This window comes from Erythrolamprus reginae, chromosome 7 (genome assembly GCF_031021105.1).
Source record: "Erythrolamprus reginae isolate rEryReg1 chromosome 7, rEryReg1.hap1, whole genome shotgun sequence".
Lineage (NCBI taxonomy): Eukaryota > Metazoa > Chordata > Lepidosauria > Squamata > Dipsadidae > Erythrolamprus > Erythrolamprus reginae.
The window spans coordinates 18,279,913-18,352,001 of NC_091956.1; positions in this window are offsets into that span (position 1 = coordinate 18,279,913).

Below are 72,089 nucleotides of genomic sequence, written 5' to 3' on the forward strand. Positions count from 1 at the left end.
CATCAAAACCAGTTGGCCATTTCACAGGTGGCGCTGGATGACGAGTCCTCAGAGGTCACGCAAGGGCTGATGTGCTTCGGCGAGCAGAAGATTTGTCTGTGCATTGTATTGCATCCCACCGAGAGCTGTTTCCATGGAAAATGTCAGACGCACAAACAAGCTTGCACAGTCACCCTTTCTGAGAGCCTACCTGTGCGATGAAAGACTGTGCACCTGCATAAAAGTGGGGTATTTGTCCTTGTTTTGATTATTGTAAACCTGTGCAGAAAGCTTGGGAAGTTACAGAGGGCATCTGGATTCTCAGATGTTCAAGAAGGAAAAAAATATGGCATTTGAATTAGGCTGAAATGACTTAAAGCAAAGGTGATGTTTAAATGAGTTAAAGGAACTGCTCCAAGCATAGTTTTCATGGTCAGAAATGAATTAGAAACATAGAAACATAGAAGATTGATGGCAGAAAAAGACCTCATGGTCATGGTCCATCTAGTCTGCTCTTATACTATTTCCTGTATTTTATCTTAGGATGGATATAAACATTTGTTTGTTTGTTTGTTTGTTTGTTTGTTTGTTTTACTTACTTACTTACTTACTTACTTACTTACTTACTTACTTACTTACTTACTTACTTACTTACTTACTTACTTATTTATTTATTGGATTTGTATGCCGCCCCTCTCCGGAGACTCGGAGCGGCTAACAGCAACAATAAAACAGTGTACAATAGTAATCTAATACTAAAAACGATTAAAAACCCATTAATATAAAAACCAGACATACATACATACATACATACCATGCATAGAATTGTAAAGGCCTAGGGGGAAAGAGGATCTCTTTCTATATCCAGGCATGGCATGTTTAGATTCAGTTCCTGTGGATTTACCAACCTCGTCTGCTGGAAGTTTGTTCCAAGCGTCTACCGCTCTCTCAGTCAAATAATATTTTCTCACGTGGCTTCTGATCTTTCCGCCAACTAACCTCAGATTGTGCCCCCTTGTTGCTGAGTTCACTTTCCTATTAAAAACACTTCCCTCCTTATTTAACCCTTTAACATATTTAAATGTTTTGATCGTGTCCCTCCTTTCCCTTCTGTCCTCCAGACTATACAGATTGAGTTCATGAAGTCTTTCCTGATAAGTTTTATGTTTTGCACATTTTGGTAGCCTAATGTTCACCTAAGGCTGAGGCCGGTTGGTTGCGGTCAGGCTTGAATGGCAGCCATCAGGTTGCAAATCAGCCCTTAAGACCTTCCACCATTTTTGTAGCCCAAAATCCTGTATTGTATTAAACTTGGGCCTGGTTGCTGTTCCTTATTCTATTTCAGTAGCATCAATTACCCTCAATTTATCGTCATTTGCTGTCACTAAAAACATTGCACAGACAATTCTTATTTCAGAGTTTCATCTTCGCATAGTCATAGATTGTAGTTATCCCATTTGAGAAGGAAGGGGAAGGAGAAAGAGAAGGAGGAGAACAAGAAATAGGAGAAGGAGGAGGAGGGGAAGGAGAATGAGGAGGAAGAGGAGGAGGAGGAAAGAAGTAGAAGAAGAAGAGGAGGAGGAGGAGGAGAACAAGAAATAGGAGAAGGAGGAGGAGGGGAAGGAGGGAGAGAATGAGGAGGAGGGGAGGAGAATGAGGAGGAAGAGGAGGAGAAGAAGAAAAAGAAAAAGAAAAAGAAGAGGAAGAGGAGGAGGAAGAGGAGGAGGAGGAGGAGGAGCCTGGGCAAATAATGAATGGATAAAAATTTCTTGAGACCCTTTGAAACTTCCAGAGTTGCTTGAGGTTGAACAGCACATACATTTAGTAACATAGAAGTCACATCCAACGCACGGGGTACTTAAATCTAGTGGTGGGATTCAATTTCTTTTACTACTGATTCTGTGGCCACGACTTGGTGGGCAAGGCAGGGGAAGGATATTGCACATCCCCATTCCTTCTCCACTCCTAGGGAAGGATACTGCAAAATCTCTATGCTCACCCCGCTCCAGGGGAAGGATATTGCAAAATCTCTATTCTCACCCCGCTCCAGGGGAAGGATACTGCAAAATCTCTATTCTCACCCCGCTCCAGGGGAAGGATACTGCAAAATCTCTATTCTCACCCCGCTCCAGGGGAAGGATATTGCAAAATCTCTATTCTCACCCCGCTCCAGGGGAAGGATATTGCAAAATCTCTATTCTCACCCCGCTCCAGGGGAAGGATACTGCAAAATCTCTATTCTCACCCCGCTCCAGGGGAAGGATACTGCAAAATCTCTATTCTCACCCCGCTCCAGGGGAAGGATACTGCAAAATCTCTATTCTCACCCCGCTCCAGGGGAAGGATACTGCAAAATCTCTATTCTCACCCCGCTCCAGGGGAAGGATACTGCAAAATCTCTATTCTCACCCCGCTCCAGGGGAAGGATACTGCAAAATCTCTATTCTCACCCCGCTCCAGGGGAAGGATATTGCAAAATCTCTATTCTCACCCCGCTCCAGGGGAAGGATATTGCAAAATCTCTATTCTCACCCCGCTCCAGGGGAAGGATATTGCAAAATCTTAATTTCCTTTCCACTCTTGGGGGAAGGTAGCGGCAAAACATCCATTCCCTTCCCACTCCCGAGGGAAAGATATTGCAAAATCTCCACTCTTACCCAACTCTGGGCCAACCGGAAGTGGTATTTGCCTATTCTGTTTCCACTACTGGTTCTCACAACTTGCTGAATCCCACCTCTGCTTAAATCTTGCCCATGGGGCTGGCCTGGAAATATCAAAGGACTGTCCCGCAATGCCTCTGCTGGCCAAAATTGGCCACAAGGTGGCTTTGAGGCCCATTTTTGGCCAGCAGAGTGCTGCTTGAGGCTGGAGACAGGCTAAAAACAGGCTACATAGGGGCCTCACAATGCCTCTACCTGGCCCATTTTGACTGGCAGTGGGTTGCAGGAAGTGTCCATCCCATCCATAGTTCCCTCTAAGCTGAGCAGTGAGCAATCGCTCACTTAAAAATCATCATCAACTCAGAGTTTTCCAAACCTGCCCAGAAGCCGAGAGGGAAAGAGTGAGAGGGAAGGAGAGAGAGAGAGGAAGAGAGAGAAACAGATAGAAAAAAGAGAGGAAGGAAAAGAGAAAGAAAAAGAATGGGAGAAAGGAAGAGAGAAAGAAAATCAAAATCTAGTTTGAAACTAGCTCAACTATTTAAGTGGCATTTTGATATTGATAGAGTTGCCCTATTATGAGCTCACTGTTATAGACACACAGTACAGAATTTTATTTTGAAATTCTCTGAGGCAAAACAGGGTGGGTTTTTTATTTGTTTGTTTGTTTATTTGTTTGTTTGTTTGTTTATTTATTTATTTATTATTTCTGTGCCACCCAGTCCCAAAGGGACTGCCGCTCAGACATTATACTTTTCCGCCCACCCCCCCAAAAAATTAGAGGGAACACTGATCCCATCTCCCTCCCCCATGATCCTTCTCCCCCCATGAAGGAGAGCTACCATGCTGATCCAGCCCTCAAAACAAAATCCAGTTTGACACCCCTACTTTAGGGGTGACTGACTAAGACACAAATTCTGTATTCTTAGGCACACTGGGTTGTCTTGAAATGTGTGGATTAGCATCAATTCCCTTTAAGTTGCTCCCTATGCAGTGATTCACAGATACTGTAAATAGATAGATGGATAGACAGACAGATTGATCTGCAGTCTCTTATGTCTGCAACTTCATCTAGCATATGTATATTTATGTCTGGACTTATCCTAAAGTTAATAGTCTTTCCCGTAAGACCCTGAAAAATCCTTTTAAAGCAAATTGCCCATATGTTTTTATTTGTTATTCGATTCTCTCTCAACTGGTGCCATTTTTTTGGGGGGGACTGGGTTCCAAGGAACAAATGTGAATTGGGATCACACTGACACCGACAGCTTCATCTGCAACCCAAACTGATTAAGATGCAAACTATGTATCTTAGGCCCTCTGGAGGCCAAAAACAGGTCTGTTTCTGGCATTCCCAAATTTCCGGTAGGCTCATTTTTTGCCCTTCCTGAGCCACCATGTGTGCCCTGCAGAAAACTGCATGCAAAATGGGCTATGTGGGGACTCCTGGAAGGGATGGGATGGACCAGCCAGGAGTGGGATTTGGGGTTCCCCAAACTGCACAGAATCTTCGTTAGAGGTTCTTCCAAACCCCTGAGATCCCCCAGCAGCCACCCCTGGGTGTGGGTTCATTGACGGCCAGCGCCATTGCTGATTGGCTATGTGGTAGGTTTTAATTCTGAGGAGTTCATAGGCTGGTTGTAGGTTAATGTATCAGTTGATGGAGTTGCTTGTGGAGGGCCAGATTTCGATAAACTCGTATATGGCAGGTGGTGGCTTGACTGATGATCCTTGATTGCATGAGAGAACATGTTTATGGAATAATACAAGAATCAAATTGTTGGTTTCAGTGTGTGTGGAGGTTGGGGATTTGGGATTGTGGTGATTGGCTGCCTCATCACAAGACCCTCACATGACACATCACACTTACATCCACACCCACACACATCTGTATCTCTATGTCTCTATGTCTCTATTTATGTACTGTATTTTTTGGTGTATAAGACGTGCCTTTTTACCTCAAAAAGGTGCATCCAAAAATGGGTACATCTTATACACCGGATGTGGGGCAGGAGTCAGCAGCCGCAGCAGCTATCCCCAAGTCTGCCCCACAGTCATCAGCTGGAGGCCGGCAGCGCAACCCCAGGGATGAGTGGGGCATGAGGCATCAGCTTTGGAGAAGCGGGGCGAGCATCACCTTGATGCATCCAGCCAGCGGAGGAGCCCGTGGGGCGGCTTTGATCATCTGACAAGATGGGGCTCGGCTCTATCAGCCCCCATCCCAATCAGGGATGCCTTTGGGATGGCACAGCAGTCAGCGAAGGTGCTCTGAGCAGAGGGGAACAGCAGCATAATTCCCGAGCTGAGGCAGCTTTGCTTGGAGCACCTTCACCAACTGAGGGAAGGAAGGAAGGAAGGAAGGAAGGAAGGAAGGAAGGAAGGAAGGAAGAAATGAGGAAACGAGGAAACGAGGAAAGAAGGAAGGGAGACATTTTCCACAGAAAACACTAGGAGCCACAAACCCACCCCTCGTGGCTGGAGAGGTTACTATTACCACTGTACACCAAGACAGCTAGACACAAGAACAGTTTTTTTCTTGAATGCCATCACTCTACTAAACAAATAATTCCCTCAAAACTGTCAAAAGTTTTACTAAGTCTGCACTGCTATTACTACTAGGTTTTTTTTCTATCACCCATTTCCTATCATTCCTATCACCCATTTCCTCCCACTTAGGAACATTTCCACTGGTGAAACTATGTTCCACCCCGCCCTGCCTGCTGCCCACCCCTAGTGCTATCTTTACTTTCACATTATTATTATTATTTCCGGACATGTTTAAGTCTGGGTTGGGTGCTCAAGAGAGAGTATCCAAAATTGCAGCAATGAAATAAAATAATATTTTTAATAGGATTGATTAAAACTCTTTGGGGAGTGGCGGCAAGCTGCGCAACCTATAGATCCTTTCCCAAAGCAATATTTAATATAAATCTGAAAAAAGGAGTTACATAGCTTGTTTGATCTCTTCTCCAAGCAGGAAGCCAAGGCTAGCTTTTCATTTTCATTTTGATCTATTGAAGATTGAGCCTAAAGATTTCAATTAAATATACTTCATACATTTGTATTCCTTATGTTTTATCATTTCCCACTTTTTCTCAATATGTGAGTTCCTTTAGCTCACGGTTGACTCTGGACTGATTCCCTGCAGTTTTCTTGTCTGTCTGTCTTTTTCCCCCCCAGAAGGAGTTTAAATATTGCAGACTTCCTAAGCTGAGAATGGCCCATAGCCATCCAGCTGCTTTTGTATTTAAGGCTGAACCATGTCTATGTCAACGAAGCAGTGGAAGTGATGTGCCGGTGCCTAGAGGCTGTTGAGGTCTGGGTGGATGTCAACAGACTCAAACTCAACCCGGATAAGATGGAGTGGCTGTGGGTTCTGCCTCCCAAGGACAATTCCATCTGTCCGTCCATAACCCTGGGGGGGGGGGGAATTATTGACCCCCTCAGAGAGGGTCCGCATCTTGGGCGTCCTCCTCAATCCACAGTTCACATTAGAGAACCATCTTTCAGCTGTGGCGAGGGGGACGTTTGCCCAGGTTCACCTGGTGCACCAGTTGTGGCCCTATCTGGACCGGGACTCACTGCTCACAGTCACTCATGCCCTCATCACCTCGAGGTTCAACTAGTGTAATGCTCTCTACATGGGGCTACCTTTGAAAAATGTTCGGAAACTTCAGATCGTGCAGAATGCAGCTGCGAGAGCAATCATGGGCTTCCCCAGGTAGGCCCATGTTACGCCAAAACTCCGCAGTCTGCATTGGTTGCCGATCAATTTCCGGTCACAATTCAAAATGTTGGTTATGACCTATAAAGCCCTTCATAGCATCGGACCAGAATATTTCCCAGACCTCCTTCTGCCACACAAATCCCAGCGACCAATTTGGTCCCACAGAGTTGGCCTTCTCCCGGTCCCGTCAACTAAACAATGTCGTCTGGTGGGTCCCAGGGGAAGAGCCTTCTCTGTGGCGGCCCCAACTCTCTGGAACCAGCTCCCCCGGAGATTAGAACTGCCCCCACCCTCCTTGCCTTCTGTAAACTCCTTAAAACTCACCTCTGCCATCAGGCATGGGGGAACTGAGGCATTCCCCCCACTCCCCCGGGCCTATACAATTTATGTATGGTAGGTCTGTGGGTATGTCTGGTTTGATAATGGGGTTTTGAAATGTTTTTAAAATATATTAGATTTGTCATGAATTGTTTTATTGTATGCTGTGAGCCGCCCCGAGTCTACGGAGAGGGGTGGCATACAAATCTAATAAATAAATAAATAGATAGATAGATAGATAGATAGATAGATAGATAGATAGATAGATAGATAGATAATAAAAATAAATAAATAAATAATAAAAATAAATAAAATAAAATAAAAAATAAAATAAAATAAAATAAAATAAAATAAAATAAAATAAAATAAAATAAATAAAATAAAATAAAATAAAATAAAATAAAATAAAATAAAATAAAATAAAATAAAATAAAATAAAATAAAATAAAATAAAATAAAATAAAATAAAATAAAATAAAATAAAATAAAATAAAATAAAATAAAATAAAATAAAATAAAATAAAATAAAATAAAATAAAATAAAATAAAATAAAATAAAATAAAATAAAATAAAATAAAATAAAATAAAATAAAATAAAATAAAATAAAATAAAATAAAATAAAATAAAATAAAATAAAATAAAATAAAATAAAATAAAATAAAATAAAATAAAATAAAATAAAATAAAATAAAATAAAATAAAATAAAACTTATAGATTCCCAGTTTCTATCCTCGTGCCTTCAGATTGTTTGACAGGTTAACAGAGTTGGAAGGGACCTCATAGATCATTTGGTCCAACTACTGTTGTTTGCCGCCCCAAGTCTACGGAGAGGGGCGGCATACAAATCCAATAAATAAATTAAATTAATAAACTCTCTCACCAAGCAGGCAACCCTGCTCCATTTCTGCCAACTGACAGTCTAATCTCTTCTTGAAAGCTTCCAGGGATGAAGCTCCCACAACTTCTGAAGGAAATTTCTGTTCCATTGGTTGATTGCTTAGACTGTCAGAAAGTTTCTCCTTATTTTCAGGTTGAATCTCTCCTTGATCAGTTCCCATCCATTATTCCTTTTCAGGTGTTGGGGTGCAATGGAAAATTGTCAATGATAAGCTGCCAAAATATTTACTGTCACACTGTGGGCGTGGCTTATTTTGTGGATGTGGCTCGATGGTCATGTGGCCAGCTAGGAGTGACTTGCCATCCATGTGACCAGGTGGGAGTGGCTTTACAATCATGTGACTGGCAGTGGCTTAAATGGCATGTGACCGGGTGGGAGTGACTTACCGACCAAGAGAAGTTTTCAAAAAGGTGCTTGGGCTCTTTTTCAGTTAAGTCACATCACTTGAAGAGCCACAAAAAGGACAAATGATAGACAGCATTATTTGTTGAGGAGTACAGTAACATTTTAAGGTTTTGACAGATTAGGCAAGTAGCTCAATTTTCTTGAATTGCTATAAAAGTTCAGTTCTAGATAATGATTAAAATGATTAAAGCGTTAATGGGTAAAAACTTACTATTTAATTATTTCCTATTTTAAAAGTAATTAAGGATTATACTAAGGTACTAGAGAATGAAGGACACTAAAAAGATTAGAAGCCACTTCTTCATATTTCCACCCCCTTTTTCTCTATTTTTCTGCTATGCTTTTTTGCAATTGAGGTTTTCCTTTCATTTTGCATTTTGCCTTTCCTTTTGCTCTGTTAGATTGGCTTAGTCTTATTCCTACATTTTAAAAAAAGATCTGTCTGTCTGTCTGTCTGCATACCTACCTACCTACCTACCTACCTACCTAACTATCTATCTATCTATCTGTTGTGGTTCCGTCTGAGGCCCCTCCGGGAACGGCTGACCTTCTGTCGGTTTCCAGCTCAGAGGGAGAGGCTGAGGAACAGGAGGTGCAGACAGACGAGGAGGAGGAATCCCAGGCTGAAGAAGAGGGAGGACAGCCAGAGTCCCACCAGGGGGAGCTCTCCCCAGCAAGCAGCCTGGATTCCTTAGAGGAAAGTGCACAAGCCATAATTGATCTGCGACAACGAAGAGCTACTCAGAGACGGAATCAATTGGCTAAATACTTTCAGCATTAAAGTGGCAACAGCTGGGTTTGGGTGTGGTGCTCTTGGGAAAGGCTAAAAGGCAGACCCACCCTTCCTGGCTTGTGGAGTTTTATCTTTGAGAGTCGTGGGACCTGACTGTGAACTTTGGCGTCTTGGAATCCTGGTTTGTGCCTTTGAGTATTGAAACCTTGGGGGGGGGGGGGTGCCAGCAAGAAGCTTGCTGTATTGTCTGGACATCAGGACCCTGCTGTACCGTATTATATCCTGTCTGTTGGGAAGAACAGGTTTTCCTCTGTGCTTATTTTTTCCAGTTATAAAATACTTTTGGCTTTTACCAGAGTGTCTGGCTGTTTTTTCCAGTTGGTGTTGAGGTCTGGGGGAACCCAGACAGAACACTATCTATCTATCTATCTATCTATCTATCTATCTATCTATCTATCTATCTATCTATCTGTCTGTCTATCTATCATCTATCTATCTATCTTCTATTAGTTGGGGGAAAGATCAAAAGCAACGTGAGAAAATATTATTTTACTGAAAGAGTAGTAGATCCTTGGAACAAACTTCCAGCAGTCGTGGTTGGTAAATCCACAGTAACTGAATTTAAACATGCCTGGGATAAACATATATCCATTGTAAGATAAAATACAGGAAATAGTATAAGAGCAGACTAGATGGACCATGAGGTCTTTTTCTGCCGTCAGTCTTCTATGTTTCTATGGTTCTATGTTTCTATTTATTTGGTTTCTTTGAAAAAAAATGAATTTGTTTGTTTTTTTCTTCTGTATGTGCACAGAAGAAAAAAACCCAGAAAGCTAAAAAATAAACAACAACAACAACAAGAAGAAGAACAACAATAATAATAAATGACAGTGTCCATGGACCTGCACCAACAGAACCAGTTCAATGACATCATTGTGATGTCACAAGCAGCTTGCTACCTGTTCGGGAGAACCAGTTTGATCTATATCATATATACAATGTTCCCTCAATTTTCGCGGGGGATGCGTTCTGAGACCGCCCGCAAAAGTCGAATTTCCGCGAAGTAGAGATGCGGAAGTAAATACACTATTTTTGGCTATGAACAGTATCACAAGCCTTCCCATGACACTTTAAGCCCCTAAAGTGCAATTTCCCATTCCCTTAGCAACCATTTAGATTATTACTCACCATGTTTATTTATTAAAGTTTATTTAAAAAAATATTTATTAAAGGCAGACGAAAGTTTGACAATGACATATGATGTCATCAGGCGGGAAAAACTGTGGTATAGGGAAAAAACCCACGAAGTATTTTTTAATTAATATATTTGAAAAACCGTGGTATAGACTTTTCGCGAAGTTCGAACCCGCGAAAATCGAGGGAACACTGTATACCATATACACAGAGATACACATAAAAAAACCACACATATATATTACCCAGGCTCACACAAACACACAGAGGCTTGAAGGGTGCTTGTGTTCTTGATAAATGAATTGTGAAACCTGAATATTTGCTATTGTTAGCAAAATAACCATATTTCAAGGATTGTTGTTTTTTTTCTACATCTCCAAAAGCTATAACAAATTTCAGCCTGCTTGCCTACATTTCTTCCTAAAATCCAGTTAGGGGGTGTCAGCAAACATTTGTAGTGATGCCGGTTGGTATTGTTTATGGTTTACACAGCTGCCTTTTGTTAACTCGTGAGGGAAATAATGAGGCCTTTGAGAATTAAGGCAAGGTGAGTCAGTGTCCTGATTCATGGGATAATGATTCTATTGCGCTGGCAACCTAGTTTACTCTTGCTTGTTTCATAAAATTTGTCCTTTCCCCAAAACAACAGCAAAGATAAAAATCAAATCAAATCCTGCCTAACTCAAAGCTAAGCCTATTTTTTCCCCCCAGTTAGGTATAACGGTCAGTAGAAAAGTAGCCGCTAATGTCATCCATCTTTTACTTTTTTACCTTTTAGTGTTCAGGCCTGCCAAATTTTCAACTGTGGGAAAATGGGAGAGGGATTATATGAGTAAGTCAGTGATGGTGAACCTTTTTTTTTCCTTGGGTGCTAAAAGCGCAGGTGCCTACATCTATAATTCAATTAAATAATCGTTACTCTATATAGCAAAGGGGAAATATACTAAGACAAGAACCAAAACCTTTTTTCCTTAACCCAGACATGCTATAAATGTATATGTTCTGTCGGGCTCTCTGGCAGACTCCTCCCGAAAATTCACAGCTACAAATTTCAGACACATACACGTTTGAAAATTCAAAACAATGTTCTTTATAATGAAAATTCACTTAAACTAAGCCCTCTTTTGGTATAGCAAAGAGCACTCATCTCCAAACAAACTGGTAATTTGTACAAGTCCCTTATCATTTCTGTGATACTTAGCTTGCAGCTGTGAGGTAATTCACAGTCCTTCTTCTTTCACAAAGTGAAACACACTTTGCTCTGGTTTAGTTTCAAAGCGGGGGAAAATCAGCACACAAAAGGTCAAAGGCAGCAAAGCAGGCATGAAACACAACGATCAGATAATCCTCCACAATGGCCAAACCCACAGGCTGCTCTTTATAGCAGCCTCACTAATTACCACAGCCCCACCCAACCACAGGTGGCCTCATTTTCTTTGATAATAATCTCTCAGTTGTTGCTGCCTATGCATCGCTCTCCGCATGCGTGGCTGTATCATTAACTCCTGTTCTGAATCCAAGGAGGAGCTAGATAATTGATCTCCTTCTGAGCTGTCTGCCACACTCTATTCCTCCCTGTCACTCATGTCTTCTTGGTCAGAGGAGCCGTCATCATCAGATTCCACCAGGGGCAAAACAGGCCTACAGCATGTGGACGTCTCCCCCACATCCACAGTCCTTGGGGCAGGAGCTGGGCCAGAGCTAACCACAACATGTATATTATCTAAAACTGTTTTGGATTAGAATCTTAAAATCTAACTAATGATTGTAATATTTGAATTTTTCTCTTTTTTAAAAATAGTTTTATGATAGCTCTAGAACTGAAAAGTATAATCTGTATACTTTTATTATTTTCTTTAGTTTTCAAGAAACATAGAGCTGTTATGAGAGCATGAAAAACTTTAATATGGGAAACGGCTAATTGAGTATTAAATTGTTTGTTTACAAAATATATATATATCTACATACAAATCCAAACTAGAAGCACAGACAGATAACTGATTCAGCTGAATTCATAAACTTCTTTATAAACATAGTAACAGATGAATTTACAATACCATTAGCAGAGTTCTTCTCCAAGCAGTTACGGACAGCAGATAATGCCAGAGTTAATTTTTGAACTTGCTTTTGAAATATGGAGGATACCAGGCACTGGACAGTTTTCTTATTAAAGACACTAGAGCAGGAGTTCTGAAACTGTAACTTAATAATAAAACTTTTACTTTTTAGTATCAAAAACTATTAACTCTATACTATATTGCAGAAAACCTAATCAAACTATTACACTAGATGACACTATCACAGACCAACCAACAACTACTAATCCACAACTATACCAGACCACAACTAACCATTATCAGACCACACCCATACAAAGGTGCACTACAATATATACAAGTATTGACCAATCAGGTCATAGAACAGATTGCATCATTCTGCTGATGCACCATGACTCAGCATTCCTTCCATTGTAGTTTACAGTAATTACAACATTTCCACTGTATTTGGAATATTACCTCATGTTTTAAATCCTGACAGAGAATAGTTAGTTTCATTTCAGCAGAGTTCAGAGAGGGAGAGTGCAGAGTAGAGAGTGCAGACTGAGCCAGGCCCAGCCTTAAGCTCAGGTTTTAATTTCGATTCTCTGCACAGATTCAGAAGTGTTCAGGCTCCTGTTGGTTGATTTAGTTGCTATGCCTATTCATTGGCTAACCTTGTTAACATGGCTCTTCCAGTGCATGAATATTCTAACAAACAGTGACAGATGCTCACCGTAGATGAAGTAGATCAACTTGGATTGAGATCCTTTCTAACCCTGGAAAGGTCTGTTCAGGAAGATTTATAGCCTGCTGAGGAGAGGAGAAATGTCACTTAGTGGTTATTGCACATTGAATTGAATGTATTATCATAAAAAGCTGCTGCAGAGACCTGCAGCCTAATCAGCACTGTCTTAAACTCATGGTGAATTCAGAAGCATTACTAAGGATGCCAGCGATTTGATTATGATAATCAAGATGGCATTATCATACTATGAATGGGGATTGGATTGTATCGTTCTTCCTGGAAGGAGCCCAGATCTTCCATTAAAACAGCCTTATGTAATATGCATCAATAAAACCAATTTTTGTAATGTTGTAACCCGTGGGAGTAAAGCAATTTTAAATAGAGTTGGATTATAAGGCAGGGTGATCCTGGGGGCAAATAGTACCTTGAGAATAGCATAGCATAGCATAGCATAGCATAGCATAGCATATTCAATTTATTAGATTTGTATGCCGCCCCTCTCCGAAGACTAGAATAGAATAGAATAGAATAGAATAGAATAGAATATCTTCAAAAGAGGAGATCCAAGTAATGTTGACATCATCTCTTTGGTCTTGCAAAGTCATGGAATCAATCAGAAACCAATCCATTACATTCCACTTAGAAACTAATAACCTACTCTGCAACAAACAATTTGGTTTCAGGAAATTATCTTACACTTCAAAAACATATGGACCACTCAATTCGATCAGGGTAAAACAATAGGCGCAATTTACATAGACTTTTGTAAAGCCTTTGATTCAGTAGCAGTGAAGGGCTACCAAAATTTTTACTACCACAATATGGGTGTGGCTTATACATTTTCTTTCAACATCTTTCAGTGCAAATTGGGTGCTCTGGGGTGGAACTCCATTTTTGCTACCCCACTGCGTTCCTCCCCATCCAGGCAGCAGCTCACCCCTGTTCAGTAGTATACAACAAACTACTCCTGAAGCTAAAATCCTATGGCATCTCTGAACCCCTACAGGATTGGATAACTGGGTTGCTGTCTAACAGACAAGTGGTCAAAATAGGAAGTGTCATATCAAATCCTGCTCCTGTCAATAGTGGTGTCTCTCAAGGCAGGGTTCTAGGATCACTCTGATACTTTTCATAAATGATCTTTGTGATCATATTAAAAGGAACTGCATTCTCTTTGTTGATGAAGTTAAACTATTTAAAACTATTTAAAAGTCATGGGATCACAAAAGATTATTGAAAATGAAATGGGGAAGATCTTGTGGGATTTGTGACTGCAGACAAATTGTACACAACGTGCCAGATATCATGGTTCTCAAGGGCCAACGAGTACAGTTTATTGATATTACTGATATATGCCAGAGTTGAAGAAAAGAACTGGAAAAAATATGAAATATAGTGACCTGGCTATTGAAACTACATGGCTATGGATGAAACATGTAACAGTGATACCACCCCATGGTCACATGATTGTCAAGCCACTCCCACCTGGTCACATGGCCAGCAAGCCACACCCACCAAATAAGCCACACACACAGAGCGGTAATAAAAATTTTGCAGCCCTTCACTTAATAACACCAGTGGAACTGCAAAAATTGTGCAACTGGGAACATCATATTATTTTAAGAAGATACTTGGTTGATACCTAGGACACTGGCGGCAACCCACACCAACCATTAGCACCACTCAGTGGTATTTGTGAGTATGTTTCACTGTGTTTAATGTAGCTTGTTCCCAGGCAAGGAGGCATCAACATCGTTGGCTGAATAAATCACAAAGATTAACCAGTCTTGCAATTTGAAGAAAAGGCAAAACATTTCCACCCAGTTGTTACTCAAATGCTTAACAAAATTATTATTTTTATTTTATTACAAACATACCAGAAGTGGGTTCCTCCTTGTTTGGACTGGTTCTATGGAACCGATAGTAACCTGGCGGCCTGAGTCGCTAGAACCGGCAGCAACTGAGGCCTGCCATGCCCCCGAACTGGATCTCTTGGTTTTTGTTTCTGTGCATGCACAGAAGCTGGGTTTTTTAACACTATGCACCCATGTGCACCCACCTGGCATGGAAGGGAAGAACCCATTCCTGAAACATATGTCACGAGAATGGGAAGATTTCTGTTTCCGGGTGCCATTTATCCTTGCAATAGGCTCCATAAATTGCTTTTAGCTCAAGCGGTCTTTTTACTAAGAGAACTATGAATTGTATAATTTTATTTTATTTTTTACCAGCGAAGCATGTTTTCTGACTGTCTGACTCTGCAAATCCCCTGTGAAAGGAGAAAAAGTCGTGTTTTGTTGTATCTACATCTAAAAACTTGTATCCATGTGTGGTTTACAAAGCCATATTTCATAGTAAACTCTCCCAGGTGGGTAGTAAGTTCTGAGCTTCTGAACATCCATCTCATTCAAACCAGTCAAGCATTTTAGCCGATAAAATGTGCAATTAAAGGCACTCTTCTTCTTTTTTCCAGTTTCAGCAAACAAATGTTGTATAATTGCCTACCTTCTTCGTTTCTGGTCTAGGACTCTTTACTCACACACAAACAAAGAAAACACCAGATGTCATCTGCTAAAAATGACAAATGTTTTGCAATGATGATAATATCAGAAGGAAGGAATTGAAACATCTTAAATCATGAAATGAACCTTGCCGTTGAGCTTAGCCGTATTCTACCCGTTTTGCTTGGAATTTCTCATTTTGTTGGCTTGGATCCCAATCTTTTTCTTCTAACAACTCCATAATCCCTTGTGGGGTGGAATCTGGGCAACTGAGTGTTTACTGGCCGGATGCCTTTCCTGTTGCCAATGTGGAGCTTTGTTCAGCAGATATATTCTCCCTGTGTCCAGAGAGATAAATACAGTAGTACGCATAGCACAATGGGGGCCCTGGAAATCCATTGTTATAGTACTGTGGGTATTCTTCTGTGACATCGCTCATGATGTTATATCAGCTTCTGATGGCTTTCAAAACTGATGGAAGCTTTGGAGAAGAGGACTGACCAATGGTAGACATAGAAACATAGAAGATTGACAGCAGAAAAAAACCTCATTGTCCATCTAGTCTGCCCTTATACTATTTCCTGTATTCTATCTTAGGATGGATATATGTTTATCCCAGGCATGTTTAAATTCAGATACTGTGGATTTACTAACCATGCCTGCTGGAAGTTTGTTCCAAGGATCTACTACTCTTTCAGTGAAATAATATTTTCTCACGTTGCTTCTGATCTTTCCCCCAACTAACCTCAGATGGTGCCCCCTTGTTCTTGTGTTCACTTTCCTATTAGAAACACTTCCCTCCTGAATCTTATTTAACCCTTTAACATATGTTTTGATCATGTCCCCCTCCTTTCCCTTCTGTCCTCCAGACTATACAGATTGAGTTCATTAAGTCTTTCCTGATACGTTTTATGCTTAAGACCTTCCACCATTCTTGTAGCCCGTCTTTGGACCCGTTCAATTTTGTCAATATCTTTTCGTAGGTGAGGTCTCCAGAACTGAACACAGTATTCCAAATGTGGTCTCACCAGCGCTCTGTATCACAATCTCCCTCTTCCTGCTTGTTATACCTCTAGCTATTCCAAATGTGACACAGCATTCCAAATGTGATGTAGACCAGATGTAGCTTCTAATTCCCTTGGCTAGATGTCCTAGTGGTGTAGGGTTTATTTCACAGCGATTTTATAGCACTTGCGTGATGGACTTCAAGGTCTCTTGATAGTAACACAGTAGACTGAAAGTTGCAACCACTCCAAGTTGGACACACAATCAATCACCCAAAGATACCTTTTCCCTCTTAAATGTTCTTCCTTCCTTCCATTCATCATATCTTATGCTGATCTCATGCTCTTCTGCCTTTTCTCAAACCTGTCTCTGCATCTGGATTTATTTCCTCCTGCGTGGCTTCTAGATAAGATTTGGAGGAAAACTTTGCTTGCTTGAAGCATTAGTGGAGTGCTTTCTAATTTATTCATTCTTCTTTGGCATAGGCGCGTGTGTGAATCTATTCCAATCTCTCGACTACACCGCCTTGCTTCCAGCATATTTATACAATGCTTAAAAATGACACTTTTAACTTACAGTAAGTACATCTTGAGAATAATATACTGCTGAGTAAGCACACCCATTGTGTGATCTGTCTGGCTTTAAATTTGAAAAGGAAAGACAGATGATTATATGACATATGGGATTATGCTTGGACTACCTTCAATTGCTGAACGGAATGATGAAAAGAAGATTCAGGCCAAACAAGATAATATTAATGTAGTGCAGAGACCCTTTGATCAGGTTAGGCAGTTTTATGGAGCACTTTGGTTTGCCTTAGAATATTAGAAGTTTTAATAGAACAATATGAACTGTTTAGGCTCATACTATGGGTACAATTTATTAACAAACTGGATCCCAATGAGCACAGTGTTGTTCCATGGTGGACTTTTGTACAAACCAACCCATGGAGTAGAGTAAAGAGTAAAGTAGAGTAGGGTACTGGTCTAGAGTAGAGTAAAAGAAGAGGAGAGGAGGGGAGAGGAGAGGAGAGGAGAGGAGGGAAGGGAAGGGAAGGGAAGGGAAGGGAAGAGAAGAGAAGAGACGAGACGAGAAGAGACGCCCCAAGTCTTCGGAGAGGGGCGGCATACAAATCTAATAAAGAAGAGAAGACAAGAGAAGAGAAGAGAAGAGAAAACTTTATTGGCCAAGTGTTATTAGACACAAGGAATTTGTCTCTGATGCAGAAGCTCTCAATGTACATGCAAAGCAGCAGAGTAATAATCATACTAAGATACAATAAGACAAGGTAGTAGAGAGAGGATGAGAAAGATAACAATAATACTAAGACCATACAACATGGATAAATTAGTTTAGACATAAAACAACACTGTGTAGATTGAGTGTTCTGCAGAGAAATTTCAGGAGGAGGGGGGTTGTTTTGGCAAATTCCTTGCGTATCCAATCACACTTAGCCAATAAAATTCTGTTCTGTTCTGTTCTGTTCTGCTCTGCTCTGCTCTGCTCTGCTCTAGTCTAGTCTAATATCTTGAGGGAAGGAGTTGATGTGAAGGACCTGTAAATATTTTCTCATATATTTTGTTTTGTTTTATTTTGAATCCCTCAAAATGGGAATAAAATAAAGAGGTGGGTGAAATACAATAGTAGACCACAATGCACAAACTGAAATGCACAAACCAACCCATCTATTGTAGTCGACTATTGTTCTCACAAAGAATTGACAAAAAAAAACCACCAATGACTGCCAACCTGCCTTCTATTGAGGACATGTATACTGCATGAATCAAAAAGAAGGCTGTGAAAATATTTACTGACCGCTCACATCCTGGAGATAAATTGTTTCAACTCCTACCCTCAAAATGACGCTATAGATCACTGCACACCAGAACAACTAGACATAAGAACAGGGTTTTTTCTAAACGCCATCACTCTGCTAAAGAAATATTTCCCTCACCACTGTCAAACCATTCAGTAAGGCTGCATTACTATTACAGTGGTCCCTCGATCATCGCGAGGGTTCCGTTCCAGGACCCCTCGCGATGATCGATTTTTCGCGAAGTAGCGGTGCGGAAGTAAAAACACCATCTGCGCATGCGCAGATGGTGTTTTTACTTCCACCGCAGCAGCGAGGAGCCGAAGATTGGGGTTTCCCCGCCGCCTCGCTGCTGCCGCTTATCCGCGCGCGCGCGCCGCCGGGGCTTCCCCCACCCACCCGGTTAGTGCTGTTGCTTCCCAGCTGGGAAGCGGGCCTCGCGCGCGCGCCGCAGGGGCTTCCCCCACCCACCCGGTTAGTGCTGTTGCTTCCCAGCTGGGAAGCGGGCCTCGCGCGCGCGCCGCAGGGGCTTCCCCCACCCACCCGGTTAGTGCTGTTGCTTCCCAGCTGGGAAGCGGGCCTCGCGCGCGCGCCGCAGGGGCTTCCCCCACCCACCCGGTTAGTGCTGTTGCTTCCCAGCTGGGAAGCGGGCCTCGCGCGCGCGCCACCGGGGCTTCCCCCACCCACCCGGTTAGTGTTGTTGCTTCCCAGCTGGGAAGCGGGCCTCGCGCGCGCGCCGCAGGGGCTTCCCCCACCCACCCGGTTAGTGCTGTTGCTTCCCAGCTGGGAAGCGGGCCTCGCGCGCGCGCGCCGCCGGGGCTTCCCCCACCCACCCGGTTGGTGTTGTTGCTTCCCAGCTGGGAAGCGGGCCCCGCGCGCGCGCCCACGCCTTTGCTCGCGCCACTTACCGGGGCAAGAGGGGGAAGACCCAGGGGAAGCCGCTCAGCCCGGTGGGGAAACTCCACCATCTACGCATGCGTGGCCATAGAAAAAAAGGCCACGCATGCGCAGATGGTGTTGTTTACTTCCGGGTTGAAAACTCGCGATATAGCGTTTAGCGAACATCGAGATCGCGAAACTCGAGGGATCACTGTATTATTAGTCTTCTCATCATTCCTATCCCCCATCCCCTCCCAGTTATGACCTCAGGACTATAGCTTGTTTACTTGTATCCTTTCTTTGTATCTATCTTTTGTAAATATATTTTACTATGAGTATCTCCTCTATAACCTTCATCATGTATTTTACTATGTGTGTATATATATATACCCACTAAAACCCTCATTGTGTATTGGACTAAACAAACAAACAAACAAACAAATAAATAAATAAATAAATAAATAAATAAATAAATCCTTACAATTTATATTAATATGGATTGCTTCTGATTGCTTATTTGCACCTTACGACTATTTATTTATTTATTTATTTATTTATTTATTTATTTATTTATTTATTTATTTATTTATTTATTTATTCATTTATTTATTCATTTATTCAATTTTTATGCCGCCCTTCTCTTTAGACTCAGGGCAGCTTACAACATGTTAGCAATAGCACTTTTTAACAGAGCAGTGTATTGCCCCCACAATCCAGGTCCTCATTTTATCCACCTTGGAAGGATGGAAGGCTGAGTCAACCTTGAGCCAGTGATGAGATTTGAACCGCTGACCTTCACATCTACAGTCAACTTCAGTGGCCTGCAGTGCAGCACTCTACCTGCTGCGCCACCCCGGCTCTTATCAATCATTAAGTGTTGAATCTCATGATTCTTGACAAATGTATCTTTTCTTTTTATGTACACTCATCAATGACAAATTTCTTGTGTGTCCAATCATACTTGGCCAATAAAGAATTCTATTGTCTGGCAACTTTTTCCTCTTTTGTTGCAATTTCCCTACTCTTATGGGCAATTTAGGGAGAAAAATTGAAAAAAAAATCTGAATTTTCAAGACATTTGTGCTTATAAAAAACATGGTACATATATTGACCGCAACTAGAATGGCAATAGCCCAATGCTGGAAGCAACCCAATCCACCTGAAAATTCACTAATGCTTAAAAAAAAATTGGACTGTGCAGAATCTGATGCTTTAACTCTTAAATTAAAAAACAAAGAAGACTCCGATTATTATAAAACATGGAAATCTTTTTATGATTGGTTTAAAAGGAGAAATAAAAGTTTAAATTAAAATATAACAATAGCAATATTTCTTTTCCTTTTTTTGATATACAGTGATCCCTCGATCATCGCGAGGGTTCCATTCCAGGACCCCAAGCGATGATCGATTTTTAGCGAAGTAGCGGTGCGGAAGTAAAAACACCATCTGCGCGTGCGCAGATGGTGTTTTTACTTCCACTGCCGCCCGCCCTTCGCCCGCCCACCCCGTTGCTTGCGCCTGGGGTGCGCGCGCGCGCTTGGGGACACCTCAGCTCCGCTTCCCAGCTGGGAAGCGGAGGTGGGGTGTCCCCAAGCGCGCGCGCTTTCCCCAGCAACACGCGTGCGTGTGGGGACACCCTAGCTCCGCTTCCCAGCTGGGAAGCGGAGGTGGGGTGTCCCCAAGCGCGCGCGCTTTCCCCAGCAACGCGCGCATGCGTGGGGACACCCTAGCTCCGCTTCCCAGCTGGGAAGCAGAGGTGGGGTGTCCCCAAGCTCTCTCGCGCCGCCCGCCCGCCCACGCTGTTGCCGGCTCCACTTCCCAGCTGGGAAGCGGAGCTGGGGTTTCCGCGCGTGTGCCGCCCGCCAGCCCACGCCGTTGCTCGCGCCGCCGCTGAGGTCTTACCGGGGCAAGAGGGGGAAGACCCAGGGAAGCCTCTGCCCGGCGGGGAAACTCCACCATCTACGCATGCGTGGAAGGGCACGCATGCGCAGATGGTGGAGTTTACTTCCGGGTTGAAAACTAGCGATATAGCCCTTTCGCGATGCTCGAGGATGCGAAACTCGAGGGATCACTGTAACAGATTAAATATGATATATATGCAATGCTTTGTTAAAATAAAATTTGTATGAAGTTTAATTAATCAATTAGGAGTGTACAAAGGCGGCTAAGAAAATAACAACAACAAAAAAGACATTGATAACCAAAAGGAATAACAGTGAATACCAATTGTTTTTTCACCAGAAAATAATTTGATACTAGAAGAGACTGTTTATTTTTTCCTCCTCACAAGAGAATACAAACAATATATATTTTGTTGCTTGTTTACTGTCATTGTTTTCGTTGTCAATATTGTTTATTGTATTTAATTAATTAATCAACTATTATTATTATTATTATTATTATTATTATTATTATTACTATAATAATTATTATTTTTTCTATATGTTTTGGTTTGGTTTGGTTTGTATATTTTTCTTTTTTCTTTTTATGTTTTGTAAATGTGTAGATGTATATATTTTTTAAATCAATAAAAAATTATTATTAAAAAAACATGAGAAGAATTTAAAACATTTGGATGTTGTTCACTTTGGAAGACCCCTGCTTTGACTGGGAAATCCTTATAACTCAGGCAATTGGATTGACATATTTAATTGATAGACCACCTGACTCTTAAATAACTCTGAGCAATTTACAACCAAAAGTTGAGTTAATAAAGGACGTAATGAAGGTAATAATAGAGGTAATGGAGTTACTAATGGAGTTCAACCAAATTTAGTACTTGTCCCTTAATGCACAATACTACTGATCTTTTGGCTAAATGAAGTAAGAAGACACATAAACTAGAAGAGGCCTCATATCTTAATTAGAAGAATAAATTAAGGAACAAATTAAATTAAGAAATCTTTTTCTTGGGCTTCCAAAGTTTGGAAGTTTTTTAAAAAAATCTGTTGTATGAAATAAGGATGGTGATTTATATAAAAAGAGAACAAAATAGTGTGAGGGGGAGGGAAATAAAAGGAAATTCAGAAGCCGAATCCATTTCAAAACGAATTCTCCTCACAGGGGAACTTATTGAATTCCTCTTGCTAATTCCAGGAGGGTGAAGCATTTGATTAGGTGAGTAATAAATATTGAATGTTATGCATTCTTGTTAACTTTTCTTGAAAGTAAGATCAGGCAAATCAGATTAAACCAATAAGGAAAGGAGACACAATGAGATAAATAAAACAAATTGAGTTCTTTTTCCTCTCTCTCTCTCTGTGTCAATGTATGGATTTTTTTTATTTATGACATTCATCTGTATAATTATGTCCAAATGAGATGAACAAAAATATCTAAATTAGAAATTAGTCATATTTTCTGCTAATTGCCTTGTGTATGTATGTATGTATGTGTGTGTGTATGTATATATATATCTACGAAAACAAACAAATATATATATATATATGTGTGAATGATGAGGCAGCAGCCATCTCGATCACCGGAGCATAGAAACTTTAATAAAACCACTTAGCTTTCGTTAGCGTGCTGCTAACTTCGTCAGAGTATTAAAAATGCCATGGGAGACAATCACCTTTATAAAGCATTATTCAGTCTGCTCATTGCCCGCATCATAGGGCCACACCCTTCCCTCCCCTCTGCGGCAAGCCTAATTGTGGGCTTGCTCATGCTGGCTAAAGGGGGATCTACCGCTTTTACTCGTGTCTGTTGCCTCTTTCCCTCCCCAAGGGAGGAGGTGGAGTTACGAGGCAATACTTCGGAGGTGTTTGGTATTACTTTCCCCCCCCCCCCATTATCGTTGTTACTTTCCATAGTGGTACATGTCTGCTCTTGCAATTTTTTTGCCCATGCCCTCGTCTTAGGTCTGCACTGTTCTAATCCTCCCTTGTCCCCTGTGTTGGAACTGCATTGTGCCCCTCCCCCTCTACCTCCATGTTGCTCCAGTATGTTCCCTTGCTTCCCGTTGGGGGTTGCTCTACCCTCATTTAGCTGGTTGCTATGCCCAGCCTGGGGAATTCTGTTAGGGGCTTTATCCAATCCTAATGACCTATCCCCTTTAAGTCGTTGCTGGTGCCTTAAAGCCTGGTATGCCGATGGCATATCAATATGTCTATTTAAAGAATTTTCATTGGAGAACCAGGCTTCCTTTAGGAGGCGACCTCCCTTGGTTTCATCTCGCGCCAGAATCTCAGTTCCCTGGAAATCGAAGCCATGATCCTGCTCCTCCATGTGTGTCCAAATCTGGGAACGCTGTTCATGACGTCGGACCGCCAATTTGTGTTCGTGTATACGAGTTCTCAATCTTTTTGCCGTTTCCCCCACATAGTGGTGTGCACAATTATTGCAGTTTATGACGGTCTTGGTATATTCGGGTTTCTTCCCGTGTAGGATTTGGAAATTTCTGGCGACGTTTCGACGAGGTCTCACTCGTCATCTTCAGGCTGGTGTTTCTGTCCTTGTTCTCAGGTGAACACTGCGAGGCCTAAGCTGCCTTCCTTCTATAAATACTGGTGGCTGGGTGTGGTTTGATGGCTCAGCAATTGCCTGCTGTGTAGAAACATCCTGGTGAGTCAGTGGGGTAACAATTGGGGTCGTTGATGTAGCTGAGGTATGCTGATTAGTTAATGGTTGTAGATTAGGCGTGATATCCTGAGGAGTTGGGACTTGCAGGCTACTTGATTGTTTTACAATGTGTGCTCTGAGTCTGGTTTCTGTGGCTGGGATATGCTTGAGGGCTGGTTTCCAGCTATCTGGCAAGCGGGAGGTATCATCCCGCTTGTTCATATTTTGGGGATGTTTTTCTATCTCGATGGCTTCCATGATTATTCTTTTGCTGTAGTGTTCTGTTTTGGAGATTAATTTGGTACTGTCAAAATCAATTTCATGTCCTGTAGTTTTGAAGTGTTGGAAAAGGGAGGAGGTTTTTTCTTTTTTCTTTAATGCATTCTTATGTTCTGCAACACGTGCATTTACTCTCCTGTTAGTTTGTCCAATATATGTGGCTGGGCAGATTTTATACGGTATTTGATAAACTCCCTGGTTTTCTAATTGGATATTGTCTTTCGGGTTTCTTAGGATGTTGGCTATTTTTTTATCTGTACCAAAGGCTGTCCTGATGTTGTGTTTGCGGAGAATTTTACTGATTTTATCTGTGGTGCCTTTGATGTAAGGGAGGAGGGCGATGGCTCCCTTGGACATACCGTCTACCAGAAGAAGACACACACCAACCGCTACTTGAACGCAAAATCCCACCACCACCCCGCACAGATCAATTCCGTAGCCAAGACCCTCAATTTCAGAACCAAACGCCTAGCCGACAAAGACCACCTGGAACCTGAATTACACAGTCTCACAAATGTATTAATTTCCAATGGATTCCAAAGAGAGCAATCAACAACAATCCAAAAAGAGACACCACCCAAGAACCAAGACACAGAACAGGACAATGGCATCGCCCTCCTCCCTTACATCAACGACCCCAATTGTTACCCCACTGACTCACCAGGATGTTTCTACACAGCAGGCAATTGCTGAGCCATCAAACAACACCCAGCCACCAGTATTTATAGAAGGAAGGCAGCTTAGGTCTCGCAGTGTTCGCCTGAGAACAAGGACAGAAACACCAGCCTGAAGATGACGAGTGAGACCTAATTGAAACGTCGCCAGAAATTTCCAAATCCTACACGGGAAGAAACCCGAATATATCAAGACCGTCATACCTGTACCCGTGAAAATCTACGAATATATATATATATATATATATATATATATATATATATATATGACGGTCTTGGTATATTCGGGTTTCTTCCCGTGTAGGATTTGGAAATTTCTGGCGACGTTTCGATGAGGTCTCACTCATCATCTTCAGGCTGGTGTTTCTGTCCTTTTTCTCAGGCGAAGACCGTCATACCTGTACCCGTGAAAATCTACGAAAACATATATATATATATATATATATATATATATATATATATATATATATATATGTGTGTGTGTGTGTGTGTGTGTGTGTGTGTGTGTGTGTGTGTGTGTGTGTGGTGTTTTTTTTTATGTCGGATCACCCTGGTATATAGAATATTAAAAAAATCCACAAACATATAGCCCCTCCCTGGTACAGAGCTGGAAGGGATCTGATCTTATAGCTCAACTGCTAATTCTCTGCCTTACAAGGCAGAGTCCACCGGATCAAATCCCAGTAAGGAAGGGTGTGGCTAGCTGACGAGGCCAGACCAAGGCTGAAATGGGACCATCCTAGTCTCCCTTAATTTTAAAATTCCAGCTAATAAAAAATAAAAAACAAAAAAACATTTGACATATATATATATATGTTTTTCTTATGTCGGATCACCCTGGTATATTTAAGGAACGTCACAGCTCCTTTTTACCTCTAGGCCCAACCCAGGACCACTTCAAGGCGGTTAATATATTTATAGCCGACAACTATAGCCGACAACTATATAACTGGCCCTATCGGAAGTTTGAGAAGGCCAGAAATGGGCCAATTTCCAGCCTCCAGAGGGCCTCTGGAGCCTGGGGAGGCTGATTTTGCCCTCCTGGAAGCTCAAGGAAAGTCTCTGGAGCCTAGGTAGGACAAAAACACTCCCTCTGCCAACACCACTGCGGTGCAGGAGGCCAACTTGACCATGCCAATCCAGCAAGTGGGCAGAGAATGCCTTGCTAAAAAAATTTAAGCCATCCCTGCTTCTTCATCAATTCTTTGTTTTCTTTGAACTTAGGGCAAGTTAGTTTGTGATTTGATTTGATTTGATTTGATTTGATTTGATTTGATTTGATTTGATTTGACTTGACTTGACTTGACTTGACTTGACTTGACTTGACTTGACTTGACTTGACTTGATTTGATTTGATTTGATTTGATTTGATTTGACTTGACTTGACTTGACTTGACTTGACTTGACTTGACTTGACTTGATTTGATTTGATTTGATTTGATTTGATTTGATTTGATTTGATTGCCACCCCTCTCCGTGGACTTGGGACTGCTGACAACATATAAATAGTTAGTTTAAAACATTAGAAAAGCTAAATCTCAAAAACATCCATTCAATACAAACCAAGCATAGTAGGCATTCAGTGGTCAGAGGCTGGGATCTAATGACCCCAAGCCTGGCAGCATAAATAAGTTTTCAAATTCTTAAGAAAGGCAAGGAAGGTTGGGGTAGTACGAATCTTTGGGGGGGGGAGCTGATTGTAGAGGGCTGCCCCCCCAAAGAGAAGGTTCTTCCCCTAGACCCCACCAGGCAACATTGTCTAGTGGATGGGACCTGGAGAAGGCCGACTCTGTGGGACCTAACCGGACACTGGGATTTATGTGGTAGAAGGCAGTCCCATAGGTAATCTGGTCCAATGCCATGTAGGGCTTTATATGTCATAGCCAACACTTTGAATTGTGCTTGGAAACCAATTGGCAGCCAATGCAGTCCACAGAGTGCTGGAGAGATATGAGCATACCTTGGAAGGCCCATGACTGCTCGCGCGGCTGCCTTTTGCACAATTGTTTCCATGTTAGGAACAGATACTATTTGAAGGACCGTCTTCCTCTTTCAGCACTTAAAATCCAATTAAATTAAGAGTCTTCATTGCCCTCAACATACAGTACATCAACTGTGGATTCACGTCCTTATCTTTCACTCCTAACTGTTCCTATTTCGTTTTTATTAAAGACGCCTTTCCCGAGTTGAGTCTGTAATTTGCTTTAATTCAGTTCACCTCCACTTAATTCATTTACAGCTTTCATTTAATTCCATTTAATTTGCGAAAGTGAAAGCGAAATGGACACAAATTAATTTACCAACAGGCAGATTTTCAAATTGCCTTCCTTATTCTATCAGCGAGGAAGCAAGGCAGCACCGCCTGATCATGTCACCCGGCCTGCGTTATGTATGTAAATGTTATTTGACTAAATTAATGCAATTGAGAATGTCATGTCGCTGACGCTTCCCTCTTGTGACATTTCTATTCATAACATTTCAAATCAGTTCATCTAAGGTTACAACTTGCTTAGAAATTCCCATCAGGTTCTGCAATTTACGCTTTTCTCCAATCAACTATAGAACCATCACCTGGGTCTGGAAGGCAGGCAGGAAGGTAGGAAGAAAGGAAGGGATGGTGACTCAATTTGAACTGAAGGCTAAAATCCTTTTTAAAATGTTCCGTTTCAGTTTGGGAGACATTTTGTCTCATGCTCAGAAACAACTGCGGAGCATTGTGGGTTGCACAACTCAACACACAAAACCTGAGGGCACGAACCCACATTGATATTTATTTATTCATTCATTTTGTCCAATACATAATACACATTGAAGAGAAAGATATGTAATAATATAAGTAAAGAAAAGAATAGAAGATAAGATATAAAAGTATAGGTGAACATATTTGAAAGGAAGAAAAGATAAATGAGATAAGGAGAGACAATTGGACAGGGGAGGGAAGCCACACTGGTGCACTTATGCACGCCCCTTACTGACCTCTAAGGAACCTGGAGAGGTCAATCGTGGATAGTCTAAGGGAAAAATGTTGGGGGTTAGGGGTTGACACTACTGAGTAATGAGTTCCACGCTTCGACAATTCGGTTGCAGAAGTCATATTTTCTACAGTCAAGTTTGGAGTGGTTAATATTAAGTTTGAATCTGTTGCGTGCTCTTGTGTTGTTGCAATTGAAGCTGAAATAGTCATTGACAGGTAGAACGTTGCAGCATATGATCTTGTGGTCAATACTTAGGCCGTGTTTAAGGCGACGTAGTTCTAAGCTTTCTAGACCTAGGATTGATAGTCTGCTTTCATAGGGTATTCTGTTTTCGAGTGGAGGAGTGAAGGGCTCTTCTGGTGAAGTATCTTTGGACATTTTCAAGGGTGTTGATGTCCGAGATGTGGTATGGGTTCCAGACAGATGAACTGTATGCAAGGATGGGTCTGGCAAAAGTTTTGTAGGCTCTGGTGAGTAGCGTGATATTGCCAGAGCAGAAGCTGCGTAGGATCAGGTTAACAACTCTGGAAGCCTTTTTGGCGATATTGTTGCAGTGGGCTTTGGCACTTAGATCATTTAATATTAGTATTCCAAGGTCTTTTACTGAGTGGGGGTTGGCTGTGAGATTTTGTTTTTTGAGATTTTGTTAAAAGTAGCTTCAGTTTTGAAATATTTCTGTATTCCAAAAGAGTGGAGTTAATGCACATCTTGATGCAATTCTTGCTCCAAAAATGTACAAAATTGCAGGGGGGGGGGGTTCACCATATTATAGGAATATGGAAGCAAAATACAGACCTCTTCTGGTTGAATTTCATTCATTCATACAATCCTAAAAGAGGAGAATAGACAACAAATTTGTTTGTAACTACTAGAAACATCATAAGTCATGTGTGTGTGTGTGTGTGTGTGTGTGTGTAAAGCTGATACAGGAGATGAGCCTGTAGCCTAGAGCAGTGATTTTCAACCTTTTTTGAGCCGCGGCACATTGTTTAGATTTACAAAACCATGGGGCACATTGAGGGGGGGGGGCTGCTAAAAAAAGTTTGGACAAGAAAATTCTCTCTCTCACTCTTCCTCCCTTTCGCTCTATTTCTCTCTCCCTCCCTCTTTCTCTCCCTTCCTCTCTCTCCATCCCACTTTCTTTTTCTCTTCCTTCTTTCCTCTTTTTTGCTCTCTTTCTCTCTCCCTCCCTACCTCCCTCTATGTCTTTCTCTCTCCCACCTTCCCTCCCTCCCTCTCTCTCTCTCTTTCTTTCTTTCTTTCCCTCTTGCTCTCTCTCTCTTGCTGTCTCTTGTTTTCTTTCTCTCTTGTTCTCTTTCTTTTTCTCTCTCTTTCTTTCTTTCTCTCTCTCTCTCTCTTTCTTTCTCTCTCTCTTGTTTTCTTTCTCTCTCTGAGCTTCGCGGCACACCTGACCATGTCTCATGGCACACTAGTGTGCCTCGGCACACTGGTTGAAAAACACTGGCCTAGAGGCTAAGGCCTCAGGCTTACAAGGCAGAGGCCCAGGTTCAAATCCCAGTAAGGTTGTGGCTATCTGATTAAGGCAAATAAGTCCAAAATAGATCTGTAGTAGTCTCCCTTCCTTTTCATTATCAACAAAAATATGTTATGCATGCATACATACGCATATGCACATGTGTGCGAATGCGTGTGCGCGCGCACACACACACACATATGTATGTATGTATGTAGATTGTTCTGAGTTCGGGTTTTGCCCCGTGTAATATTTTGAGTGTCTATGCGACGTTTTGGTGAAATCACATTCACCATCATCAGGCTGAAGTTGTAAGCTTCATGCTGCTCGAGATATAGTTTGTTTGGAACTGCCGTTTGTTCCTTATAAATAGTGGTGGGGGTGGAGATTTGGTTTGAATGTAGCAAGTAGATTGGGTGGCTATGTTTTAGTGATTTGATTGGTTGGTGGAATCACATTTAGTTGAAGGATTGACATGGTGATGATTATGATATATTTTTTTGTGTAAACATTTGTAGATTGTTCTGAGTTCGGGTTTTACCCCGTGTAATATTTCGAAATATTTTTTAATTTTAATTTTATTAAATAATTATTTTTTTAATTTTAAAATATTACACGGGGTAAAACCTGAACTCACAATAATCTACATACATATACCCATGAAAATCTATGAAGACATATATATATGCCCTATTTTTTGGACACACATAAGACACACATTAGCTTTAGAGGAGGAAAACAAGGGGAAAAAAGCTATCTCTGCCTCCACTGCCCATTCGCTGCTACCATGGCGATTCGCCACGGCCCATTTGCCCCTATTCATTCATATTTCCCCCCCCAACCATTCATAAAACCTTCCCAATGTCTTGTAATGCAACTATTCCTCTTTACCTTTTAGTCTAGATGTCAGCGTTCCAAATACCATCCAAAACTAAATCAGAATCTGAGCCAAAGTATTCCCCAAAGTTCCAATAAGAAAAATACAGAAAATAGTATAAGGGCAGACTAGATGGACCATGAGGTCTTTTTCTGCCGTCAATCTTCTATGTTTCTATATTTCTATGTTGGTGGTTGTATCCAATCAATTTGTTAGATTGGATATTAGGATGCTGGTAGAAAGAAAGAAAGAAAGAAAGAAAGAAAGAAAGAAAGAAAGAAAGAAAGAGGAGGGAGGGAGGGACGAAGGAAGGAAGGAAAGAAGAAAGAAAGAAAGAAAGAAGTAAGGAAGGAAGGAAGGAAAGAAAGAAAGAAAGAAGAAAAAGAGGAGGGAGGGAGGGACGTAGGAAGGAAGGAAAGAAGAAAGAAAGAAAGAAAGAAGGAAGGAAGGAAAGAAAGAAAGAAAGAAGAAAAAGAGGAGGGAGGGAGGGACGTAGGAAGGAAGGAAAGAAGAAAGAAAGAAAGAAAGAAAGAAAGAAAGAAAGAAAGAAAGAAAGAAAGAAAGAAAGAAAGAAAGATTGTTTGGTAATCCAAACACATCTTTACAAATAATTGAACTCATTTGAAAATCAATTTTGGCTTTCAGGGTTTGGGTGACATTGCAGATTATTTATGATTATTTGAACCTAAGTGGTGCACTCTGGTTGACTGGAGCAAAATAGATAGGTCTATCTCAACACTTAAGTAATTAGAGGCTCTCAAGGTAGCTAACCAGGCATATAGGAATAATGAGATGCTAAGGACTCATGATTTTCTATATATAAAAAAGCCAAATACCACTCACTCATCATGAAATCTCCAGAACTGTAAAGCCTACAAACGTGAAACTTAGCACATATGTTCCCCTTGGCTTCTAGATATTTGCTAAGAAAGGATTTTTTGAAATGACCATAATTAATATTTCGTATAGTATTATATTAGTATTTCCTATACAGTATTATATTAACATGCTCTGATGCTAAGAAGTTAGATGTTCTACTCCCCCTCCCCACCTGAAAAGAACTCTGTTCTAACTGCCAGTTGCCTTATATTAACAAGCTCCGATGCTAAGTAGTTACACATTCTACATACATTTTCAAGCTTTAAGTGTCAGTGTATCAAGACCTGTCTTAACTACCCATTAATTTTCAAGCTTTAACTGAATGTTTGACCGCCTTGCAGTCCAAGGGACTCATAAGAGTCTTTTCCAGCACCAGAGTTCAAAGACCTCAATTATTTGGTATTCACCTTTATTATGGTCCAATTTTCACAGCCATACATTGCAACTGGGAAAACCACAGCCTTGACTATACACATATTTGGCATGATGTGTTTGCAGAACACAGTCCATCAGGAGAGGGCTGCTATTTCCCGGCGCTACCAGATTGCATCAGGAGTGTGCATGTGTGAAGCATGCATTCATGTGCATGCTCCCGGCATGAGATTTTGGCTTCTGCCCCTGCATAGAAGCTGAATCTCACACCAGATTTCGCCAATTTTTGGCATTTTTTGCTTCCACGCATGTGCAACAGCAAAAAATAGCTGAAAATTGGGAAAAAATGGCTGCAGCTTGGAGGCCTCTCAGAGCAGAAGAGTCTTCTCCTCAAAGGTAAGAGAATTCCAGCTGCCCCTACCACTTGTTCCGGCTGCCCCTGCCCTTTAAAGCCCTACATGGCATTGGACCAGAGTACCTCCGGAACCGCCTGCTACCGCACGAATCCCAGCGGCCAATAAGGTCCCACAGAGTTGGCCTTCTCCGGGTCCCATCGACTAAACAATGTCGTCTGGCGGGACCCAGGGGAAGAGCCTCCTCTGTGGTGGCCCTGGCCCTCTGGAATCAACTCCCAGCGAAGATTAGAACTGCTCCCACCCTCCTTGTCTTCCGTAAACTACTTAAGACCAACCTATACCGCCAGGCATGGGGGATTTGAGACACCTTTCCCCCAGGCTTATTATAATTTATGTTTAGTATGTATGTGCTGTTTGTTTTTTAATTATGATAGGGTTTTTAATTTTTTTTAAATATTATATTTGTGCCAGTATAATATTGTTTTTATCGTTGTTGTGAGCTGCCCCGAGTCTTCGGAGAGGGGCGATATACAAATCTAATAAATTATTATTATTATTATTATTATTATTATTATTATTATTATTATTATTATTATTATTAATTTTATTTATTATTTAGATTTGTATGCCGCCCCTCTCCGCGGCTCACAGCATAACACAACAATTTATAACAAATCCAAATATAATTTAAAATATTTAAAAGAACCCCATTTTGCTAACAAACACACCCTCAAACATACCATACATAAAATGTACATGCCCGGGGGAAGTGTTTCAGTTCATGCCTGACGACAAAGGTGGGTTTTAAGGAGTTTACGGAAGGCAGGGAGAGTAGGGGCAGTTCTAATCTCTGGGGGGAGTTGGTTCCAGAGGGTCAGGGCCGCCACAGAGAAGGCTCTTCCCCTGGGGCCCGCCAACCGACATTGTTTAGTTGACGGGACCCGGAGAAGGCCCACTCTGTGGGACCTAATCGGTCGCTGGGATTCGTGCGGCAGAAGGCGGTCTCGTAGATATTCTGGTCCAGTGCCATGAAGGGCTTTAAAGGTCATAACCAACACTTTGAATTGTGACCAGAAATTGATCAGCAGACAATGCAGGCTGCGGAGTGATGGTGAAACATGGGCATACCTGGGGAAGCCCATGACTGCTCCCGCAGCTGCATTCTGCACGATCTGAAGTTTCCGAACACTTTTCAAAGGTAGCCCCATGTAGAGAGCATTATTATTATTATTATTATTATTATTATTATTATTATTATTATTATTATTATTCCCTGCTGAGTCCCAACCACATTACTGCCATTCATTCTGGCTGCCCCACCCATTGCCCCACCCATTGCTCACAGCGCCCCTGCTGTTCATTCCAGCCGCCATCGCCCATTCCCACCACGTCCCTACCACTCAGTGTCCTTCTCCCCTACCTTTTCCACAGTGCAATGCTTCTTCTCCCTCTTCCACAGTGTGGGGAGCAGGCTGAACGGCCAGAGCCCAGTGCTGCCACAGCCTGTTGCTGCCAGCTGGGGCTCTCAGGCGTGTGATGGTATTTGGCTGCTGCACATGCACAGCAACTAAAATCTTGCACGAGCATCCACACCCGAGCGAGACTTTTGGCAATTTTCATGGTGTTTTTTTTTAAAAAAGCAAAAATTGCCGGAATCTCCCTGGTTGCGCCCATGAATGGCAGCCGGTAACCTGGAGCTTTGCCCACAGCTTCATTTTTGCATGTATTGGCAGTTCTGTGTATTGACAGTGATGGCAGTTCTATGTTAGCAAAAACTTCAGAAGAGAAGGTAGTGATTTCTGATGGGTGAAATGGGTGAACAGTGCGGTCAGGTGGTAGTGAAAACAAGTAGAATGCTTGGCTGCATAGCTAGAGGTATAACAAGCAGGAAGGGAGAGATTGTGATACCGCTGTATAGAGCGCTGGTGAGTCCACATTTGGAATACTGTGTCCAGTTTCGGAGACCTCACCAACAAAAAGATATTGATCAAATTGAACAGGTCCAAAGACGGGCTACAAAAATGGCAGAAGGTCTTAAGCATAAAACTTATCAGGAAAGACTTAATGAACTCAATCTGTAAAGTCTGGAGGACAGAAGGAAAAGGGGGGACATGATTGAAACATTTAAATATGTTAAAGGCTTAAATAAGGTTCAGGAGAGAAGTGTTTTTAATAGGAAAGTGAACACAAGAATAAGGAGGCACAATCTGATGTTAGTTGGGGGAAAGATTAGAAGCAACGTGATAAAATATTATTTGACTGAAAGATTAGTAGATGCTTGGAACAAACTTCCAGAAGATGTGGTTGGTAAATCCACAGTAACTGAATTTAAACATGCTTGGGATAAACATATATCCATCCTAAGATAAAATACAGGAAATAGTATAAGGGCAGACTAGATGGACTATGTGGTCTTTTTCTGCCATCAATCTTCTATGTTTCCATTTTTCCTACCGGAATGGCGTTCCTCCCCACTCCAGGCAGAGTCCACCACTGTAGTCTATATTTCTGTCCATATCAAATTCAATTCATTCAATTCATTATTTATTTATTTATTATTTGGATTTGTATGCCGCCCCTCTCCAAAGACTCGGGGTGGCTCACAACAAGTGAAAAACAATCCAATACATAATCCAATTAATTAAAATATTTAAAAATTTAAAAAAACCCATATACTAACATACACACACACAAGCATACCATGTATAAATTCAACGTGCCCAGGGGGAGATGTTTAGTTTCCCCATGCCTGACGGCAAAGGTGGGTTTTGAGGAGTTTACGGAAGGCAGGAAGAGTAGGGGCAGTTCTGATCTCCGGGGGGAGTTGGTTCCAGAGAATCGGTGCCGCCACAGAGAAGGCTCTCCCCCTGGGGCCCGCCAACCGACATTTTTTAGTTGACGGGACCCCGAGGAGGCCCACTCTGTGGGACCTAATCAGTCGCTGGGATTCGTGCGGCAGAAGGCGGTCTCGGAGATATTGCAAAAGGCGGCTTTGCAACAATACCTTTCACTCTGGCAACATCTGCCTATCCTGGTTCTTGGGAAAGGCTACCTGCCCAGTAACAATTGGGACAGCTAACTCTCTCAGTAAGCAACATGATCATGACACCAGTAAAACAGCTTGCCTTCAAAAGTTGTCACTGGAGGCTTTTAAGAAGAGATTGGACCAACCATTTGTCTGGAATGGTATAAGACAGTGAAGACGAACCTTTTTTGGCTCAGGTGCCAAAAGCATGGGTGCGCGTGCGATAGTGTACATGCAAGTGTTCACACCCATAATGCAATGCCCTTCCCCACCCATGCACAGAACCCATGTGTTGTCCCCCCCTGTGCATGCACACAAGGCAACACACTGACAACCCCCCTTCCCCGAACACATGCACAGAGACCTCACTGAACCCCATTGGGCTGTTTTTCACTCTCCCCAGAGTTCTGGAATGCCTCCTAAACCCTGGGGATGGATAGAAGTGACCCAGCTGACCAACTGAAGTTCATTTTTGAACTTCCGCTTGGCCCATTGGGCTGTTTTTCACTGTCCCCAGCTTCAGGAGGGTTCTTGAAACCTGGGGAGAGTGAAAATGGCTGAAAAAGTTTGGTGGTCGGCATGTGAATGAACACTGGAGTGGACATAGGGCAACATCTCACGTGCCCTCAGATATGGCTCTGAATGCCATTTGTGGCACTTGTGTCATAGGATCTCCATCACTGGAATAGAATACAATAGCTTAGCCTAGCCTAGCCAAGCCTAGCCAAGCCTAGCCAAGCTTAGCCAAGCCTAGCCAAGCCTAGCCAAGCCTAGCCAAGCCTAGCCAAGCCTAGCCAAGCCTAGAATAGAATAGAATAGAATGCAGAATGGAATGGAACTAGAATTGATTGATTGATTGATTGATTGATTGATTGATTGATTCATTCATTCATTCATTCATTGTATTTATATGCCGCTACACACAGAGAGAGACACACACACATATATATATATATATATACACACACAGTGTGAGCGTGTTTTTCTCTTCCAGAATTTTGGTGTGCATGTGTGTGTTTGTGTGTTTGTGTGTGTGTGTGAAAATTCTAGAGGAGAAAGAAACCAAGTTCAAAACTTTAGAATTTAAGGCTTAACTTTACAAAAGTTATTTTAGAAATTTAATAGCTTTTTTCCCCCTGCACGTCACTCCTGTCAAAATAAACTTCCAAATGCCATCTTACGCACAACTAGAATGGTTTCAAAACAACAATAACAGCAATAAAAGAAGAAGAACACCTTGTGTTCTTTTGCATTCTGAAAGAGACGTGGAGATTTGTTTACGTTTTCCTTGAAATTTGTCGGGAGGAACGTTATGCATTATTTGTTCTGATCATCTTGCCTGAATTCAGAAATTCACTTGGATGATTCATTCATAATGAAACTGTTTGGAGAATTTTATTGGACTTAACTCCTGGCAGCAAAAATAAAATTATTATTATTATTATTTTAAAAAAGAGAGAGAATAAAGATACACCTTGCTTCAACAGAGAACAGAAAACATAACATGATTGTCTATGCTGATTCTCAATGTCCAGCTGTAGTCTATAGTTATAGGTACTTTATCACTGGAGGTTTTAAAGAAGAGATTGGATAGTCACTTGTCTGAAATGGTTTAGGGCAGTGATGGCAAACCTATGGCATGGGTGCCACAGGTGACACGCGGAGCCATATCTGCTGGCATGAGAGCTGTTGCCCTAACTCAACTCCAACATGCATGTACGTGCCAGATAGCCCCCCGGGGGGGGGGGGGGAGGATGTTTGTACCCTCCTTCGGCTCCAGGGAAGCCTTTGGAGCCTGGGGAGGGCAAAACATGAGTCTATTGGGCCCAAAGGAGGACTTCCAGGAGGCAGGGGAAGCTGTTTTCGCCCTTCCCAGGCATTGAATTATGGGTGTGGGCACTCGGGCATGTGCAATAGCACATGCACACATTCAGTAATGGGCAGCCAAAATTTTTACTGCCACACTCTGTGTGTGGCTTACTTTGTGGGTGTGGCTTAATGGTCATGTAACTGGGTAGGAGTGGCTTGCTGGCCATGTGACCAGGTGAGAGTGGCTTGAGCAATCATCATTGTTTAAGTGAACTGTTAAGTCCTCGACTTACAACCTCACTAGTGTCTCTCGGTGGGGTGACAATTTATTTTACGTTTCCCACACTCTCCTTCCTGGTTTGGCCCCCCGCTTCAGATTGGGTAGCTAGGCGAACGGGTGCTACCAGAAGCATAAATGCTGCCAGCATCACTTCCACCCACGCCTTCTGCTTGCACTTCAGGCAGGAGGTGGCTGCGTGAGGTTGGAGGGGATCCAGGCAGGAGAGAGGGAAGCTCATCCGAGGCCAGGAAGGAAGAAAGAGGAAAAAAGCAAGGAGTGCAGATACAGCAGCAGCAGCAGGGGGAAAAAAAGGAGAGCCGACACTGGTAATCCAGGAAGTGACAGCCGACGATCAGCTGGAGTTGTACACACATCTTCATTTCAACCAGTGGAACTGAGTTCCACCCCGGTCTGCATGCTGCCCACTCCTGCACATGCTCTTTCGGCACCGGAGGAGAAAAATGTTTGCCATCACTGGTATAGGGTCTCCTGCTTGAGCACAGGATTGGACTAGAACACCTCCAATATCCCTTCCAACTCTATCCTGATTGACTGATTGACTGATTGACTGATTGACTGATTGACTGATTGACTGATTGACTGATTGACTGATTGACTGATTGACTGATTGACTGATTGACTGATTGACTGATTGACTGATTGACTGATTGACTGATTGACTGATTGACTGATTGACTGATTGACTGATTGACTGATTGACTGATTGACTGATTGACTGATTGACTGATTGACTGATTGACTGATTGACTGATTGACTGATTGACTGATTGACTGATTGACTGATTGACTTGTTGGTTGATTGATTTGTTGGTTGATTGATTTGTTGGTTGATTGATTTGTTGGTTGATTGATTTGTTGGTTGATTGATTTGTTGGTTGATTGATTTGTTGGTTGATTGATTGATTGATTGATTGATTGATATTCTCCGGCATCAAGTCATGGTTGTCCAAAAGCTGCTTTATTTCAAATGGCAACTGGATTTCCTTGTTTTTCTAGAAGATATTTCACTTCTCACTGAAGCTTCTTCAGTTCTGACCGCACAGCTTAAACTCCAAGTGGTCTCAATGACTCTCAGGAAGAGTGCTAACCACATGACTGCAAGCAATATAAAATTATATTCTCTACCATTCAGTCAGAACTGAAGAAGCTTCTTGGATGAGAAGTGAAAGATCTCATAAAACAAGAAAGTCCAGGTGCCTTTTGAAAGAAAGCCCCCAGGAGACATAAAACAACTTATTAAATGCAGCAATTTTAAGGGCATTGTCTCTAAAGTCTTTACGATCCAAGTATTTTCTCTTTCTACTGTTGTGAAAAATCTTGTCCATTAGTTGCATGAAGGTTCTCAGGCAGTGATAGGCTCCTACAGGTATGGTCAGGTATGCAGAACCGGTAGAAAAATTTTGGTCAGGTACGCAGAACCAATAGAAAAAGATTGATTTTTTTTCTTTCTTTTTTCCTTCTGGGCTCTGGGTATGTTTTTCCTATTGCAATTGAATGTGTATAATTTTAAAAGAGTTGTGCATGTACATGTGTGTGTGTACATACAGTTTATATAGTAGATAATGTTTGTGTGCCTGTGTGTAATATGTATATACATCTATGGCATATATACATAGAATTAAACCATATATTTTGTAAATTTAATATCTCTCTCTTTTCACTCTTCAAATTTAGAAAACATTCTCATCAATTTGTTATTAGCTAATATATATTAACATGAGATGTAACATTTATTATTAAAATCTAAGAAAATTCTTGATAATATTAACGATATTGTTTATCTACTGTTTATTTACAATGTTTAAGAAATACAACACTGTTATCAAGAATTACATGTATTACAATGTACAACTTACAATGTATAATCGTATCACTTACCTGAACTGCTTGATAGAAACATAGAAACATAGAAGTCTGACGGCAGAAAAAGACCTCATGGTCCATCTAGTCTGCCCTTATACTATTTTCTGTATTTTATCTTAGGATGGATATATGTTTATCCCAGGCATGTTTAAATTCAGTTACTGTGGATTTATCTACCACGTCAGCTGGAAGTTTGTTCCAAGGATCTACTACTCTTTCAGTAAAATAATATTTTCTCATGTTGCTTTTGATCTTTCCCCCAACTAGGTTTAGGTTTAGGTTTAGGTTTATTGGATCTACATGCCGCCCCTCTCCGCAAACTCGGGGCGGCTCACAACAATAATAAAAAACAGTACAGTACACAATACCAAATCCAATGCCCACCCATCCAGTTCCAATTTAAATTAATAATCTCATAAAAAACAGTATATATAAAAAACAGGCACACAGTCAATCAATCAACAAAACAACATGGGCAAGGGGGAGGTGTTTTAGTTCCCCCATGCCTGACGGCAAAGGTGGGTCTTAAGGAGTTTACAAAAGGCAGGGAGGGTGGGGGACAATCCTAATCTCAGGGGGGAGCTGGTTCCAGAGGGTCGGGGCCCCCACAGAGAAGGCTCTTCCCCTGGGTCCCGCTGGGTCGTATTTCCCTTCCCTATCCCCCCCACCCCACCCCTTTTTTTCTTTTCTGTATATTTCTTCCTACCCCCCACTACCCTTTCCCTATTTCCTTTGTTTTTTTTCCCATATTTATAAATAAAGTGTATTTAAAAAAGAAAAGAAAAAAAGAATTAAACAATATATTTTGGATGTTTAGTAATAGTAAGGGAAATTGTATCGCTTTGAGGGGAGGAGAGGCCAGGCACCCTAACCCTAACCCCAAATACCTAACGTAAGTGACATAAAGTTGATCACCTTTAAACCAGTCACATGATCTTTAAGCCACCCCTGGTCACATGATTGTCAAGCCACTCCTATCTGGTCACATGGCTGGCAAGCCACACCCACAAAATAAGCCACGCCCACAGCATGGTAGTAAATTTTTTTGCAGCCCTTCACTGTTCTCAGGAGTATGTAAATTTTCAGAGGGATGAGTCACTATACATAAAAATGGATTGAGGCTGTAAAGGGATGAAGGCAATCCACCCAAGAACCTGTTCAATTAATGAAAGGCATCCATATAGTCAGCCTATTGTGAAGGACAGTGGAAAGAGTCAAAACCAATTGTCAGCATTCCAAATAGCATCTGAGAAATAAATCAGGGTCCAAGTCTTCGCCTTGTTCAAAGTTCCAATTTATTAACAGGGCTATGTTAGCACAACAGGAGAAACCCTAATCTAAAGTTACAAGGGTCTCTCCACTCGTGTTAGAGTTCATTTCTTTGCATCTCCTCCCACAAGCCCATCACGTGAACCATACATCTTCTGCCAGCGTATCCTGCAACTCCTAGCAGCTTCCGGCCAGATGCTGAACAAAGGTGGACCTTGAGAACTTAAAAGGAATGTATCATGGCATGCAGCCACACACACACACCAAGAGTGTATACCCTATGAGACTAGACTAGAACTAAGACGCCTTCAACAAGATCTAAGTATTGCCCACAAGATCATATGCTGCAACGTCCTGCCTGTCGATGACTACTTCAGCTTCAACCACAACAACATAAGAGCACACAACAGATTTAAACTTAATATTAACTGCTCCAAACTTGACTATAAAAAATATGACTTCAGTAACCGAGTTGTCGAAGCGTGGAACTCATTATCGGACTCCATAGTGTCATCCCCAAACCCCCAACACTTTACCCTTAGATTATCTATGGTTGACCTATCCAGATTCCTAAAAGGTCAGTAAGGGGAGAGTACAAGTGCACTAGAGTGCCTTCCGTCCCCTGTCCTATTGCTCTCCTATATCTCCTATACCTTTCTTCTATTCCTATATCTCTTCTTCTATTCTTTCATTGATATGTTCTATTAGTATATCTTCTTTTCTATTATTTCATAGATATATATTTACTATGAGTATCTCCTCTATAACCTTCATCATGTATTTTACTATGTGTATATGGATATATACTCACTAAAACCCTCATTGTGTATTGGACAAAATAAATAAATAAATAAATAAATAAATAAATAAATAAATAAATAAATAAATAAATAAATAAATAAATAAATAAATAAATAAATAAATAAATAAATAAATAAATAAATAAATAAATAAATAAATAAATAAATAAATAAATAAATAAATAAATAAATAAATAAATAAATAAATAAATAAATAAAATAAAATAAAATAAACAAGTTCCCACAGCAAGAAAAATTCTAAAGCATTTAAATGTGGCAGGCCAGAGGCTTCAATAAAATATGGTTTTGGACTGACACCAATTGTGATGGAAATATACAATGTTTGTTTAGGGCCGGCTCCCAACCCAAAGGTCAAACACAGACCTAAAGTGGTGCTCAATTAAATTGAGTTTGATACCCTGCCCTAGACAAATAATCAGAATATTTTGATTATGGCTGGTTACACGCAATGAGCCAACAAGGCCAACATTAAGAAACAGATTCTGACTTTCTAATAAATGGAAGACATACGCGAATACAAGGAAACCCATTGATTTAGCAATCAAAATAATAGTCTACTGTGCGGAGAACTCCCAAAACAGTACTCCGAAGGACACTGATGAATATAACAGCATTATAACTATTTCATTTCTCTGCTTTCTGTTTAGACTTCTACAAGGGGGATTTAAGTTAAGAGTTTAAATATATCTTTCCAAATCTTTAATTCTAGATTCTGGCATATCTGTAGCATTAAGCTAACATTGCATGTCAACTAACCAGCTAACAGTAGAAGAGCTAAACACACTTGCAGGAAACTTTTTTTTTAAAGAATATACATAGATAGATGATAGATGATTAGGTAGTGCACATAATTGGTTTGGTTGCCATGATCTAAAAAATATGTAGAGATGCTAGAAAGAGCGCAGAGAAGAGCAACAAAGAGTATTAGCGGACTGGAAGCTAAAACATATGAAGAACGGTTGAATAAAATGGGTATGCCTAGTCCATTGAAAAGAAAGACTAGGAGATACATGATAGCAGTGTTCCAATATCTCAGGGGTTACCACAAAGAAGAAGGAGTCAAACAGTTTTCCAAAGCACCTGAGAATAGAACAAGAAGCAATGGGTGGAAATTAAACAAGGAGAGAAGCAACTTAGAACTAAGGAGAAATTTCCTGACAGTGAGAATAATTAATCCATGGAACGGAACAGCTTGCCTTCAAAAGTTGTGAATGCTCCAACACTAGAAGGTTTTAAGAAGATGTTGGATAACCATTTGTCTGGTGTAGGGTTTCTTGCCTAAGCACAGAGTTGCACTAGAAGACATCACTTTATCATATTGTTTTTCCCCTTTTCCTTGATTGTTTCCAGGCTTGGAGTTTGGGGTCACTTCGTCCTTAATGCATATTATGGACATATTTCCTAAGAATTTTATATCCAAACATGTCTCTTCCTGTTTTGCAATCCCTTCTTGGCAAGGCCTGCTATCTCTTAAACCAAGGTTCAGAAGTTCAGTACGCTAGTAAAGTGTTGTTATGTCTAAGCCCTATACGATTCTTACAGGGTTTAAAGAAAAAACCCTATTAGGTAGTCATCTACCTTGCAATATAAGAGGTCAGGTGTGGGTTGATCCCAATTCGGACCACTTCTTTAGAACCGCTAGCAGGAATTTCGCCCTGCTCACCAAACTGGGTCCCCAAACTGGCTTAATGGCAACACCATAGGTGCTGCCATCTTGTTTTTTGCTTCTGCACATGGGCATAAGCTGTGTTTTGCTTCTTGGTTGGTTTTTAGCACTGTGCAGGCATGTGAGTGGTGCAGTCATGCAAACCGGCAGTGAGGTGGTGTGTGTGTGTGTATGCTGTGTGTGTGTCTCTCTCTCTCTGTGTGAAAAACATATTTTTGCTGAATTGAAAATGAAGGGAGATCTATTTCGAGGTTCTCTCCTCTCATCAGCTAGCCATACCCTCACTGAGATTTGAACCTGTAGCCTCTGCTTTGTAAGGCAGATAAATAACCTCTAGGCCACAGGATCACATCCTTTAACCTTTGTACCAGAGAAGTGTTATACTTTTTTTCCTGTCGAATCACCCTGGCACACCCAAATATGGGAGGAGCTTAATGCTTCCTTTTGCCTCTCGGTCCAACCCAGGACCATATAAAAGGCACTTAATTTATTTTTTCATAGTCGACAAACTATATTCTGTATATGTAACATATTTTTGCATAATTGAAAATGAAGGGAGACTAGTATAGATCTATTCCAAGGTTGTTTCCTCTCATCAGCTAGCCATACCCTCACTGGGATTTGAACCTGTAGCCTCTACCGTGTAAGGCGGAGAATTAAGACACACAGAGAGAGAGAGAGAGAGATATCTATCCTAGTCTCCCTTAATTTTCAAATTCAGCAAAAACTTCAGATCACAGAGAAGGAGAGGAAGGTAGTCCTTTTTTACTTTTTGCATTTTGCATTTTTGGAATTCAAGGAGAAGGGGGAGATTTAACTGGCTGGAACAGACAAAGGGAAGGATAAAAACAGGAAAAAGCCATTTTAATTTGCACTTCAGATCACAGAGAAGGAGAGGAAGGTAGTCCTTTTTTACTTTTTGCATTTTGCATTTTTGGAATTCAAGGAGAAGGGGGAGATTTAACTGGCTGGAACAGACAAAGGGAAGGATAAAAACAGGAAAAAGCCATTTTAATTTGCACTTCAGATCACAGAGAAGGAGAGGAAGGTAGTCCTTTTTTACTTTTTGCATTTTGCATTTTTGGAATTCAAGGAGAAGGGGGAGATTTAACTGGCTGGAACAGACAAAGGGAAGGATAAAAACAGGAAAAAGCCATTTTAATTTGCACTTCAGATCACAGAGAAGGAGAGGAAGGTAGTCCTTTTTTACTTTTTGCATTTTGCATTTTTGGAATTCAAGGAGAAGGGGGAGATTTAACTGGCTGGAACAGACAAAGGGAAGGATAAAAACAGGAAAAAGCCATTTTAATTTGCACTTCAGATCACAGAGAAGGAGAGGAAGGTAGTCCTTTTTTACTTTTTGCATTTTGCATTTTTGGAATTCAAGGAGAAGGGGGAGATTTAACTGGCTGGAACAGACAAAGGGAAGGATAAAAACAGGAAAAAGCCATTTTAATTTGCACTTCAGATCACAGAGAAGGAGAGGAAGGTAGTCCTTTTTTACTTTTTGCATTTTGCATTTTTGGAATTCAAGGAGAAGGGGGAGATTTAACTGGCTGGAACAGACAAAGGGAAGGATAAAAACAGGAAAAAGCCATTTTAATTTGCACTTCAGATCACAGAGAAGGAGAGGAAGGTAGTCCTTTTTTACTTTTTGCATTTTGCATTTTTGGAATTCAAGGAGAAGGGGGAGATTTAACTGGCTGGAACAGACAAAGGGAAGGATAAAAACAGGAAAAAGCCATTTTAATTTGCACTTCAGATCACAGAGAAGGAGAGGAAGGTAGTCCTTTTTTACTTTTTGCATTTTGCATTTTTGGAATTCAAGGAGAAGGGGGAGATTTAACTGGCTGGAACAGACAAAGGGAAGGATAAAAACAGGAAAAAGCCATTTTAATTTGCACTTCAGATCACAGAGAAGGAGAGGAAGGTAGTCCTTTTTTACTTTTTGCATTTTGCATTTTTGGAATTCAAGGAGAAGGGGGAGATTTAACTGGCTGGAACAGACAAAGGGAAGGATAAAAACAGGAAAAAGCCATTTTAATTTGCACTTCAGATCACAGAGAAGGAGAGGAAGGTAGTCCTTTTTTACTTTTTGCATTTTGCATTTTTGGAATTCAAGGAGAAGGGGGAGATTTAACTGGCTGGAACAGACAAAGGGAAGGATAAAAACAGGAAAAAGCCATTTTAATTTGCACTTCAGATCACAGAGAAGGAGAGGAAGGTAGTGGCCCGCGCGCCTAACGGCGCGCGAATCATATAACTATAAACCAAAATCAGCAAAGTTTGGTAGCAATAGGGGTTGTGGATTTTATTGCTAAGTACTTGTATTTCAATACATTGTTAAGATGACTGGCTTGGTGCAGTGTAACACTTGTTTGGCTGTTGTCTTCCGTAGTACCTTGTGGAACTTGGGGTACTGCCCTCTTTGCATTAGGACATCTAGGTTAGATGGCGAGATCTCTAGATTGCAGTCCTTAGTTTGTAGCTTGCAGTCAGAAGTGGAAAGATTGTCCCAGCCACGTGCTGTAATGCAGCCATGTGTCCAGCCTCCACTTCCACAGCGCCACCCGAGGAGGAGGGCTGTGTGGACAACTGTCGGTTCAGGTAGATTGCGTGCAGTTGAGCAAAAACATAGTAATTTTGGTCTCTCTTTATCGAATTCCTATACTGTTCTTGCGGATTTAAATAGTAAGGATGTTGGAGATATTAGCAAGGCCCCTCAGGCAGAGAATGAGGGGATATTCAAAGGGGAAGTTGTTGTAAATGTCACCAAACCATCAAGTGCAGTTAGTAGAAATATAAAGAGGACACATTTTCTTGTGGGTGATTCGACTGTTAGAGGTGTTGATTTGGGACAGAGTAAGGACGTGGTGAAGGTGCTGAGGTGTCTCCCAGGGGCCACTGCCAGCAGGGACAGGAGGAGGATTACAAACATTGTCAAGGCTGTGAGTAAAGGTAATAACATTGATGTGGTGGTGCATCTTGGCACAAATGATTTGTCCCAGAGAAATGTCAATGTAGTAAAAAGAGATTTTCAATGTCTAAGTGTGGAGCTGGGTAAAATAGCAGATTCAGTGACTTTCTCAGAGGTGTTACCGGTTTGTGGCCAAGAGGATAAAACAACGTGTATCATAGAGTTTAATGTGTGGTTAAAGCAGTGGTGTAAAGCTGAAGGTTTTGGCTATGTAAGTCATGATGTCAGTAGGTGGTCTAATAGGGAGTTGTTTAAGAGGGATGGTTTGCATCCATCATACAGAGGTACCCAGGTACTCGGTGAGGAATTCAGAACTTTTTTGGACAGGCATTTAAACTAGGTAAAGGGGACAGAGATGTAACTGATGTGGGTGATTTCTGTCCCCGACCAATGAGGATAAAGCAGTTTTTGGAAGCTTATGAAAAGGGAGCTGCAAATAAAATAGATGTAGTTGTTGGTGATAAAGGGCAAACTAATAATGAAAATAATGTTCTTCGTGTAATGTGCACGAATGCTCGAAGCTTGAGCAACAAGCTCTGTGAATTAATGGCCATAATATCTAGAGATAATTTGGACCTGGTTGCCATAACTGAGACATGGTTTAAGGATTCTAATGAATGGGAAATATCCATACCAGGATATACACTGTATAGGAAGGATAGAATAGAGAGAAGGGGAGGTGGAGTAGCCATTTATGTTAAAGAAACTCTAAAAACAACACTAATTCAAAATACATGTCAAGATCTAGAGACCCTCTGGATTTGCATGCAAAATAAAGACGGTTCTGTCATTAGAATTGGGGTGATCTATAGGCCTCCAGGGCAATCTGAGGAATATGACAACAAGATGGTGGATGAAATTACCCAAATGGCAGTAAAGGGAGATATTGTGGTTATGGGTGATTTCAACATGCCTGATGTTGACTGGAATATCCCCAGTGCCCTTACATGCAAAAGTAAGAATATAGTAGAGGCCTTTACAGGAGCAGCTCTGGCACAGCTGGTTAAGACACCAACTAGAGGGGAGAATATTCTAGATTTAGTTTTTACGAATGGGAATTGGGTTTCAGATGTCAAGGTGGGAGAAAATTTAGGTTGCAGTGACCATCTATGTTTGTGGTTTGATGTAAAAACTCATTGTGAGCAATCCTATAATGCAACCAAAGTATTGGATTTCAGAAAAACAAATTTTAATGCAATGGGGGAATATTTAGATAATGAATTAAAGGGGAGGGATAAAATGGCAGGAGCGAGCACCCAGTGGACTGTATTTAAAAAGGCCATCTTAAAAGCCACTGGACTGTATGTAAGACAAATAACTAAAGGTAAAAGGAAGAAGAAACCGCTATGGTTTAGCAATGATGTAAGGACTATAGTCAATGAAAAAAAGGCTGCCTATAGGAGGTATAAAGAGTCTGGAAGTATAGCTGATAGGGAGGTGTATAAAATGAGACAGAAGGAGGCGAAACAGATAATATATGCTGCTAAAGCCTCAAAAGAGGAAGAAATTGCCAAATCTCTAAAGAAGGGGGATAAAACCTTCTTCAGATATATTAGTGATAAGAAGAAGAAAAACTGCGGCATCACGAAGCTTAGTACCGGGAAAAATACATGCATTAATGGGAATAAGGAGATCGCTGACCATTTCAATAGCTACTTCTGTTCAGTTTTCTCAAAAGACACCTTACAAAATAATACTATAGAGGGATATAGCATTGCCTCCAACTGTACGGATTCAGCTCCAGTGATCTTAGAAGCCGATGTCTTAGAAGAACTTGAACGATTAAAGATAAATAAGGCAATGGGTCCAGATGGCATCCACCCCAGAGTTCTTAAAGAACTCAGATCTGTCATTGCTACCCCCCTGACTGATTTGTTTAACCAATCCTTGTTAACAGGAGATGTTCCTGAGGATTGGAGAATGGCAAGTGTTGTGCCTATCCACAAGAAGGGCAGTAGAGAAGAAGCTGGTAACTACAGGCCAGTTAGCCTGACATCAGTTGTCGTTAAAATGATGGAGACTCTACTGAAAAAGAGGATAAATCAGCACCTAAAAAACAATAAATTATTGGACCCAAATCAGCATGGCTTTACTGAAGGCAAATCATGTCAGACTAATCTCATTGATTTCTTTGACTATGTCACAAAGGTGTTGGATGAAGGTGGTGCCGTGGATATTGCCTACCTGGACTTCAGCAAAGCCTTTGATACGGTTCCACATAAAGAGCTGATAGATAAATTAGTGAAGATTGGACTTAATCCCTGGATAGTTCAATGGATTTGCAGCTGGCTGAAGCATAGACACCAGAGGGTTGTTGTGAATGGCGAGTATTCTGAGCAGAGTCAGGTTACAAGCGGTGTGCCACAAGGGTCTGTTCTGGGTCCTATTCTTTTTAATATGTTTGTGAGTGACATAGGGGAAGGTCTGGTAGGGAAGGTTTGCCTATTTGCCGATGACTCTAAAGTGTGCAATAGGGTTGATATTCCTGGAGGCGTCGGCAATATGGTAAATGATTTAGCTTTACTAGATAAATGGTCAAAGCAATGGAAACTGCAGTTTAATGTTTCCAAATGTAAAATAATGCACTTGGGGAAAAGGAATCCTCAATCTGACTATTGTATTGGCAGTTCTGTGTTAGCAAATACTTCAAAAGAAAAGGATTTAGGCGTAGTGATTTCTGACAGTCTCAAAATGGGTGAACAGTGCAGTCAGGCAGTAGGGAAAGCAAGTAGGATGCTTGGCTGCATAGCTAGAGGTATAACAAGCAGGAAGAGGGAGATTATGATCCCGCTATATAGAATGCTGGTGAGACCACATTTGGAATACTGTGTTCAGTTCTGGAGACCTCACCTACAAAAAGATATTGACAAAATTGAACGGGTCCAAAGACGGGCTACAAGAATGGTGGAAGGTCTTAAGTATAAAACGTATCAGGAAAGACTTAATGAACTCAATCTGTATAGTCTGGAGGACAGAAGGAAAAGGGGGGACATGATCGAAACATTTAAATATATTAAAGGGTTAAATAAGGTCCAGGAGGGAAGTGTTTTTAATAGGAAAGTGAACACAAGAACAAGGGGACACAATCTGAGGTTAGTTGGGGGAAAGATCAAAAGCAACATGAGAAAATATTATTTTACTGAAAGAGTAGTAGATCCTTGGAACAAACTTCCAGCAGACGTGGTAGATAAATCCACAGTAACTGAATTTAAACATGCCTGGGATAAACATATATCCATCCTAAGATAAAATGCAGAAAATAGTATAAGGGCAGACTAGATGGACCATGGGGTCTTTTTCTGCCGTCAGACTTCTATGTTTCTATGTTTCTATGTGACACACATATATGTATGTATGTATATATGTATGTATGTATGTATGTATGTATGTATATATATGTATATACAGAGGCCAGAACAAGGACGAAATGGGACCATCCTAGTCTCCCTTAATTTTAAAATTCCAGCTAAAAACATTTGATACATATATATATATATATATATATATATATATATATATATATATATGTGTGTGTGTGTGTGTGTGTGTGTGTGTGTGTGTGTGTGTGTGTGTTTGTGTGTGTGTATGTATATATATATATATATATGTATGTATGTATATGTATATACAATAACATTTCAGTTGTATTTGTGAGACAAAATGTTATTTATTGGTTTATCTCCCCTTGCCACAACATGCCTTTTGTCTCTTAAGGGCTAAAGAGACGGATCCAAAGGATGAAAGGATTAGTATCTCCAGCTGCAACAATATTCTCCTAAATGTAATTCAAGAAATGCATTCAAATGCATGAATGAAAGCAAACTGCATATCAGTGCCTGAAACAGTCATTCATCACAATGCCAAAATCATGCTGCTGTGAAAACAAACAAACAAATAAACAAACAAACAAGCACAAACAACCTCATAACATAACTTTGTCTTCAAAGGCCACATGATCAAGAATTCATCCAAAGAATTTTAATCTCTGACTTTCTGCATTCGTCCTATTTTTGGCAGTACCTCTAGTCTTGTTTATGTTCTTAAATTGCACAATAATGAAAGAAAAAAACAATCCTTAAATGATTTTCACAATAAGTTTCCTTTTTGATATGTTTTTTTTTAGAACATTCATGATTGGGAGAGCCAATGGTAACAAGGTCAGCCAATGAATAGGCAGAGTAACTAAGTCAGCCAATGAGAGCTAAACACATCTGAGTCTGTGCAGAGAACTGAAACTGAAGCTAGAAAACTGGGCGTGGCTCAGCCCACTCTGTACTCTCAGTCCACTCTACACACTGAAAATTAAACTAACTGTTCTCCCCTGCCTATGTGTTTGCTTGTAATCAGTAATGGGCTGCTGTGGGTAGTAAGTTTATGAACTATTTATTGAATATTAAATAGGGTTTTTTATTGTCCTTCCTTTTCTAGTATAATCCTTAATTACTTTTATAATAGGAAATAATGTAGTATGTTTTTATCCATAAACACTTTAATCATTTTAATCATTATCTAGAACTGAACATTTATAGCAATGAAAGAAAATTGAGCCACTTGCCTAATCTGTTATCATACTGAACCTTGTGGGTTCAGTACAAAACCTTCAATTGTCACTCTGCTCCTCAACCAATAAGGCTGTCTATCATTTGTCCTTTTTGTGGCTATTCAAATAATGTGAATTAATGAAGTGAAAAAGAGTCCAAGCACCTATTTGAAAACTTATCTTGATTGGTAAGCCACTCCCACCCAGTCATATGACCTGCAAGCCACCCCCACAAAATAAGCTATACCCACAGTGTGGCAGTAAAAATATTGGCAGCCCATCATTGCTTGTAAATGCTTGAAGAAGAATCTACATTAGTATTGTATATATACAGTATATATTCTTGTATATAAATAAGTTTCTTATTTAAATTAATCCTGCTGCATCAGTCCGCCTGTGGGTACTTTCTGGATTTAATTTTCTACAACAAACTCTGAAATGTTTCCACAGACCTCTGACCTCAGTCCTCTGCGAGGAACTCAATGCAGTTCCATGCTGATTTGACATGGTCCGTTTCGGGTTGAAGGCAGCAATAGGATTGGGAAAATAAAGCTCTCACTTCTGTACCAGAGCATGAAAATGGAGTGAGAAGCAGCAGTGTTTGAAAATAAGACAAAATAAAAACTGTGGTCTGTACCAAAAAAAGCATGCTCTTGGCCTGGAACGATGAGCAGAAATTGGAAATAAATGCCATTGAAATAACAGCTCTTGATGATATTATTTTTCTTCTATCTAGCAAAAGCTAAGATTTAACTATATCCTCTGGTACCTAAGCACAGCCTCTCTATAATATATAAAGTATTTCATGACTCCTTGGCTGCATATCCCTGCAATTTTCTCCCCTTTGGTCTTCCCAATTTATTGTGGAGTTGGGCATCTGTCAGAACCAAAGATTGAAGAAGACAATGCAGAATTTCTTCTAAGTGGTTGTCTAAGTTGTTCCTCTCCTATAGACAGAAATTTTGCCAACGACTTGCATCATTAAGGAGAATCGAAATAAGTTAGAGAATCAAAATAAATCAGAGAATCAAAATAAGTTAGAGAATCAAAATAAGTCGGAGAATCAAAATAAGTTAGAGAATCAAAATAAGTCGGAGAATCAAAATAAGTTGGAGAATCAAAATAAGTTAGAGAATCAAAATAAGTTAGAGAATCAAAATAAATCAGAGAATTAAAATAAATCAGAGAATCAAAATAAGTTAGAGAATCAAAATAAGTTAGAGAATCAAAATAAATCAGAGAATCAAAATAAGTTAGAGAATCAAAATAAGTTAGAGAATCAAAATAAGTCGGAGAATCAAAATAAGTTAGAGAATCAAAATAAGTTAGAGAATCAAAATAAATCAGAGAATCAAAATAAGTTAGAGAATCAAAATAAGTTAGAGAATCAAAATAAATCAGAGAATCAAAATAAGTTAGAGAATCAAAATAAGTTAGAGAATCAAAATAAGTCGGAGAATCAAAATAAGTTAGAGAATCAAAATAAGTTAAAGAATCAAAATAAGTTAAAGAATCAAAATAAGTCGGAATTTGGCATCTTTATCCTTGCGGTTCCTCTCAAGATGTTTGCGGACAACAACTGCTTTCTTGATTAAGTAGTAAAGAAAGATCTTCTGGGAGATCAGGGGCAAGTGCCTTGGATTTAAGAAGTCAGAATTTTGTTACCAGTCACAAAACGAACTTGGGCAACCCCATGCAAGGCCTTTAATATCACACCAATTTGGGAAGGTGTCAAGCTTTTCTTTGCCAACTGTATAATTTTAGAAGAGCTGTGTGTGTGTATACATACACTTTACATAGTAGATAATGTATATTTTGTGTAATATGTATGTACACATATGGCATATATACATAGAATTAAATAATGTATTTTTGATGTTCAGTAATAGTAAGGGAAATTGTATCTATTTGAGGCGAGGAGAGGCCAGGCACCCTAACCCTAACCCTTGACATGAGTGATGACAAGTCGGCCACCTTTAAATCGGTCACATGACCTTTAAGCCATCCCAGTCACGTGATTGTCAAGCCACTCCCACCCAGCCACATGGCCAGCAAGCCACACCTACAAAATATGCTGCACCCACAATGTAACAAAAAAAAATTCAGCCCTTCACTGAATAAAATGTATGTGTGTGTATGTATGTACGTATGCATGTATGTATGTATGTATATAACATGAGTATATGTGTGTTATGTATATGTATGGGTAGATATATACCCATAGCTATGTACTTTACTTTGATGTCAGGCAACACAATTCCACTTTTAATGTGGACCACTGTGCTCATAGTACAAAATGACAAAAGAGATTGTCTGTCTGTCTGTCTGTCTGTCTGTCCGTCCGTCCGTCCGTCCGTCCGTCCGTCCATCCGTCCATCCATCCATCCATCCATCCATCCATTAATTATCTATCTATTCCTGTCTGTCTGTCTGTCTGTCTGTCCATCCATCCGTCCGTCCATCCATCCATCCATCCATCCATCCATCCGTCCGTCCGTCTGTCTGTCTATCTATCTATCATCTACCTATCCTTTCCCTCTCTCCCACCCAGCCTCTATTTCTTTCTCCCACATAGGCTAAAATATGTAGGTTATATCTATTGAACACAATTCTGAGAACTCTCAGTAAAAGTTGTAAGTACTACAATTAATCCTTTCGCAAATCCAGGCAAGACCAAAGTTCACTTTTTTCCATTACAACTGAATATATTAAAAAGGGAAAGGGGAAAAAGAGAGAAAGAAATTATTTTAAAATGTCAGGCAAAGCTCTTGGCAGGGGGTGGAATTTAAGGTGGGCTAAAATATATCTCATTTCCCCTTCCAGATTATTTTAAGGAAATATTATCTCAAGAGTAAGTGAGAATTTAAAAGCCATCCTGAAAAGTGGAACTTTTGAAAAATCAGAACACTTTCTTGTGCTTATATGCTACCACAGTGCATAGCACTCTTATAACTATATTCTATAGTCATGATTCATCCAAAGTTAAGTAACTTTCAAGTTTAAATCTGTTCATGATGGTATTTATATAGCATGCTGTGAAGAAATAGGTAGTGAACCTAAGCTAACTGAGTGAACCTAAAGGAAAAAAATTGGTGGGGACATAATGAGCAGGAATAAAAGTATCATTGTTATAATGTGGATGAACATTATTTTTCCTACTGTCATCCTTATCTGCAATATTGTCACAGTCAGAGTGTCTGTAAAATTGCCATTGTGGATACAGTTTGTTATCTGAAGGTTTGAGTTTTATGCAGAGGTGGATAGCACATAATGTAACAACTGGTTTGCCCAGAACTCAAAATGTGCATGTGTGTTTCCATGCATGCGCACGGCATGAAAAACACAATTATATACTATCATCTATGGTGGGAATATGACAAAGCCAAAGTCTTTTGGGAAAAAACCGGAAGCTAGTTAGATGAAATTTTGGGAATCAAATTAGAGAAAATTCCAGAATGTTTCTTACAAAGAATATTTAGTCAAGAACTGGAAAAAAACCAGTTAAACCTGGTTATTCATATAACAAAGGCAGCCAGACTAGCATATGCACAACAGTGGAAAAATGAAAGAATACCACAGGAGAGGGAGATATTAGAGAAAATTACATCTTGTGCAGAGATGGACAAATTAACTTTAGAACTTGAAAACAAGGAAGAGTCTGTATTTTACAATTGTTGGGATTTATTTTACTGTTGGTTAGAGAAAAGGCCAAACTGACATAGTATATGAAATTAACAAATATAAAGAGTAATTACCTGGTGAAAATGTTCAATAGAATTATGGAGATTTAAAGATATTTATACTAATTAAAACTATTCCTTAAAAACCCCAATTAATTATTATTTAAAATAGGCAACAGAATGTGTACATAGTTAGTACCATTATACAGATTAGATTAGATTTATTGGATTTATATGCAGCCCCTCTCCTCAAACTCGGGGCGGCTCACAACAATGGTAAAAACAATACATAATAACAAATCCAATACCCACCAATCCAATTACAATTTTAAGATAAAAAATTCATAAAAGACAATCCCAGAATATTAAAAAACAAGCACACAATCAATCTAACACCAAAACAACATGGGCAAGGGGGAGATGTTTCAGTTCCCCCATGCCTGATGGCAGAGGTGGGTTTTAAGGAGTTTGCGAAAGGCAAGGAGGGTGGGGGCAATCCTAATCTCAGGGGGGAGCTGGTTCCAGAGGGTCGGAGCTGCCACAGAGAAGGCTCTTCCCCTGGGTCCCATCTTCCCACAGATTTGCCTCACTCTCATCCATTTTTTCTTTTTAAATGTTTATGTTTTGTATTGTTTGTTATATGTATATATGTATGTAAATAAAATTTATAATATTTTTTTTTCATTTTAAAAAACCAACAACAACACAATTATATAGAGCAGGATAGTGCTGGGGCAGTGGCTGGGGCCAATCATTGGTCGGAACTACAGGTCCACCTGAACTGGATGGATGGATGGATGGATGGATGGATGGATGGACGGACGGACGGATGGATGGACGGACGGACAGATGGACGGACGGACAGATGGACGGACGGACGGATGGACAAATGACAATAGCTAGTTAGCTAGCTAGCTAGCTAGACAGACAGACAGACAGACAGACAGATGATGGGTGGGTGGGTGGGTGGACGGACAAATGACAATAGATCAGTGTTTCCCAACCTTGGCAACTTGAAGATATTTGGACTTCAACTCCCAGAATTGCTGGCTGGGGAATTCTGGGAGTTGAAGTTCAGATATCTTCAAGTTGCCAAGGTTGGGAAACACTGATCTATTGTCATTTGTCTGTCCACCCACCCACCAATCCATCATCTGTCTGTCTGTCTGTCCGTCCGTCCGTCCATCCGTCCGTCCGTCCGTCCGTCCGTCTGCCTGCCTGCCTGCCTGCCTGTCTATCTATCTATCCTTGCCAGGGTTGGGAAACACTGCAATAGATAGATAGAAAGAGAGAGGGAGAGAGAGAAAGGGAGGGAGAGAGATAGTGAGAGAGAGAGAGAGAGAGGAGAGGCGGGCAGGCAGCCAATATTACTGCAAACTAGGCATTAAATAATAAAGTAGCTAATTTGAAAACACTTCACATATGAGTTGGGTTGTTTGTACCTGACACTATGATAATGATGTAGTGAACTGTTAACTCCTTGTTAATTGCTCTCTTTTTACAAGGGAAGGGTGGCTTTGAGAACTTCCTTTACAATCCAGGGGCCCATGAACTGGCCATGTTGGTTTTCAGAAAGAGTCTAGAAATGGAATCCTTCCTGTCTATATCAGTAAGAGTTCTTTCATTTGAGGCTTCTGGTAGGAAATAGTCAAGTGAACAGGTAACTATAACAACCATGTTGCTGGCTGAGGTCAAGCTCTTGAAACTCATGAAACAAAACACACTTGGATTTCTGGAATGATTTTTGTGTTTAAATTGCTGCTAGCAGGGTCAACAAGAGGGAATGTTTCTATTGAATTACCTTGTATAATTAAGTGAGAGCTACTATGGTGTTGTGTTTAAAGGACTAGAGTTGAAACCAGGATACTGGAAGGTGGGGTTTTTTTCCTTAGTATAAAATTCTTTTCTTTTTTTCTCCTCCATATATCAAATAGTTACATCACTGTGAAAAAAACATAGTAAAATATCACCAAAAATACCTTACTTTGTCTTCAATCTATCATTACTTTCGGTGTCTGCCATTATCTTTTCACTCAACCAGTAATGGTAGTAAGTTGTCTCTGAGGACTCGGGGCGGCATTCAAACTATTTATGCACTCTTTATTGAATACTTTAAACAGTTTTTTTAATCGTCCTTCCTAGTATGATGCTTAATTACTTTTAAAATAGGAAATAATTAAAATAGTAAGTTTTTATCCATAAACACTTTAATTATTTTAATCATTATCTAGAACTTGTTCTGTCTGGGTACTCCAGAAGCCAATACCAACCCAAAAAGAGAAGCCAGACACACTGGTAAAAGGCAAGGGCAGTTTTATAAAATTCAAGAAAAACACAGGTAACAGAAAATGTCCTTACAAACAGGAAAATGCTGTATCTTCAGATATATCCACGAAGGCAAAAGTCCATGCAGCAATACAGAATTCTTGCTGCCAAGCCGAGGCTGTAGATAGCAGACCTACACCTCCCATGGGTCTTCCAAAGCTGCTGGGCCACAAGCCAGGAACAGAGACGCCGAGAAACAAGACAGGATAATGCAACTCCAAACTGATAACACTCCACATGGCTTCAAGGGCTTGCCTGCCTTTTAAACCCTGCTAAGGAGGACCACACCCAAAACCAGCTGTTCCTAATTCAGTACTGCTAATACTTCTTTAATTGCTCCTTTCTTTGATCTGACCGTCTCTGTCGCATGTCAATGACGGCTTGAGCGTCATCACCTAATGACTCCAAACTACTGGCTGGGGAGAGCCCCCCCCCCCCCGGGGCTCTCATGCTGTTCTCCTTCATCCCATTCCTGATTTTCCTCTCCCCCGTCCGACTGTTCAGTCCCCTCCTCTTCGCTGTCATCCTCCTCCGGGCATGGAGCCAGCAGAGGACACAGCCGGTCCCTGAGAGGCCTCAGGCTGAACCACAACAGAACTGACCTTTTATAGCAATTAAAGAAAATTGAGCTACTTGCCTAATCTGTTGTCATACTGAACCTTGTGGGTCAGTACAAAACCTTAAAATGTTACTGTGCTCCTCAGCAAAGTGGGTCTTCTCCGGGTCCCGTCAGAGTGGGTCTTCTCCAGGTCCCGTTAACTAAACAATGTTGCTTGGCGGGACCCAGGGGAAGAGCCTTCTCTGTGGTGGCCCCGGCCCTCTGGAACCAACTCCCCCCAGAGATTAGAACTGCCCCCACCCTCCTCGCCTCTCGTAAGCTTCTTAAAACCCACCTCTGCCGCCAGGCATGGGGGAACTGAGATACTCTTTCCCCCTAGCCCTTTACAATTTTATGCATGGTATGTCTGTATGTATGTTTGGTTTTATAATAAGGGTTTTAAACTGTTTTAATATTGGATTGTTATATGCTGTTTTTTATTACTGTTGTTAGCCGCCCCGAGACTACGGAGAGGGGCGGCATACAAATCCAATAAATAAAATAAAAATAAAATAAATAATGCTGTCTATCATTTGTCCTTTTTGTGGCTATTCAAATAATGTGACTTAATCAAGTTAAAAAGAGTCCAAGCACCTATTTGAAAACTTATTTTAGTTGGTAAGCCACTCCCACCCAGTCATATGGCTAGCAAGCCACACTCACAAAATAAGCCACACCCATAGTGTGGCAGTAAAAAAATTTGGCAGCCCATTACTGCACTCAACCTTCCTGGAAATTCTAATACTGGAACTTCTAATCCTACCTTAAGCACGAGGACAGCTGAGTCATTTTGTCTTGGTCATGGTTCTTTCTCCTGTTCCTCACGGTTATTTCTGCTGCTCATTATATTTTGCATCACTGCCTGAAAAAAGTTGTAAAAAATGAGAGCGAGCTCTGAAAGACAGAGGTAAATATGCAGGCCTGTTTTAGGATAAATAAATAATTTCCCAAATGCAACCGGCATAATCTAACCAGCATTAGTTGATGTATCCAGCTATATTTTTTTTTTTCAGACAGCATTTTTAAAAAAGGAGTAGATTGTTTGTTTTTTAAAAGCTACATGGCAAACTTATACAACATGGCCTTCTACTTCCTTGAAATAGCAATTTTTGTAAATGGGGCAAGTTACAATTTACCAGTATCTGAGATTTTCTAAATTTCTTCATAAGAGGATAGTGAGATACAGTGATAAAGAGAAAGAAGAGAGAGAGAAACAGAGAGAGAGAGATAGTTAGACAGATAGTATAGATCGATAAAGGGATGGGTAGGTGGGTGGGTGGATATAATAGACGGTATGTGTGTATGTAGGTAGGTAGGTAGGTAGGTAGGTAGGTGGTAGGTAGATCGATCGATAAATAAAATAGAATAGAATAGAATGGAATGGAATGGACTGGACTGGAATAGAATTTTTATTTTATTTTTATTTTTTTTATTTATTCATTTGTCCAATACACAATACATATGGAAGAGAATAGACATGAAGTAATATATATAAAGATAATATGTAAAAATAGAGGAGAAGATATATGAAAGGAAGAAAATATATATGATATATGAGATAAAGGAAAGACAATTGGACAGGGGACGAAAGGCACACTAGTGCACTTATGTACGCCCCCTACTGACCTCTTAGAAACCTGGAGAGGTCAATCGTGGATAGTCTAAGGCAGGGGTCGGGAACCTATGGCTCGCGAGCCAGATATGGCTCTTTTGATGGCCGTATCTGGCTCGCAGACAGGGCTCCTACCTGTCTATGGCCCGGGCCCCGGCGCCCGCCAAAAACTCCCCAACCCCGAAGAGAGCCTGAATAATGGGGGGGGGCAGGCCCGGCGCTTCTGCTGAGCCCAGTCTTCTCCCGGTGGCTTTCGACTCCTCCCGCCGAGGAGCTGCAAGGCTGGCCTCGGCTCCCCTTCCCTAAACCCCCGCCAGCCCCCTCCTTCCCTTCCCGCCCTGCCCTCCTTCCCTGAGGCATCCCTTGCCCATCATCCCCTGCTGGCCAATGGGGCAGCGGGACTGCTAGATGGGCAGCTCTTCCGGCGAGGGTGGGCCTCCGCCCGCGCAGAAAGCATCCTCCCTCACACCCAGCGCCGGCCATGGGGGCTTCCGCCGCCGCCTTCCGCAAGGCCCCCCAGAGGAGCCGCGTGGGTCTTCTCCTGGTGAGTCACCGCTCCCAGAGTGTAGGGGGGGGGAGCTTTGCAACCTGCAGCCGAGGCGTCCCGGGGACTTGCAGCAGGTGAGAATCGCCGCCGGAATTTCCAGCAAGACAAAAGAGAAAAAAAAGTTTCGCTTCGGAAGCGGCCGGGAGTCTGTGCTTTTGACAGCCCCCCACCCCCCGCTTCGTTTAGGGGCGTGGAGGAAATGCCGCCCTGGTGACAGGGGAGCCGATGGTAATCGCCCTTTTGATAGCTGGAGCAATTTAAAAGGGGAGGAGCTCCGGGCCAGGGAGGGGAAGGCGAGGGGGGGTGCATGAGGGAATGCCTCCCTCCCTCCCTTCCTCCGGTATAAAAACCCAGGTGAGGCGTCGCGAGGGCTCCACGCGGGGTCTTCCGGCCCGGCCCACTCAGGAGCAAGAGAGGGACAGAGAGAAAGAAAGAGGGACAGAGAAAGAAAGAGAGGGACAGAGAGAAAGAGGGACAGAGAAAGAAAGAGAGGGACAGAGAGAAAGAAAGAGAGGGACAGAGAGAAAGAAAGAGAGGGACAGAGAGAAAGAAAGAGGGACAGAGAGAAAGAGAAGGACAGAGAGAAAGAAAGAGAGGGACAGAGAGAAAGAAAGAAAGAGGGACAGAGTGAAAGAAAGAGGGACAGAGAGAAAGAAAGAGGGACAGAGAGAAAGAAAGAGAAGAGAGAGAGAAAGAGAGAGGGGGGGAGAAAGGGAAAGATAGAGAGGGAGAGAGAAAGGAAGAAGAGAGATAGAAAGGGAGAGAGAGAGAGAAAGCAGGAGACAGAGAGAGGGAGAAAGAGGGAGAGATACAAAGAGTGAGTGAAAGAGAGAAGAGAGAGAAAGAAAGAGAGAAAGAAAGAGAAAGAGAGGACAGAGAAAGAGAGAGAGAGAATTAGAAAGACAGAAGGACAGAGAGAAAGGGAGAGAGAGAGAAAGAGGAAGAATAAATATTAAATATTGTATTTGTTCCCATTTTGTTTTTTACTTTAAATAAGGTATGTGCAGTGTGCATAGAGATTTGTAAAATAATAAAATAGATAATTGACATAACTTACAATGCGTTGTGTGACATGTCCAACATTCCAGCTTCTTTCTTCTGCGAATGCCTCAAAGCTGGCATTCTCTCAACATCAGGTGGGAAGAATGCCAGCTTCCAGTCATGCGCAGGAAAAAGAAGAAGCCAGACTGCTGGACTGATGTCATGCATCGCAAGCTCACAATGTAAGTTATTTATTTAATTTTTTTACTGCTAATTACCATTGTTTCAGTCCAGTTGTGGCTTTATACAGCAGGGAGGAGCATTCCTTGCTGTACTAAGTGAACATTGGAGCGATTGATCTGTCAATGGCCCTTTAAACATATTGTACGGCTCTCGCGGAATTATATTTCAAAATATGTGGCGTTTACGGCTCTCTTAGCCAAAAAGGTTCCTGACCCCTGGTCTAAGGGAAGGAATGGAATGGAATTGTTTAATGGAATGGAACGGTCTAATGGACTAGTCTAGTGGAATGGAACGGAACGGAACAGAATAGAATAGAATAGAATAGAATAGAATAGAATAGAAGATATTCTAGTCCAACCCCCTGCTTTAGCAGGAAACCATACACCAATTCAGACAAATGGTTATCCAATATCTCCTTAAAAACTTCCAGTGTTGGGAACATTCACAACTTCTGGAGGCAAGCTGTTTCATGGATTAATTGTTCTAACTGTCAAGAAATTTATCCTTGGTTCTAAGTTGCTTCTCTCCTTGATTAGTTTCCACATTCTTTTTTTAACCTTCTGGTGCTTTGGAGAATAGGTTGACTCCCTCTTCTTTGTGGCAATCCCTGACATATTGGAACACTGCTATCATGTCTCCCCTGGTCATTATTTTTATTAAAGTAGACATACCCAGTTCCTGCAACCAATCTTCATATGTTTTAGTCTCCAGTCCCATAATCATCTCTGTTGCTCTTCTCTGTACTCTTTCTAGAATGTCAACATTCTTCTTACATCATGGCAACCAAAACTGAATGCAGTATTCCAAATGTGGGCTTACCAAGGCATTATAAACTGGTATTATATCTTGATCTTGATTCTATCTCCCTGTTAATGCAGCCTAGAACTGTGTTGGCTCTTTTGGCAGCTGCTGCAAACTGCTGGTTCATATTTAAATGGTTGTCCACTAGGACTCCAAGGTCCCTCTCATAGTTACTACTGTTGAGCAATATTCCACATAAACTATGTCTGTGCATTTTTTTCTTCTTGCCTAAATGTAGAACCTTATTTTTTTCAGCATTGAATTTCATTTTGTTAGATAGCACCCAGTGTTCAAGTCTGTCAAGATCCTTCTGTATCTTGAGCCTATTTTGGGGGATGTTGGCTATTCCTGCCAGTTTGGTGTCATCTGCAAATTTGATGAGTTCCACATTTATCCCCTCATCCAAGTCGTTGATGAAGATGTTGAAGAGTAGTGGGCCTAAAACAGAATCCTGGGGTACTCCACTGCATATTTCCTTCCATATAGATGCAGTTCCATTGAACACTACATGTTGAGTGCAGTTGGTTAGCCAGTTTCAAATTCATCTGGTGGTCTTTCTATCTAATCTGAAGCAGTGGAAGTGAGGTGGCGGTGCCTGGAGGCTGTTGGGGCCTGGATGGGTGTCAACAAACTCAAACTCAACCCAGACAAGACGGAGTGGCTGTGGTCTTGCCTCCCAAGGACAATTCCATCTGTCCGTCCATTACCCTGGGGGGGAAACTACTGACCCCCTCAGAGAGGGTTCGCAACTTGGGCGTCCTCCTCGATCCACAGCTGACATTGGAACATCATCTTTCAGCTGTGGCGATGAGGGCGTTTGCCCAGGTTCGCCTGGTGTACCAGTTGCGGCCCTATTTGGACAGGGAGTCATTGCTCACAGTCACCCATGCCCTCATCACCTTGAGGTTCGATTACTGCAACGCTCTCTACATGGGGCTACCTTTGAAAAGTGTTCGGAAACTTCAGATTGTGCAGAACGCAGCCGCGAGAGCCGTCTTGGGGCTTCCAAGATTCGGCCATGTTTCTTCAACACTCAGTGGCTTGCATTGGCTGCCAATCAGTTTCTGGTCACAATTCAAAGTGTTGGTCATGACCTTTAAAGCCCTACATGGCATTGGACCAGATTACCTCCAGAACCGCCTGCTACCGCATGAATCCCAGCGACCGATAAGGTCCCACAGAGTTGGCCTTCTCCGGGTCCCATTGACTAAACAATGTCATTTGGCAGGCCCCAGGGGAAGAGCCTTCTCTGTGATGGCCCCGGCCCTCTGGAACCAACTCCCCCCAGAGATTAGAACTGCCCCCACCCTATCTGTCTTTCGTAAACTACTGAAGACTCACTTATGCCGCCAGGCATGGGGGAGTTAAGATATTCCTTTCCCCTAGGCCATTACAAGTTATGCATGTGTGTATGTTTAGTTTTATAATAAGGGTTTTTAGTTGTTTTATTAATTGGATTGCTACATGCTGTTTTTATCATTATTGTTAGCCTCCCCGAATCTACAGAGAGGGGCGGCATACAAATCCAATAAATAATAGTAATAATACTAATAATCCACATTTTTATATTTTATCTTTTAGTAGGTTACTGTCTACTTTGTCAAATGCCTTACTGAAGATCTGGCATGATCTGTATTTGAGAAACCCATGATGGCTTTTGGTTATTACTTTGTTTGCTTCTAGGAGATAGATAGATAGATAGATAGATAGATAGATAGATAGATAGATAGATAGACAGACAGACAGACAGACAGACAGACAGACAGACAGACAGACAGACAGACAGATAATAGATGTAATGTAGATAAATTAATCCATAGATATTTATACCCAATGAACATTTTACCAAGATAATTTAAGCAAGTAGGATTTACTCCATAAAATTAAACTCTACTGATGCACTACAAAATATACGTACTTATGCATATAGCTGTAGAATGAGTATGTTTTATTGCAAAACTTCATATTTAAATTAAGGTGAATGAAATTTCTTGGAATAATTTGAAATAAGAATGGGGTTGTTGTTAAGAATCTAATTCCAAGTTGCTACTTTTACACCTATACTATAAATATCAGAGGAGGTTAAAAAAATATCTTAAGCAAAGAAAATGTTAAATTGTATTGTTTAACCTTGTATCTTCTCCTGGTTTATTATACCATCTGTGCAGTTCTCACAAAATCAGTGAAGCAACAATAATACCACCAAATCACTGCAAAGAGAAAGGATAACATGATCAAATGGGGGAGCCAAGCAATCCATTTCTAATCCCAATTAACAATTAAGCATTGCAAACAGATTTAAACACCATTAACTATTACCAGAAAGAGTAAGTCCTTATATTATGTATCAAAAATAGACATTGCAAACTAATCCGTTTTACCCAGTTAAATATTTCCAGAAAATTAAAAACCAGTCCAATCAAGATAACTATTCAACATAATGTTTCCTAAATTCCTAAACATTAGAAACATAGAAACATAGAAGACTGATGGCAGAAAAAGACCTCATGGTCCATCTAGTCTGCCCTTATACTATTTCCTGTATTTTATCTTACAATGGATATATGTTTATCCCAGGCATGTTTAAATTCAGTTACTGTGGATTTACCAACCACGTCTGCTGGAAGTTTGTTCCAAGGATCTACTACTCTTTCAGTAAAATAATATTTTCTCATGTTGCGTTTGATCTTTCCCCCAACTAACTTCAGATTGTGTTCCCTTGTTCTTGTGTTCACTTTCCTATTAAAAACACTTCCCTCCTGAATCTTATTTAACCCTTTAACATATTTAAATGTTTCGATCATGTCCCCCCTTTTCCTTCTGTCCTCCAGACTATACAGATTGAGTTCATTAAGCCTTTCCTGATACTTTTTATACTTAAGACCTTCCACCATTTTTGTAGCCCGTCTTTGGACCCGTTCAATTTTGTCAATATCTTTTTGTAGGTGAGGTCTCCAGAACTGAACACAGTACTCCAAATGTGGTCTCACCAGCGCTCTATATTGTTTTTTATTATTGTTGTGAGCTGCCCCGAGTCTTCAGAGGGGGGCAGCATACAAATCTAATAAATTATTATTTATTTATTATTATTATTATTATTATTATTATTATTATTATTATTATTATTATTATTATTATTATTATTATTTATTCTAAATATGATTTCTTATGAACTTGTTTAATCCCTGTTTTACTTGATTGAGTGATGCCTCCCCATCTGAGTGGTGAGTTATGTCCATGGGAAATGAAACTCCAGAAGTACTTAATCATCCATTAACTGTTAAAAAAGAAGGCCTATTTTAAACCCAAGATAAGCATCAATTTTACCTACGAATAGAATGGAAGAATGACTTATATTTTCCCCATAAGCCAGGGGTGAAATCCAGCAGGTTCTAATAGGTTCTAACCATTTGTCTGAAGTGGTGTAGAGTTTCCTGCCTAAGCAGGGTGTTGGACCAGAAGACCTCCAAGGTCCCTTCCAACTCTGTTATTCTATTCTATTCTATTCTATTCTATTCCATTCCATTCCATTCCATTCCATTCCATGGATAGGCATGGATAGCCAAGAGAAAAGGAGGGCCAGAGCGGACATGATAGCAGTCTACAAGTATACCAGGGGATGTCAGAGAGAGGAGGGGATCACTTTATTCTTCAGGGCACCAGAGGGCCAGACGAGGAACAATGCCTGGAAGCTGACCAAGGAGAGATTCAACATGGAGATAAGGAGGAACTTCCTGATGGTCAGAGCGATCAACCTACCAGCGGACGTTGTGAACTCCAACACTCTGGAAATTTTTAAGAGAAGATTGAACTGCCACTTGACTGGTGTACTATAGGGTTCCTGCTTGGGCAGGGGGTTGAACTCAATGGCCTTCATGGTCCCTTTCAATTCAATCAATCAATCCCATTCCATTCCAGTCCTTTCTAACCTAACCTAACCTAACCTAGCCTAGCCTAGCCTAGCCTAGCCTAGCCTAGCCTAGCCTAGCCTAGCCTAGTCTAGTCTAGTCTTGTCTATTTTCTCTAGACTAGCCAAGCATTCTTCGTGTGTTTTAATCTCCTGACCTTTAATCATAGTTGCTCTTCTTTCCACTTTTTCCAAAGTCTTTTAACACCTCTTTTTTTTGTAATTCTCTCCTTCTATTCTACATTCTTACCAATAAAATAGCCCCGTGGGGTAAGTGGGGTTGAAAGGGTGATGGGGTGAAACTCATCCAGTGAGTTTTCATTGTTAAAGGCTGACTTAACTGGAAAAAAAAATCCAAGAAAATGAACTACAAGGAAAACATGTCCATTAATATTTTCCTTTCGCTCAAAGATAGGATCCTTGGCGTGTTTTGACACATCTGAAGATAACTCTGATTCAAGGATCTGCAAGCTAAATAAAGATAAAACTTTTTTTACTGTAGAGATGCCCCATGCCTCTTGTTATAAGGCTGTATATCTTCATAATGGTCCCATCCTTTCAATTCCCAGGGGATCATTTCTCCTCTTCAGTTCAGGACAAGAAAATGCTTGGACAGATGTTCAATAGGATCTCTGCAACTAATCTTATATCTTTCTCAAGAAACACCATCTGTTTCAAGCATTTTATTCTTCATCAACTGACCTCTATTTCTTAGATACTGGAATTTTCATCCAGGCAACTTAACCTTTCTCAGATGCTCGAACCCATCATCAAGTGGTGGTCATCTTGAATAGGATTCCATGCATCATACACTGCATACACATGCATGCATTTATATATACATATATATTTGTTTAAGGTACCATCTCATCTTTATTCATCAAAGAAATGTTGAACTTACTGCAGTCTTTAAATGGTGCAATAAATTTAGTTTACATAGCTGTGATTTGTTGAGTGTGTCAGCATTAAGTGGTTATGTACTCAAGGTTTGATTATAAGATCGTTCTCCACTCTCTTTAATGAATGCTAGGGATCAGAAGTGGTATTCACATACCTTCCCTACCAGATTGCAAATATGAGTGCATATGAGCATGCATGCGCTTTGCTTGTGCACCCACCTAACGCGCATATGCCCGGTGCAAGAAATAGCACCTTATTCTTATAAAATTTAAAAGCAAGAGTGCAGCCATGGTGTATGACATATACTCAAGATACGATTTTTGTATGTCAGCTCTCTTTCTGCTTCTCTGTTCTGTTGTGGTTAGCTATGGCCCAGCTCCTGCCCCAAGGACTGTGGATGTGGGGGAGACATCCACATGCTGCAGGCCTGTTTTACCCCCGGTGGAATCTGCTGATGAAGGCTCCTCTGACCAAGAAGACATGAGTGACAGGGAGGAGGAGAGTGTGGCAGACAGCTCAGAAGGAGATCAATTATCTAGCTCCTCCTTGGATTCAGAACAAGAGTTAATGATACAGCCATGCATGCGGAGAGCGATGCATAGGCAACAACAACTGAGAGATTATTATCAAAGAAAATGAGGCCACCTGTGGTTGGGTGGGCCTGTGGTAATTATTGAGGCTGCTATAAATAGCAGCCTGTGGGTTTGGCCATTGTGGAGGATTATCTGATCATTGTGTTTCGTGACTGCTTTACTGACTTTGACCTTTTGTGTGCTGATTTTCCCCCGCTTTGAAACTAAACCAGAGCAAAGTGTGTTTCACTTTGTGAAAGAAGAAGGACTGTGAATTGCCTCACAGCTGCAAGCTAATTATCACAGAACTGATAAGGGACTTGTATAAATTACCAGTTTGTTTGGAGACGAGTGCTCTTTGCTATACCAAAAGAGGGCTTAGTTTAAGTGAATTTTCATTATGAAGAACATTGTTTTGAATTTTCAAACGTATGTGTGTCTGAAATTTGTCCCTGTGAATTTTTGGGAGGAGTCTACCAGAGAGCCCGACAGAACATGTTCCCAGGGAAAAATGGAATATGTCACATTGTAGTGCTGACAGATACAGGGTAGTCAGGAAAACAGAGTGCAATACTAGGAAACACTGACATTAGAAAGGGAATGCACAAATATCAAAATGAGATGTGCAAATACTTGGAAATTTCCATGTGAATATGCTAGGGCAGTGATGGTGAACCTTTTTTCCCCTTGGGTGCCGAAAGAGTGTGGGCACGCACTATTGCACATGTGCAATGCCTCGGGACAGCGATAATAGTTTCTCCTGCTTACTGGAGGCTCTCTGGAGGCTGAAAATGCCCAAATATTATTAAGTACATAGTATTATTATTATTATTATTATTAATTAGATTTGTATGCCGCCCCTCTCCGTAGACTCGGGGCGGCTCACAGCAATGATAAAAACAATATACAATGACAAATCTAATAGTTAGAATCTAAAATAACAATAATACATTTTAAAAAGTCTAAAAAACAAGAAACCCCAATATATAAAAAACATACATACAGTCATATCATACACAAAAAACCCCCTACATAGGCAGGGGGAGATGTTTCAGTTCCCCCACGCTTGACGACAGAGGTGGGTTTTAAGGAGTTTACGAAAGGCAAGGAGGGTGGGGGCAGTTCTAATCTCTGGAGGGAGCTGACTCCAGAGGGTTGGAGACACCACAGAGAAGGCTCTTCCTCTGGGTCTCGCCAAACGACATTGTTTAGTTGAGGGGACCCGGAGGAGACCAACTCTGTGGGACCTAACCGATTGCTGGGATTCATGTGGCAGAAGGCGGTCTTCTTACCAGTTGTCTTTGTCATAATCCGTAAACAAAGATATCAAGCCTAAACATATTTTAGCTATAGTGCATGACTCCAATACAGAGAGATTGCAGAGCTATCCTAACAGTGAGTAGCCAGGCAAAGAGAAACAGAGAGAGTGACTCAGAGAGATAAGCTATGAATTCTAGCTCCCTCTTCTGGCAGTTTGTAACAACTCAGCAAACAGACAGAGCTCAGTTATAATAAATATTGTTGGTTTATATATTGCCAACCCAACCATTATGGACAGAGCACTAACAAGGTTACTGAAAGGTCTTCCAAAAAACCCCACCAAAACAAAAAACCTCTCCCCATTTTCAGATACTTTCTCGAAGGAGAAAATCCTTTTTGGCATGCAATTTGTATGAATGGACCAGGTTTACTTATGTAATTAGCAATGTTGGCTGATGTAGCATATTCCTTCTGCCTAATTAAAAACAAAAACAAACAAAACAACAAAACAAAACAGTGAGAAAGATGCTTCCCCCAACTCTGCCAAATAAAAGCTTGAATAGATTCTTCCTACTTTTCCTAATTGTTATTCATCAATTGAGGTCCTTTTATATTATATGCATTTCTGTTTATATACTAGGACAGAAATGCATGTAGTATAAAAGGACCGGTTTGGTTCTGTCAGGGCCTATCTACATACACATACACACACACACACACACACACATCACATACACACATACACACAAAGAGAGAGGGAGGGGGAGAGGGAGAGAGAGGGAGGAGGGAAGGAAATGTAAAGATGCATATATACATTGATAGATTATGATAGATAGATAGACAAACAGGCAGATGGTTGGTAGGTAGGTAGGTAGGTAGATGATAGATAGATAGATAGATAGACAGACAGACAGACAGACAGACAGACAGACAGACAGACAGACAGACAGACCGACAGACAGACAGAGAATGTGTGGTTGTGTTATGAATGCACACAGCCCAAACAGACAGACAGACAGACGGATGGATGGATATATATAAGTAGGTAGGTAGGTAGGTAGGTGGATAGATAGACAGACAGAAAGACAGACAAAGAATGTGTGCTTGTGTTATGAATGCACACAGCCCAAACAGACAGACAGACGGATGAATATATATAGGTAGGTAGGTAGGTAGGTAGGTAGGCAGGCAGGCAGGCAGGCAGGCAGGCAGGCAGGCAGGTAGGTAGGGAGAGAGAGAGAGAGAGAGAGAGAGATAGATGACAGGCAGGCAGGCAGGCAGGCAGATAGACAGACAGACAGACAGACAGACAGACAGACAGACAGACAGACAGACAGATGAGTAAATAGACACATAGGTAAACATTTTTTTCTTGTTTCCTTTTTGCAACCGAAGACTTCAACCCCAGCAGAAGAAATATTCTACAATGCCATCGGACAGCAAATAAAATCAATTCCCTTTGTGATTTGCTCATTTGATCCAACTAAGCTGTGCCAGGCAATCAACAGAGCTGTAAGGCTTTATATTATATTATGAAATAAATGTCAACGGGCATTGATTTATAGACACTGCCCATCTGGCCACGTAAATCAAAATTTATTTGCAGATGGGGTGTGTAAAAACCCTTCCACTTTTGTTAGAGCCCCAGTTTAGCATCATGTCTGATAAGATGGGATCAAACTATATTTGCATGTACCTGGTTTTATTCTCAAAGCCTTACTGTTGCATGTTGCATATAAAATTAGGTGATCCTGAATTAAACAGACTATGAAAAGATTCACAATTTTGTTTGCTATTTCAGCTAATGGCAATAGACGGGCTTGCTCAAAGATGAAACTGAAGACATTAAAGTAATATTGTAAAGAAACAGCCCATTAATTTCAAGTACTATCATTATTAGAAGTTGTTTGTCATAAAAGATGTGATGTTTTCATGATTAAGATATTTAATTTGAAATGTAGACATGCACACACATAGGCACAAATAATTCTTGCCCACTGAAATTATGCATAATAACACTTCTTTTTCACCACATATATAAATCGCAGGATTGAGAAAGAAGGATCGATTTTTCAGGCAAATATCAGTATAATGATCTAAATTCCATTGTTTAGCATTACCAAAAAAAGAGAGAATTCAACGTTCAGTCTATCAATTTTTTTTAATTACATATAAAAATTCCATTTTCAGTTAAACTGTATCTTGTCCAAGCACAAATATTTTTAGAAAATAATAATAATCAATCTATCAATCTATCAATCTATCAATCTATCAATCTATCAATCTATCAATCAATCTATCTATCTATCTATCTATCTATCTATCTATCTATCTATCTATCTATTTGATTTGTATGCCGTCCCTCTCCATAGACTCAGGGCGGCTAACAACGATAATAAAAACAGCATATAACAAATCTAATATTTAAAATAACTAAAAACCCTTATTAAAAACCAAACATACACACAAACATGCCATGCATAAATTGTATAGGCCTAGGGGAAAAGGGATATCTCAGTTCCCCCATGCCTGATGACAGTGGTGGGTTTTAAGGAGCTTACGAAAGGCGAGGAGGGTGGGATCAATTCTGATCTCTGGGGGGAGCTGATTCCAGAGGGCTGGGGCCGCCACAGGGAAGGCTCTTCCCCTGGGTCCTGCTAAATGACATCGTTTAGTTGACGGGACCTGGAGAAGGGCCACTCTGTGGGACCTAACTGGTCGCTGGGATTCGTGCGTCAGAAGGCAGTCCCGGAGATATTCTGATATATTATTTACAATAATGTTCATTACATTGGCATAATGATAATGATGATGATGATGATGATGATGATGATGATGATAATGATAATGACAACAATAATAGTTGCTTATCAATTTTAATAAACCTTCCTTATAACATTAGTTCTTATCATATATTTCCATGTTTATAACTTCTGTTTTTATTAGTTTTAATCATTGATAAAATAAATCCCATGCTAAGAAATTTTCAGCTTCTTTCTTTTCCTTAATTTTCAGTCTTAATCTATTTCTGCACATTCTAGTATTTTTTTAATTACATTTTTATCTGTAGGGATCCCTTCATTTTTCATTTTTCCACTGTTGTGCAAATACGATTCTAGTTGCAGTTAGTACCTGTAAAATCAAATATATATTCCCCTTGCTGTACTTATCTGGTAAAATGACCAACAAAATAATTTTGGTTTTAAACCTATATGTTGCTTTATCATTTTTAACAACCATGTATGTATTTTTGTCCAATATTTTTTTTGCCTTTCGGCATGACTACTACATATGATAATACGAAACAAGTGCCTGCTTATATTTCCAATAATTAGCTGACATATCCTTCAACATCTTTGCCAATCTTGTGGCTGCAAAATGCCATCTATAAAACATTTTGTAAAGATTTTTTATATGCAGTTGACACCATTAATTTATAATTCCTATCCTTCAGTTTCTGCCATTTATCTCCAATGTATTTTAGCCCATACTATCATTGTCTCCTTTACTTGCTCACCTTACATTTTAATACTTAATAAATAGCTGTGTATATCAAATAAAGTATAACAAGGCCAAATTTTCTATTTAATTTTATTTTCAGAGGCTAATCAATTAAAAAAATCATAAATTTGCACAAATGTGAAAGTCAGTCAAAACATGATTAATCTTTATGAAAGTTTGTTGCAAAAATCAAAAACAGAAGAACACACAGATGACTGATTCAGCTGGATACAATTAACTTATTTTTATACATAGTAACAGATGAATTTACAATATCATTAGCAGAGTTCTTCTTCAAGCAATTACAGACAGAAGAGAACAGTTAGTTTCATTTCAGCAGAGTTCAGAGTGGAAGAGTAGAGTGTACACTGAGCCACGCCCAGCCTTAAGTTTTGATTCTCTGCACAGACTCAGAGTTGGATAGCTTCTATTGGCTGACATTTATGAACATCATAAATCTATTTTTCGGAGTATAAGACACATCTTTTTCCTCCCTAAAAGAGGCTAAAATCCAGGTATGTTTTATACTCTGAATGTAGCTTTTTAAAAAAATTTATAGCCCTAACTAGGTGCTAACTATCTTCTCAGCTCTTACCTTGCAGGTTCTTTCATTGTCACTCTTTGCAAAGAATGTTTTTCAAGACCTAAGTCTATGCAGGGTTTTTTTTATTGCTCAAACTTGCTCCAAATGTTTCTTTCTAGCCCTAACTAGGTGCTAACTATCTTCCCAGCTTTTTACTTTGCAGGTTTTTTCATTGTTACTCTTTGCAAAGCATGTTTTTCAAGACCTAAAGTTTTTGCAGGGATTTTTTTTTTATTGCTCTAACTTGCTCAAAATGTTTCTTTCCAGCCCTAACCATATGCTAATGATTTACATAGCTCTTACTGGCTTGCAGCCCTAACTGGGGTATAAAATAATGTGCTGAAGCTGACCAGACTAAGGATGCCATCCAGATGAATATCTGGTAAGCAGATTGTTTTCAATATTTTTCTCCCCAAAAATTAAGGTGCGTCTTATACTCCAGCGTGTCTTATTTATTTATTTATTCATTCATTTATTTATTCATTCATTTATTCATTCATTCATTCATTCATTCATTCATTCATTCATTCATGCACTCATTCATTCATTTATTAGATTTGTATGCCGCCCCTCTCCGTAGACTCAGCAATAGAACAATTCATAACAAATCTAATAGTTTAAAAACATTTTAAAAAACCCATTATTAATCAGACATACATACAAACATACCATACATAAATTGTATAAGCACGGGGGAGATATCTCAATTCCCCCATGCCTGGCCGCAAAGGTGGGTTTTAAGGAGTTTAAGGAAGGCAAGGAGGGTGGGGCAGTTCTAATCTCTGGGGGGGAGTTGTTTCCAGAGGGTCAGGGCCGCCACAGAGAATGCTCTTCCCCTGGGACCCGCCAAATGATGAATAATCTATGTAAATATACTGTAAATATAAATAATAATAGTAGATTATAGAATGGATACAATACAGTGGTACCTCTACTTACGAACTTAATTAATTCCGTGACCAG